Below are 60390 nucleotides of genomic sequence, written 5' to 3' on the forward strand. Positions count from 1 at the left end.
CAAAACAAGCTAACATTTTTCTTTAAATGGTACATTTTGTCAATTTAAACATTTGATTTATTTTCTATGTTAAAAATAAAAAATTGGGTTATGATTCTTGCAAATGACTGCATTCTGATTTTATTTACGTTTAACATGGCATTGCTGCTGTTTTGGAATTGTGGTTGTACTTGCTGTGTTCATAAAACGAAGTACTCTTTGGAAATAATGACTGTAGAAAGCAACTGCTGAGCCTGGATGTCAAGAGATTCATCTAAAGGTTGCTGAAGAACATGATTGAAAATGCCCCAAAATGCAAAATCTGTGTTGGCAACAGCTGTGAGCGGAGCAGTTATGTTTTTGGTATGTCAGTCAATCGGATTCTTCTGAATGCAATATCTCAGAAACACCTGGAGGAAATTTCATTACATCTGCCAAAGAGGTCAACCTGGACTAAAGAATGAACTTATTAGGGTGTAGTGGGCAAAGGTCAAAGGTCACTGTGACCTTACAAAGCACATTTTAACCATAGGCCAAGGATCCATAGGTTAATTATGATGGCACTTCGCACAAATGTCTAATAGCATAAATTGATGGGTTAGTGATGAGGTTAAAGGTCACGCCTTGGCAGACATGGAGAATTGCAACTCAATTGAATAGCAGAAGCACATAATTCAAATTCTTTTTCGAGATGCTCCTGCAGCTTTCACTGTTTTTGATGACTGCGAGAACCTCCTGCAGTCGTATTAAATTAAATTTGTATTGCAAATTATACATACAGAACCACACTCAAAAGGAAAATTCAGCATATGTACACACGCTCATTTTGAGTCCACCTCAGTGAACACACTGCATACTTGAAATGCTATTAGAATGAGTCAAATCTAATCAAAATCATTTTAATACAGAATTAACTTTTTAGTGCAAACACCATCAGAAAGTGTTGCTTTTGAATGTACACACAGATGAAATTGAGTAAATGTACTGGACCAACTGAAAATGATACTTACAGATATAATGCTTGACTATGGAAACCCATCCCATGAAGCTCCTGGCATGCAGTTTTTGTGCTGATATTAATGCCAAAGCTCTGCAGTTATTGAGTCAGCAGTGCGCTGGGGACTTGTGCACACTATGCACTCAGTGACCTCGCTCTGTAACCTCTGTGGTTTATGGTGGAATATCTAGGACAGAACAAATTTCACACACTGACTTGTTGCAATGGTGGCATTTGAGCGTGGCAGTACCACACTCAAATTCAGTGAGCTCTTTAGAGCAAAGAGTTCTTTCACAAATGTTTGTAAAGAGTACATGACTCTGTGCTTGATTTTATGCACCTGTGGCACTGGGACTGAAAACACCTGAAATCAAAGATTAAGAGGTATTTTTGTACATTCAATTCATCTGTAATTGATGTTTCTGTATTATATGTCATGCAAAGTGGTTTCATGGTGTTGATTTTATGTGGAGTTAGGAATGAATAACAATGCACAAGTTGCCACCTACATGAGTAAATGATAGTGCTACATAGAGATCTTGTAAGATTAATATGTAAAATGGAGGAAATTGTAATTTACAACTTTTTTAATGTATTTTTCTGATTTTTTTCCCCAAACATATTAACAATGAATCTTTATGTTTCTTATTGCTGTTCCTAGGCCCCTTTCTCTAAAGCAGTCCTTTACTTAGGTTACATTCAGTGGCCCCTTGGCTGCTACATACAGTGGTGCTGCTGTGACATTGCATTGTATGAGGGGAGAGGTGATACAGCATGTGCAGCTGTCAAACAACAGGAAGAATAGCTGTGTTCTCGGCAGACCTGCCTTAACCAGATGCTGTGGGGAGGAAAACACTGTAAATGTGTGATTTCAAGAGCGCCTCTTAATAGACAAGAGTGTGAGGTAAGTTGCTAATATTTTGTACTTCCAGTTTTGTAAGATTCTGATATTTCTATATGATCCTGAAAAGCTTTAAGTAGATGTAAAATATTTAAATCCACCACATTTAGATTAACGAATAAAAGAATATAGTTAAATTTGTCGTTTTTTGATATCCTGCTAGGTAGTGCAGCTACTATAAAGATGCTGACAGACCCCGTGGAGGTGGTAAAAGTTGTTTTATTTTCTTACTGCAGTGACAGCTACAAGGAACAACTTCTGCTTCAAAGCCTTCCAATTACTGGAATCTGGTTTCCTACCTTAGGTGTAGCAAATTCAAACAGTTTGGGCGTCTGCTTCCCCGTGTTTTTTGTTTTTATGAGGAGGACGAGATGCCGTGAGATTTTACAGGGTGTGACAGGGGGTCACGCTGTGAATGATCTTCCCACACTCAAGAGCTTTTATGAGTCCCTTTAATGAAGATGTGCAAGGATCTGGCTACGTGAAACAAACATCATATTTCATCTCTGATCATCTGTGGGTATCTGTTTCATACTCAACATTGTTATTTCTCATTTACAGCACAGTTTCTGCTTTTCACACCCTTATGTGGTAACAGTAATTGGATTTAACTTTTGTTTTTTTTAGAAAAATCAACCTTGGTCGCATGAATAATAACAGTCATCACGCACAGCACAGTTGCACCAAACACAGGGCATGCATTAGATAACCTTAACTCAGCCTCCCTGCAAACGGCTTCCTGTGTGTGTGCGGAGGCACTGGGGGGGTTTCTCGTGAAGATATCACTGGTTGGTCACACACAGGAAACCAAGATGCTTTCCAGGGTTGAACCAAAACGCCGCTGAGAAAAAAGCAGACTTCTAAGTCAAACAAGTGTCATCTTGACTTAAACTGCACTTTGCAAAAAGGGAAAAAAATAAAATAGACTCGCTCTTAGCTAAAGCTGCTCAGGAACCACTTGAAGCCACACTATGATTACACGACTCGTTTTAAAACACAAATAGGTGTTGGGCTTCTGGTCGAACAGCTACATTTTTACTACACACTGAACACAGACGCACAGACTTTGGGAAAGTAAAACAAAATATTTAAAAATGCTGCCACAATGGCAATGAAAAGAAACTATGTCTGCTTTTCTAAAATACCCCTAAACACACAATTAACATCAAACAACAGAAAATAATAGTTCTCTTTTAGCGTCGGCATAAACAGGAGACTGCCAGCAGTCACAGCAGAGGAAAAGGGATGTTGTAAAGATACCAAAGTTGAGCAATAATGCTTCTCTGCCTGTGTAGCTGCTCTGGCCTCTGATCTCTGTCCTGGCTTCCCCTCTTCTCAACAACATATGGCTGTCAGTATTAGTCTCTGAGGAGGCATCTATTTGCCAATAGTTGAGACTTAAAATATTGCAAAAGTTGCTTTTCTTGTCAAGTACTTGCAACAGCGGGATTTGATAAATGCTTACACACAGTGTTATTGTAACAACCTTTTACTTCTCACTGACTAAACTGTTGTTGCCCCGCTGCCTCAGCTGCTTATAATACTCTGAAATATTAGAGTCTGATGTGTTATTTTAATCTCAGATGTTTTTTATTATCAAACGGATAGAGCAGAGTGGATTTAAACAGGTGTCATGGCGGTGGTTTTAACTTGAGGTCCTTCGGGTCACTCGGTATTCTGCTTTCAAGTTGATCTCTCCTCGCTCCTGTCAGACATTTTAACACAACGCTATGGAGACTGGGGCCCACATGGTAGTGGTGTCATCCTTGCAACATTATCCCCTCTTATCAAGCCTTTCTTCTTCCGCCTTCTTTCTGTTTGATACTTCATGCCCTTGCTCCCACTCCAGTCTACTCTTCCTCCCCAGCCACCGCTCGCTGCGCCCGATCTCATCCTCCACCTCTGTGTCCTCCAACCACTTGACGCCTTTTCAAATTCATCCCCATCAGTTGGCAGACAGCGTGCATTTCAACCGCAGGGCACAATGCAGCGATCCTCGTGAATCAATGGCAGATAAATCAATGCTATCTCTTTTTTCCATGCCTCTGCCGCCATCGATTTTTTTTCCCTGTTACTTTGCTGTTTGCGGAGTCTTGAACTTTGCTCAATTAAACTGAGTTGACTTTCAGGAACAAATTGTAACAGCGTAAGGCTTTCAGCTCTGAGACAGACATTAATGTTAGCTCCGGATGGGGAGTATAAGAGCTTTATTTATGAGATGCCCCATTCAAAGAGATGCTGCAGTGATTTCTACTGAAGCAGAACCTGGATTTACTGGTATTGTGAACCCTCTTTCAGATGTGGCATGCAAAAGGCTTGCCTTGATTCTAGGTCTTTCATTTTGAACCAGAGCTAATACCTAAAACAGAGACAAAGCAAATATCCTTTGATCATATTTACTAAGAAAGAGGGAGGCCCAATTAGCATGTGAATAACCCTTGCTTTGGTGTTTTAGATAAACGCTCATAGATTTCTTGGCAGGGGAAATATCTAATATGATTTCATGTCCAATCTCCAGGCTCTAGATCCTGTCACTGGGAGGGAATGATTTCTGGGAAATGCACAGACTCAGGCATATCATTTTGAAAACTACATTTAATATAGCCCACAGAAAATTATCCATTGTGATATTTCACTAGTCTCCCCCATAAATAATTCATTGTTTTTATGTGCCCTCATGCTGCCTTGGGGATTGGAACAGCTGAGTGTTTTCACAATGTATTTGTGTCCAATCTTCTGCGTATTGGACGTACTCTAATCAAACCACAGTAAACATGCCTTGAATGTTTGTTGAGTCATCTGCTTATCAGCTAATCAAATGGCTTATTTGCCTGCCTGCCTGCCCGACTGCCTCACTGGAGCACAGCACAGGCCTGCTTGAGTATTTTTCAATTAATTGTTCATCTGTTTGATTGACTGCGCAGCCACACAGTATGTGTGATATGAATGAACTCCACAAGTTTTAAATGTATGCTTTTTAGGTCCACTGCAGCAATAAGCAGGAGATCTGATTGAGACTAAGTAAGTCAGGCAATCCATTGTTCTGGAAAGTCTACATTGCTTTCTCTCTCACACACACATTGCTTTATTATTTGACATGTAGGTGTAAGATCACATAAAAGATCCTGTGTGTACATACAGTATGTGTCTGTTTTTCTGTGAAAGAACTAGCACAAAAGTGCAAGTCATAGAGAAAATTTCAAAGGCAGAAGCCAGGACAGCGACATGGAGCTGCCAGGGATTGGTGAGCAATCAGATAGGGCAGAATTGATGACCTGGCTCACGATGGATTTCTTGGAGCGGGCTGCCAGACCGAGGTAATACTTTCAGGCTCTTATCAGCACTGGCATAAGCTGAGTGCTGCATCACCCACTTCCCAGCGTCAGCTTATTATGAGAGTCCATGATGTGTGATTGCTTGTACTGCCTTTGTGTGTCCCAGGGTCTGTGTGCACCGGACACAGTTGGCAAGAAGAGGAAAAATACTAAGGGCTTCTGTCAGAGTAAACAGTCCACTTCCCCACTGTTGTAGTGACATTTTTTTTCTTTTTCTCTTCCCCCTTTTTTTCTTTTGGCAAAAATAGGTGTTTTGTGAGGTTTCCAGTGACTCATAAGCTTCTGGTGTCAGTGATGGAATTCTGCAAAGTTAAGCAGACAGTCACAGACATGTCATACTTTTTTAAAGATGTTCTTGCTGAAATGTGGGTAATTTAAAACGGGAAGCAACTGGAAATATGGGAATTTTGGTAGGAAAAAAGTGTTGTCTTAATATATCATGTAGAAAACAGCAAGCTCCATGCTTCCCGGGCTGTTGACGATCAGAAAAGAAGAGAACTTTGGATGTTTAAAATGAATTTTAAAAGATGTAACAGCTGTTCTATTAGATTTACAAAGCAATTTACAAAGCAATGGAGTTAAATAGCACTTGAAACGTTTACGTTTATGAACAGTGTAGTAATTTTAGCACACTGATCACACTTAATTTTATTCAAGCTGCATAACAATACTTAATTTCAGCTACAGGGGGGCCTTCCTGCAGCTTGAGGTCATTGTTGCTCAAGGGCACTTTAGAGATGCCTTCGGGTTTGAGCCCAGGTTTTCCAATAAAGCTGTTAACCTTTGACTGCTGGGGGGAATGGATGAAACCCTACAATGGATAAAAGAGTAATTACGATATTAATATGAATTCTGCTATGTTAAATTTATAATTACGTTTTCTTTATTATTATTATTTTTCTGCGTATAAACAACGTGGTTTCAGACGCCTAGACGCCGAGGATCTCTATGGTAACAGTCCTCAATTACCAATGATTGGCTAACCCGTGGGAATGTTTCTATTCCCTCAGTGCGGTGATTGGTCGGTGGGCGGTCTGTGCAGCCTGACAGTCTGCAGCGTTCCGGGTTATTGTCAGTCTCGGCAGCTCGGCAGAAGGGCAGGACCGCATCCCGGAGCTGCCAGAAGTAGCTAGCTCTTTATCCAGACGTAACCTTTTCCTGTTTGGTTAATATTACCAAAGAGAGCCTTTCGGGGCTTTGCCGTCAAGGTTACTCCACAGCCTCACCTGGAAATTGAAGTCTGAATCGAGAGGCAACACATCTCAGAGCGTCTGCCGACACCTCGGATAAAGTGACGGACGGAGCAGAGCCTGCTCTCCGGGATTTTACATCGCATCAGTTTAGGATATTCAGGCAGCTACTTTGGCCCAGCCTTGATCTCTTTCAGGGTACCTTCACACAATATTGCCTAGATGAAAACATTTGAATGATACATTTCTCATAAGGTCGTCAAAATTGAGCAGGCGGACCACGAAACCCATGCGTAACAGCGGGGGGATTTTTTTGGAATACTGCGTAGCCGCTAAACCTACCCAGTGTGTCGGTTAAGAGTTCTGCTATTTGGAGACATCTTCAAGCGAGAGGAAGATCAACCGGGACCCTGTACCTACTTTGATTCGGAGGCTAAACGGTGAAAACCCGAAGCACACTTGGTGCGCAATCCTTCTGAGGACGCTCTTGAAATTGCCGACCTGCGCTTTTGCCCTCGACAAAAATTGGCAGCCGAATCGAGAAAAAAAGGCAAAGCTTATTAACTTTGCATGCTAGAGGCTAGAGTGTGGAATCTAATTTGCAGGGTTACCGCTACATTTGCATACCGTCGGAAGACGAGGATAAACTTAATCAACATTTGACATCGACAAAGCAGCATCTGGATTTTGGGGCAACAGAATGAATCCGTTTTAATTTGGACCGCAGAAGTATGAGGCAGATTGCTCAGTGAATGCTACGATCTGCATGGAGTTCTAGTGTACACTACGGAGCAATTTATGGTAAATATATTTTGCATGTCTGTCTCTCCCAGTCGTGTAGATTCTGAATGGTACGGGTCATTTATTTGTAACCATCATGGTAGTTTGTGTCAGAGCTTCGCTTCAATGTTTGGGGAGGATTGTCGCCGAAACAGAGAAACGCCTGAAAATAATGAATGTTTATAAAAATGCCCCCCTCCTTTCCCCCCAGGATGCTGCCCACACGGTTGATGATGTCTCGGATTTAAACCCTTTGTTTGACCCATAGGAAGTGTTGTAAAAATCGACTTGTTAGAGAGCCGCTGCCGAATTGCTCGAGGAGCTGCTTTGATGTGTAATATTGGTCTTTTCAAGTATGGGTAGCAATTAAGTATATTGTCGAGGCCAGTGCACTGCAGGCAGGCATCACAGACACGGGGATGTGTGGCACTGGAAGAGTTGCGGCTCAGAGCAAAAGGTGCGAATTTCTCATCTGTACGCCCCCGTGCGTCACCGCGCACGGGTAGGGTAACTACAGTGCCTGCTGCAATTAGAGATTTTCACCCTGGTGTGTTAATGATACACAATCTCTGTCTTTTTTATTTTATTTTATTGTGTGCCTGTATGGTGTGACAGGCTTTCATAGAGAGACTCATAAAATTCACGAGCATGTGTGCCTAGCGCTGTAAAAGTTTTCACTTTATGCTCGGTGATATGGATGATCCTCAGTGCTGCACTAAGGTCGGGAGACAATTTGTCATTGTCCCGTGAATTCCACAGCTCACGTGCCCTCTGCGGCCCCAGCCTCTGGTGCAGCCAGAGGAAGTCTGAAAATTTGACTCGACTGTGAATTAGCTGATAAAGTTTGGATTGTTTCCCGTGAACTTTGAGCCTCGCTGGTTGCTGAGGTTGCTTTGCAATATTTAGTTCCATTGCTCGCATTGCACGTAAATGAGCCTCCACATTATGCTGACTGTGCAGTGAAAAAGCCACACACTGTATGTTTTATCATTAGACTACAAGCATCCTCAAATTCTTATCTTCCAGTCGTTCTCTCTCCAGCAGCCTTGCAGATAGGCAGCTTGCAGAATGTAATATGGGCCCCTACAGCAGGGCAGGCGCCCCCACAGTCAGGGCACCTGACATAGAGCCTTCCTGGCTGTATTGAATAAAACATCCAGTGATGTATGAGGCAGGAGCTGCACCCGAGGGGGCAGAACTGCCTCATTTACTTCCTCCACTCTGCGTCTATGACCTGCTGAGCAAATTGTGCTCATATTAGCTCTGCGGCTGCTCCTCACCTAAACAAATAGTCTCCCCAGCATAATGCTTGCCTTAACTCAACATGATGGTTGGACAAGGCAGGGGAGAGTGGAATGGCAGGGAAGCTTTAATATTTAGGTCACTGAATTACCTTTTTGAGATTGTAGTTGTTGTTCTGACTGCTTTTTTTGGCTTGCTTTTCGATTTTTCTTTTTTTGTAACACTGGAGCTTCAAGGGTCCTGCTGCCAGCTCAAGACTTGATCCACATTTCATTCCTCTCGCTTTCACCATGTTTGCTTTTGCTCTGCTTTCTCTGCGTTGGTAGCTGACAAAAGGATATCGGTGCTTTGTGGGCTCAAAGTTAATTTCACGTGTTTTCCACATTATTTTTTACTTGATCATAAAATGAAACGGGCGTAAGTCGCCAACTTGAGTAAAATGTAATCTCTTGTACTTAATTGAGCTGCCAACAGCTGGAAGGTAGTGAACATATTTGAGCAATGAGTTAACAGAAACACGCCAAAATAACCCTGAAATTTTATAAGTTTGGAACTCAAATAGCGTATCAGCTTGATTGATTGATTGCATTTGGGCTCCTTGCTGTATTCTTTGCTTATTAAAGTGCCTGCCTGGAGTGAATAAGTGAGCTCCACTCATGAATATCGTTAAAGTCGCTGAAGTTTAATTTCCTGTGCTGTGTATTAATCTTTTTTAATCCCTGCATGGTTTGATTGTCTCAACACCTACCCAGAGGCACCAAAACTCATTTTGACAGTTAAGATGACTAAAATAGTAGGTGTGTGTGTGTGTGTGTGTGTGTGTGTGTGTGTGTGTGTGTGTGTGTGTGTGTGTGTGTGAGAGAGAGAGCGCCTTACTCAAGATCTACTGACCCCTCAAGTGTCTAAGCTTATGTCCATTCTTGTGCGGACTTCATTACTGAAAGTGCAAATTAAATCTTTTTTTTTTTAAATAGCTTTTTCCCACCAAGTCCAATTATAGAATAATACACTTTGGATGAAAACAAACATTAAATTCATCTTCTTTTCCTGCCAAAGAAAAGACAACAACTCTTAACTGATATCACAGGAAAGCACAAAGCTTCTTACCTGGAAACATCATCGGACCCTCAAAGCCACGTCAACAGCAGCTCATTAGGTACCTGATCAAAGTGTTTCATATCAGCGAAAGTCTATAACAGTTCTTGTTTTAACGCTTTTAACGCTTTTTCATGTTAAGCCAAACAACAGAAAATTTGCCCTTTCTTGTTCTTTGCAGTTTTACTTGTTTTGATATAAACTCTATTGTCCCTGTACAGAGATTTGTTTTGCACATCAGTACCTGGAACAGTAGTGACAGAACATGAAAAGGGAAACAGAAAACAAAAAGCATTACGTGGAAGTGGGGCTAGAGAAACAGAGACACCTTTCAGCAACTCGGCGTGAACAAATACAGGTGAAAAGTGATGTCCACTTTCCAGCAGACTTGGTGGCGTTGGTGGGACTTTGCAGGCAGGATTAATAAGAGTCCTTCTACTTAGCTATTTAGCACATTTGTGTGCAGGTAGCACCCCCATACACTGCTAGCTGTTAATGCTATCTAATCTATATCGCCCTTTTTTGTGACCATTATTATGACTATTTCAGCGCTTAAAGATTAACCTTCATGGTTATATTAGCTGTACTGAGGAAGTCAAATGAAATGAGTATTCTTCCCAGTGTGTCCACACTGTCATGGTTATAAATGCTGAACTACAGTAATCAAAAAATGAGAACAAGAAGAAGAAGAAATACTCATTTTATCAACCATATACTCCATAATACAGTATATGGTAGGAGAAAAACCTCTTCATGCTGCTAGCCTTGTAAAAACGAATGAAATCACAGCACTTTATACCTAATGACATCAACACTTGTGCGAAATGTGATGCCAGAGTGAGATTCCATTTATACATCATAAGGCATTAAGTGAGACGTGGTAGTAAATTTTAAATACAGTGCAAGCTTCTTGGTTTTATAAACAGGCGCTCTAGCGTTTACATGAAAGTTGATTTTGTGTGATGCAGAAGAACTACTCTAACATAAGTTACAGCAGTGTGATTGCGTGCACTCTTTCTGTGTTTCTGGTAAGGGTGTCGGTTCTCTGCCCACTGATCATTTTCACTTATTTTTGTGAGTTGTACCTGCTCACTACTCTGCTCATGAGACCTTGGCAGCTCCTCATCAGGGTTATCTGCAACCACTTAGCGCATGACGGACAGCAATGATCCTCCGACCTCCTCTCTCTTTTCCCCTCTCGCCCCTCCGTCAGGCAGAATGGAAGTCACGTCTCAGCAGGGCTCGAGGTTAATGTCTAGTCTTTCATTTCTAAAGGTTAGGGACACCCAGCCCATTTTATTTATTTCTTTTTTTGGCGCTTGTGCAATATCGTGAGCGGGAACTGTGCTGTTCAAACGTGGTTAATGAGTACAGTCATATGGCGAGCCAGAGTACTGTGCAGTTTATAGTTTGTTCCACAGCACAGGCAGTAAAGTGAGGGGTGGCATGCTCCTTGCAAAGACTTCTTGGGGGGAAGAAGGAGAATAAAGCAAATCTGACAAGCTCTCCAACAGCGAATTTGCTCTCCTTAAAAACAATGCCGCTCTTGCCTTCCTCATGGTCACATTGATTTGTTCTGGGTGACAGTGCAGGCTGCTGTGAAATCACCCCAGCGCCATTGATCTCAAGGAGAAGAGGAGGAGAGGGAATGAAAGGCTGGCGACAGAGAGCAACATGGGAAAATCCACAGCGTGCCCTCCTCAACCTTAAACAGTAATAAAATGAAGGCCTTGGTTACTATCAGATCAGCCCCTGCTGTACTTCTTCAGCCACTGTATCGCAGTCTAGTCGGTGCTTTGATTTGTTTTGGAGGCCCCTACATGCTGTTTGATTTGCTATTGTGCCTTGCCATGTTTCATATTATCAGCTGAACTCTTTATTGCCACTGTTTTCCATGCCAGAAGCAAGGCTGTTTTTATCTCATGCAGGCCTCTGATTAATCTCTGCCTCTCTGCTGGTGTACTTTAATCTTGAATGGGAGATATCTGATTTTCCTCGGCTATTGAGGAAGATCAAACTTTAATGGAACAAGGAACTGCACATCATCCTAATCTCCATCTCTCCCTGCATTTTGGTTGACTGCTCTCCCTTGGGCTTTGTAGCTTTCTGCAGAAGCAGGAAATACATCAGACAGATAAGATGTTTTCTCTTCATGCTTTGGTAATTTATTCCCTGTTGACAATGGCCACCACTTTACATCTCTGCTGTTTGATTAGCTGGTTGAAGAAGCCGCGGGTAAAAACGTGGGGGAATTGATTGACGCTTACAAATGGTTGTCCTGTATGACCTAAATGTGTGAAACTTTTCTAGAGGCTTTAATTGGGGTTTCTTCACAGTTCAGTCCATCCACAGCCAAATGTGCTAGCCCTCTCTCTATTTATTGACACGCCAGAGAAGGGGGGCATGCGTAGCCTGAGGAGAGATATGTCAGCTGCATGGATGTATCCAGGTTCAATGCTTTTGATTACGCCACAGTCATTTCAGGAATTAGCTATTGACCGCTTTCCTTTTTCTTTTTTTTTTTTGTTTGGTCAGTTCTCTTCCTCCACCGTATCACTGAATAACGCTGTACATTATGCTGACCAGCATCCGGACTGCGACTGGCTTGGTGCATATTGTTGCAAATGGATAACACTTAAGGGGGTGTCACACCTCCCGCAGACGGCTTACGTCTGTGACAAAAAGAGGCTATTACCCAATTCTAAGGCGGTTGCTGTAAGGTAATGAAATTTCCACTGACTGGAGAAAACAATGTTGTCTGGTCTGCACTGTAATTGCAGAAGCCACCTCGCCATTTTCCCCGAGTTCAGCGTGAATGCAACACGATTTAATAAAACTCTGGAGATTTTTATCATTTATTGCCAGGCCTGGCAGCCGCATCAGGGAGAGTGAGCCGAGGCTTGCACAGATAAAACTCATTCAATTTACTTGTTGAATTTTAACCATGCGAGGCAGAGACCATTTGCAAAAGAGCCGCCATATGACCCGTAGGAGAATGTTTTTATAGAGATCATGCAGGTCAGCTATACTGTTAATATAAAACCACCATTCCTTTAATCTAAATGGCAGAGCACCCTGGAATTTCTGTCATTTTCTCTCCTGGTATTATTTGTGTCAAGAAAGGGTTGAAAATCCCTGGGATATTAGGCCCTGGGGCCAAAGAGCTTCTGTGTGCCTGCTTCCATTCACATACAAAAACACAGGAACATTGACATGAGGACATGTATGGACACACGCACACATACACACACTCCTAGCCCTGTTTTATTACCTCCTGCCTGCTGCTGGAATTGCTTTCCTCCCTCGAGTGAGCCAGGCAAAGCCGGCTTTATTGTGTTAACCTATTTGTGTGTCAAGAGCGATTGCAGCGTTCTTTATCTCTGTTTGTATTCGGACGGGGAGACGGCAGAGAGAGAGTGAGGGAGCAAGGAAGAGGGAGAGCCAGAGAGGGTGAGTGGCGGAGGAAAGAAGGGGAAGAGAAGGTGTTTGTGGTGTGGGCGAGGGGGGGTACACAGGAGCCAGGCAAGCCACCGGAGTTAGATGGATGGCCGGTCACCTCGCTCTCTACTCTGGAGGATAATGACTGGTTGCTTAGCAATGACCCACCCCCACCCACTTCCAGACTTGCATCCACAGTAATCACTTTTTTCCTCTAAAAGATTTCATATATAATTATAATGGGGCTTTTCATTTATTTAGCACAGTAGGGTGGAGGGTGTGAGCTGGAATTGGGGATTTTTGCGTGGTGGTGCTTATCGACTCCCGGCTTTTGTGCAATGCAAAATTGCACTTGCATTCATGTGTGTTTGTAGGAAAGTGTTTGTATGTGCTTTTGCTGTTGGAGTTTGGCCTGGATTACGACTAGGCCAAAGCTATATTTCCTGCCGCTGTATGACCTTTGACCGACATAATGCCACACTGGTGACGGTGCAGATGCACAAATACACAGACACACACTTTCATGTTTTCTGATGAGCGACCAGAAGCTATCAAGGGCTGCTTCATGTGAGCTCTTAGTTTTATTAACATTTTTTATTGAGTTGAACAAATTGCTGACCTTTTATGGTATAATGAAAAGTCTGGCCCGCTAAGGACAAATTCGAGCTTTGGCAGTGGTGACTGGCACCCGTCCCAGCTATTTAACTCATGATTTACAGCGTGTTTATTCAGCAGGTGACAACATTTAATACAGCGGAGTGTTTCCCAACATTTCAGCTCTTTTTTTTTCATCTGTTCTGTTTTTTCAGATCTTAGTCTGAAGCAGTTCTGTTGTAATAGATACAGTCTACTCGCACTGTTCTCTTGCAGGTTTGAATTTAGGTTACTGGATTTTTAAGTGGCAGAGTAAAGGTGTAATATCTGAACATGACCCCCAATTTAAGCTGCCTTTCATCACCAGCAGCCTCGGTGTTGGCACAAATTCCAGAGTCCTTTAAATTATCTGCCAGTTATTCTCTCTGTTTCTGTTTCTTTCTTCTTTTTTTAATCTTCCCAGTTTTTTTTTCTTTCCTTTCCTCTTTCATGAGATTTGAATCATTTGAACACGCCTGTGAAGTTCATATTAAACTTTTACTTGTTTATGATGATAAAAAGTCACGGCTGCTTAAACAGACCTTGTGGATCCAATTAAATGCTTTGTCTTGCGCTCGCGTAGCCAGTTGGTGGTGTATTTGTTCATTTCTGGATTGACGTATTATATCTACACTTAAAAAAAAAAAATCTGTTTTGTTATTGGAGCTTCTTTATAGATCGTCAGCCGCGTCTGATATTTGCCCATCTGTGCTCTTTCTCCATATCCTCTTCGGTGCCATCTTTTCTTATCCGGGCTCATGCACCAATGCTAAAATTGACAGCTTCGTATGTCCTGGGAACTTCATACAGATAAACTAAACATACATCCCTATCCTCCCCCTCAATCTCAGTGCCATGCTTCTGTAGCTGCATCTATAGAACAGCTGTCCAGCTGTCACGGCAGCCCACCAGTCAGCCGCTCTCCAAGGCAACATCTGTAGAGACTGAACACACAAGGGCAGCCTGCCGTTCCCCGCTTGTCCCCGAAGACCGTGGAAGTGTGTCAGGCCTTTTGGCTACACATTACCGCTGACCACATCAACCGTATCACTGGGTTTTGATTGAATGTCATCTGCTTCTGTGCCACTTAAATGAGCTCTGCGAGGCTTCAGACTGTTGTATTATTTTTTTCTTTGTCAGTGACTTACAGTGATCTGCCGCTGAAGCTTCCTGTTGTCACAACAGTAGTTAAAAACAAAACACGTGACTGTGCAGCCCAAAAAAACTGAAAAGCGACTCTGCATTATTGTATCCATTAATAGTCATCTGCCTTCGCATGTATGTGTGTGTGAGTTCTTGTGCACACGTGTGCGTGCGTGTGTGTGTAAACAAAATCCCAGCGAACAAGGTGCAATGGCCTGGAACTGACGAGAACCCACTGGGAGAGTCTCTCCTTGATGTAGACCCCCCCCACTCCCGCTTCCCCTCCTCATTCTCTACCATCTTTCCCTCTTGGCATCAGAGCACGATGGCGAGGCAGGCGGGGGTGGGGGGGGACGCACAGAGCCATGTGAGTGGGGAGATGAACAGATCTGCGGTCCCCTCTGTCAGCCACAAACTAGGATCAGGGAGATCGTGTGGAACTCTCTCCTGGGATGAGCAAAGGGAAGAAGGGAGAAAACAGCTGTTAAGTGTTTTTCTCTCACTTCTTCACCAGCTCACTTGTGTTTTTCCCTACTCTGTCATTTCCTCTAAGGCTGTCATTAGCTTCTGTTACACGGGTTTTAAATAACTTTTTGAACAGTTAGGGGCATTTGATAACAGAGGTTCTGTGTGTCTATGTGTGGTTATAGATGTGCCTTGTACGTTGTGTGATATGACCTCCAAGTATTGTTTTTTTTTTTTTTTATTTAATTTTTTTTTAATGGGTTTGTTGCACAGAATGTAAATAAAAGATGGACATAGTCTCTGGGTCTGAAAAGTGAGGCCAATGCAGAGTTGCTCTAACTCTACGTTCTTTCTAATGGCCAGCAGGGGGCGACTTCTTGGGGTGGAAAAAGAAGTCTGTTTGTATAAAGTCTGTGGGTAAACAAACCGACTTCTCACTTGATCTGTGACCATGATTAGCAGTTTTCCAGCTGTTTTTTGGTGTCAGTCGCTGGTTTCAAATCTTATTTATACAAGAAGATGTGAATTTTATACGTTACGGCTCCGTTATACTTAGCGTGCTTTAACGTCAAGTTTATGCTTTATGGTGGCCAGCAGTGTCCCTGGATTTTTCAGTCAGATCCACACCTTATATGTAATATCTGATTTCAAAAAAATGATATGATCAGCATTTAGGGAGTGCACAAACCAGTGGCCTTGTTCATCTTTTTTATACAGTCTATGCTTATCGTCAGAGGTCGAAAATCCTCGAGACACACAGACAATACAAATGTACACATTTTGAAAGTGTGCTAATTGTTCCTATAGCTCTTCTGGAGTGTTTTAGGAACTATTAAGGATTTGATTTCTTTATCATCACTCTTAGTAGCTGGGGGCCTCTCAGGCATACTGTGCCTCTCCCCACAGACAGCTGCGGAGTCATACAGTCTGTGGGTGAAGTTTGATAGATCCTGTTTACTGGAGCTGAGAGAATGCCGGGGTATCTCAAATTAAGTGTCACTTAAAGCTTGTCATTTAGTCAGCTTTCCATTTTGTTCCCCCATCTCTAGTGGCAGCACTGTGCTGCCAATTGTAACAGGGATTGAGAGGAAGACATTTGGTGATTACACATTCTGTCATGATTGAGGGGTGAAGCCAGCAACTCGATGCAAAACCAAATTCCATATGGCTGCAGTGAAATCTCTGCACCCATAGTGAGTTACTCTGAAGCAGCCCCCGTCCTGATGACAGCGAAATCGCCTGCTCATGACTTATCGTTTTATCATTTAAATTTACCCCATTGATGCTCGCTGCTGTGATTGACAGCTGGGCTTGAAAGCCACAGCTATCTCAATTGAGCTCCAGCAGCCAGTTGGTAACCGTGACAATGGTCTCTCCTCTTTCCCTTGTTTTCACACATTTTCTGCTGTCACAGAAACCTCACTGATTGCTTCTCTGCCAAGACAGCATCCTATTAATCTTTTAAATAAGGGCCGCAGCCCAGCAGTATTGTTTGTAGAAAGCCAAGAGGACCTTGTGAGACCACACTGAAAAGGGAAAGGGGGCAACAGTGCTGAATCTGTCTCACTGTGGCAGGAAAGCAGAGCCTCCTTAAAACCTACAATATTAGAACTCTAATAGGTGCTGCGGAGATAGATGATCCCGAGGTCTGAATATAGATAACGCTCTCTGGACCCACCTGATAACTCTGTGGGCTCTGTTGTCTTCTGCCTCTTTCAGCTTCGCTCTCCAGGTGCATTCTGTGCTTTCATCTACATTGTGGCACTCTGAATAAAAGCCTCTGTGTTTATGGCCATTTTCTTTTTCTATGCGCTTATTGATCCTTTTCAGCATGGTTGGAATAGTCTTTATTTTTTTCAATTCTGGGCTCAAATAGCATAACAGCAGCATATTCTGAAATGGCAACCCATTGATGTATTGTGATGTGACCTAGCGAAGGTAGAATAACAGTTCAGCCCTTTGTCCCAGTGTACTTAGCTGACAATTTGTTTGAAGGAGACGCAAACATGAATGAAATTGTGGCCTCCTTGCAATGTATGTTTCTTGCCACCAAGAAAACGCTCTCTCTCACCTCTGTCTTCAAATGGCTTTCTGCACTCTGATTTCATGGACTTAGGCTTTTGTGTTTAATTAGGTGCGATTTGTGAACATCCCGAGTGATAGGAAGTCTTCTTTTTTTTTCTTCTTTTTTTTGCACTTTCTTGTCAAGTGGATGTTAATGGAGAATTGCTGCAATGCTCTTGACACCCTCTGCTTTATAATGAGTTCCTTCCTGTGCAAAATGGCCCCATAAACCAAACCTTTCAAGGATGAGGAGCATGTGGCAGCAGTATTTTGGCTTCTCTCTCCCTCAGAAATGTTCATGCCATATAAAAGAGACTGAAATTGTGGGATCACTGTATACCTTGATTGTGTCTTTGTCTCTGCTCCAGTCATAGAAATCCAGCGAGGCAGTGCAACCTAGCTGACTAATTGACTTCCAGGTCAGAGCAAAATAATAGCCAGAGTAAATGGATAAATGGATATACTTTCCCCTGTAAAGCAAGCCACGAGTGCTTTGTTCTGATCTGTGTGGTCATGCACCTGTGCATGCACGCACACATGAGCGATTCAGCATGTAGCTATTCATAGTTTTCCTCTGTGGTTCACACAGTTAACTCGGTACATTTGAAAAGCACACACACACAAAACATTAATAAATTCAGAGCACTTTAGTGTCACTATTTATATAAGCTTTAGTCTGGAACTTTGATCTTATGTGATGCTTCTGTGAGAAAATTGAGAGCTTGAACAATAAGGAATAGTTGAATAGAAGTGTTTGCTTTTTAATTGTGTGCTTTCAAAACTAGAAAGCTCTCTGACCCACTTTTGTAATACTTGACACAAACTTTAAAAGTATACACATTAGTATTTTATGGAAAAAAATGTCTTCGGGGCACTTCAATCGTTTTCTCGCCTTTCTGTCTATAAAGCATCATTGCACTGAGTTTTTTTTTTTTTTTCTGTATTTCCTTTTCTTTTTTGATCAAAAATGAGGTCCGCTTTTCTTTACGCGTGGCTGTGTTTGCAACGAGATGAGCGAGTATAAGTGCGAGTCCTTGGAATGTATGTTAAACTGTAAGTCTGTGTTTTCTTCTGAACAGGCAAATGTGTGTGCATAGGGATGTCTTTTTGTTCTTGTTTGCAGGTTAAACACAAACACTGCTGTCCCAGATTCACACGCAATCCTCCTCCACCTGAGCCTGATCCCCGGGAACTTGGCGACTTGCACGTAGCCGCGAGCCTCCTCCCCTCTGTCCGTTACCCCAAAAGATTCTCAGTTCCTCCGGTTTCAAAGCGCTCGCATAGCTCAACTGTGTCGAAGCACGCCCCTCCTCCCTGACCCCTCCTCCTGGAGACGGCACTCTTGACCTGCTGCCCCATTGTTTCCAGCGGGGATGGATGGGGAGCCGCCTCTGCTGCCGCGATCCTTCACTCAATAGCAGCTCCATCTGTTGACTGCGTGACTCTGGGTTACAAGCGGGGATTTTGCTCCGTCTGTGAAGGGTGTGAAAAGAGCTATCTCAGGGGGGCTTCCTGAATGGAGTTTTAAAACTGCAGACGAAGGGTGTTGCGATGCCTCTCACAACCCCACCCTTCTCCCCTTCACCTCTCCACCCATCGTCAGCCCAACACAGCCAGCTGGGTGTGTGCAGGATGAGAGGCCTTCATTGTGCCTGTTCACAGGCCCCAAGGCAACAGGGTCACCTTGTCCCCAAACAAATGCTGCCCTCAGTGGGATTATTGGCACTGTTCGTCTGTGTTTCCGTGTGTGTGTGTGTGCTTGCATGTAAAGGGGGAGTAGGTATTTGAGTAAAAGAACGCGTCATCGGGAAGAGGGCAAAGGCCTTGGCTATGAGCACATTTATCTAACATCTCTGCCTTTCACATCAAGACCTATTCAGTGCAACCCATCTGCATCAGGTTTTCAAAGGACATCACCGATAAAGAAACACTCTGGGCTGCTTTGCTGCTCTCAGTGCACTCCGTAAGCATTTAGACCAACAAAGCTGCTCATGTAATGTTCTGTTTCTCTTGTATATTCAGCTTAGAGAGACAGAATCTATTTTTTTTTTTTTTTTTTTTTAAGGTTTGGAAACATGAAATGGTGCAAGAGTACTGCTTTGGGCTTTCGGGCATGGTCTGTTCTGCAGTTCATCCTCTTTAACGGAGGGTATTTGTGAACAAAAACGAAATGTGTGGCTGTTTTGACAGCTGGTTCACCTTCGGTAATTAATGGTAAAATTGCATTCTGCCAGACGTTTGTGCTGAGGTCTTCTGTCTTTCTGTGTGGGAGTTGTTATTTGGCATTTCCACTTAAGTGAAAGAGGAAATGCCCGGTGGGATCCTCTTCTTTCTCCTGAAGAAGATTCTCATTAACTTAAAAAAAAAAATCCTTCTGGATGTGTTTTTCTTTTTAAGTCTTTTATTACAATACAGGTCCAATCATAGTATTTGTCACATCTATGCATTCTATAAGGTTCTTTTCTGTTGACTTGCAGTTTGGTTCAGTTAACTCTTTCTTTTGCCCCTATCACACAGGGACAAAAAAAAAGTTCTGAAGTACTCAAAAAGTTCTGAAGAGGCACAGCCAAGCATCTTCCCCCCTAGTCTCCTGTTCTTTCCCCTGTCACAGAGCCACAGATCAGCTTCATCACCTAGAGCCCTCAGGTAACACAGCATTTCCTTAACACACCTTTACTTCAGTTAAGATGATTAAAGCAGCACAGTCCCTCTCCTCGTGCCTTCTACGCATGTGTTACACTCCCAGACTTCCCCTCGCAGAAGACAAAGTGAGCAACAGTATCAGACTGAGAAGCGCGCGGGTGGTTCGGGCATGGAGCCCCCTCAACCAGAAGAGACGGAACTAAAGGAGGGGGGGGGGGGGGTTGTCGAGTGGAATGAGTGGAGGTGGAAAAGTGCAGTGACAGCAGAACGAATAAATTGAAAAATTCTCTCATTGTAAATTGTCTATTGCTCGTGACAAACGATCTGATAGGCGAGCGGCCCGGGTTTCCGACGCATCCGTCCCAATAGAGCTGTGAATAACTGGTCTATCTCCACACTGCTTAGCACTGGCCCCTCACTTAATAATTCATACAGTGTGAAATATTTTCCCCAGTACAGATATGCCAAAGAGCTGCCGCTAGCATGCGGGGGCGGTGAGGAGGGTGTCCCTGTGGTGCTAATTTGGGGACTGGTGACGTGCATAGATTTCTAAGGGGGCTTTAGTTTGGAGGCGATGTCTCAGACACATTTGTTCTCCTGTATGCTCTGTCTGCTATTGGAAGGAGCCGAGCTAGAGATGTAGAGAGTGAGAGAGCGCAGATGACATTTAACTTGTGGCTGATCTGCCTGCGACGAGGAACAGAGAGGGGAAATACATTTCCATTTACGCTGACTGAACACAGTTATCAGTGACTGTGGGGACAAAGGGAGGTTGTAAACCTGCTAAGTAGTTTTTGCTGTTTGCCCTGGTGAGTGTTGTGGTCACATCTTTGGCAGCAGGTCTCTGTGGACACCTGGTTCATGTCTCCAGTTTCCTTCAAGTGACTCCCCCTGCCTCAGGCTGCTTCAGGAGCTCAGCAGCCAAGAGTATCTCTCATGGTCCCTGACCTTATTGTGCCCTTCCCTCAGAGGTCGCGCCATCGTATTCACAGCGACAGTGAAACCAAAGCTGTAAAAGCCTCGCTCACATGCACGCTGAGATGTGTGTGCAGATGTGTGCTTGCATGCAATAGTGTCATATAGCCATGCACTTTTTGTGCAACAGTGTTTTGTGCTTTCGTCTAACTCGTTCTGCAGCTTAGCCCTGTACAAACTGGGTTTTTATGGTCCGCATTCAGGCCCTGATACCAATTATGCAAACTATTAAAAATTTAAGGAGGACAGTCTTTTATAATTTAATCCTAAAGTAATAGATTCTATTAAAAATGCATGAGAGGAGCTTTATAGATGGAGCTAGAATTAGTGTCTATCAAAGACTCCAGTCAAGGATGCAGGGAGAATGGGCAGCAGGAGTGGTGGTATTGCCTCATTATTCAAATAGGATATGATTACCATAGAGCAGGAGTCCCTCAGAGCTGAAGCAGAGCTCTCTGGCTACTGTGATCACTAACAGGAGGAGTCCAGCTCCTCGATGGAGGTCTCTGCTTTTCTGGCTAAATGAAAGCGGTTTTAGATTTCCTGTTTTAACTTTCACAAATGAAATTTGAGCTTGTTAACTCGAGCGTACTGCCACCGAAATACTTTTCATCTTACTAGGTGTCTTCACCCTGTTGATTCACTTCAGATTGTTTCTTGTCTGTACTGAAAGCATACAAAAGGTATTCAAGCATAAAAACAAGAAAGCTACAGGGTTGTAGCTCTTCTTCACTAGAGACAATGAAATCTTATGCAATGCAGTTCAGCAGCTCCACCCTTAAGTCTACTTTTACACTTTTTTGATGTAGCCCAACACCTGAGCTAGACTACATTGTTCCTTATATGCTTTCAGCCCGGTTAATGTGAGGGGTGCAACATAATAGAGTCTCCAGACAAATTTATGGTAGAGCTGTTGCATTAGATTTCACAGGTGTACCTAATAAAGTTTCTGCTGAGTGTAATAAAGCTTTTATTGTTGCTTATACTCCTTTGTTTACCCTGCAGAGCCTCCTAAACAGCAAACTAAAGAAGTATCAGTTTGTGTTTTGTTTCCTTTTCTGTTTTTTTTGTTACGTTTTTAAAAGAAGGAAGCCACATTTGCAGCGTTGAATTTTTCAGGGCTAAATTTCCCTTTGTTTTATAATGCGCCTCGTACTACCCCGGCAGTGCAGCGAGCTCAATCGTTTTCCTGCATCATCAGGTTTATGGAGTACAGATAGCGGTTGAATTTCACTCTGTTGTCATTGTGATTTGCTTCGATAATTACAGCCGGAGAACTGCTGCAGTTCGGATACGGTAACAGCCTCCCGAAAAAGCTCAGTGGTTATTAATGTTCTCCAAGACGTGGATTGAAAAAGCCAATAAAAATTGGAATCCTCATGAAGCTTATATGGATTTTAAGTTCTGCCTCAGAGGTAAATTCCTCGCCTTTCTGATGTAATGGTTGCCTGTTTATGGAATAAATCCAACTGGCTTAATCGATCATCTCCGTGGAAAGGTCAAGTGGAGAAGCTGTGGTGTTTGAAGTGCTTATATCCCATGGAGGAGTGCCAGAAATGTGACACCTCCTTATGAGTGGGTGGTGGCGTGCAGATTAGTGACGGACAGGGTGGCCCAGGGGGATGATTTAGGGAGATTCAGCTCTAAATACTCTGTGTATATCAGAGAGAGAAACTATAAGCTGCCTTTCCCACAATCCCCATTTTCAACAGAAAAGCATATTAGTAGATTAAAAGAGAAATTTTGAAAAAGACTAGACTGAGAGAGAGACACAGAGAGAGAAAAGGAAACAAGGTGGCCACAGCTGGTGCTGAAAGGTGAACAAAAGTTTGGTTTTAACCTCCTGTCCACGCTTTTTGTTTAATGCTGCTTGAAGTTACCAGTTGGTTTCATCCCTCCACAGTCTAATCTAATCTGGAGTGGGTGGCTGTGGGCAGCATCTGTGCTCCAAGTTGAAATAGGGCTTTCTCACTGCCTAATCCTCTATCCAGGGATCACTCAGTAGGGTGAAGACAATTACCAGCCTGCTTTCTCATGCTAATGGAATCTCTAACTAGATCTTACGGAAAGACGGGAAAAAATAGACGGAGGAAGAAGAGAAGCGGGGACAATGGCGCAGAAAGATGACCTAACTAAAATGGGTTTTTAGATTACCATTTAATTATTGATAGAGACCCAGTTGTAAGGCCTAAGGTCAGGATTTGGAAAGCCTTTTCCAAGAAAGGAGACAGATTGGGACTCTATTCCGGTTTGTGTTAGGTCACAAAGTTGCTGAGACGGTACTGATGTCAGCGACATATCCGCAGCTCTGTGCCATAGTCTGGCTTTCACCCTTTTTATCACATGCCTCCAGCAAGGTGTCTGGAGTGGTTTTAAATTGCATTAATATGCAGGAATTTATAGATTGCCTCCCTTGGCATTTCTGCAGGGAGGGGAAGAGAGTATTACAGTCTCCATCTGCACTAATTACTGGGTCTTGGCAGTGTTACCTGTCTCTTGTGAAGGACAAACCACGGCACCAAGCAGTAACACAGAGAGCAGAAGGAGCTCATCTGCTGGGGAGTCTTCAAGAAGAGGGATGTCTCTGGGGCCTTTTTACTCTATGTTTGATGTGTTGGGAGCCTTGACTACCATAAAATAAAATAAAATCTCTGCCAGCAACATCAATAAACTAAATGACTTCGTCTAACTTCCTTCATCCAGAGCTGAGAGAGAAGAGCTAACAGGCTTTACACCTGATTGGAGCGATAGCTGCATGCTTGTGCAAACTGATGTAGTTAAATATATCGCCTGTTAATCCTAGTGAAAACTTAAATGGGCTCTCTCCAGCGTGTCAGGAGAAGTCATGGCAGCTCAGGGAGAAATCTTAACAGATGTACTACAGTCGTGTTCTCGTTGAAGTGCAGTCCTAAAACCTGAAACAGAATGCAAGTGTTTGGTCTGCTAAATAAAATCACAGAGGAAGAAGTCAGCCTGCATGAGTGCTGCTAACTCTGCCATCGGCTCACAGCACAGTACGTTATTAGGCTACTCTTGTTGAGCAAAGAGTCTAAATTTTTAAATCATTACAATCTGCAATCAGCATCTTGCCTGTGAAAACAGCACAGGGATCAGTGCTTGGCACCTCAGGTTGCTCACTTACTCCCAGGTTGCCAACTTTCTGCATCAAACCTGCTTGCAGTGCTTCCTCAGCTTCCTGTGGGTTTCTCAGGTTTCTGTATTTGTTTGTCAGCCTGTCAGAAAGACTTCTTGGATCGCTGCTGCATGAACATCTTGCTGATGTTTGTGCCATCTGTGCCTTTAGCCAGCAGGTGATTACCAACCGCAGACTCACCTCCCACTCTGTCCAATTGGATTCCCTTTGCTGGCATGGTCGGGGCCAGCTTCGAGAGGGAAAAAGATGACAACAGCTGGATGGCACACATTGAGTAAAAGAGAGACTGCTGAGCCTCAGCGATATAAACTGCAATACGGAGAAAATATGTGGCAAAAACTGCCTGTTTCCTTTTCCAAACTAGCTGTGAGCACTCGTGTCATCCTCTCTTTTAAAGTCTTTAATATCCAGCAGAGCAAAAATGGCTTTGTCACACTTGAGATATATCAAATGAGATCAGTGTCAACATTTCAACGGTGCACTATTTGATTGCCTTGTGGGCTTCAAAACACGCTAATGTTATGCATGACTTAGTATTGGATCTGTGACACCCTCCAGTGAAAGACAGCGGAGTTGTCCTTTGGACCATGGGAATTGGGGTCACCTTAGGCCCTGCAGAGAGAGTGATATTTGGAGTCGGAGAAGAAATCACACTGTTTGAATTTAATTATATTCCATTGATTTATTGAACACCCATTAATAAGCATACATTCTGAGGCAGGGCCGTTTTGCATGAAGGTTCTCTCTCTCGCTCGTTCCCTCTCCGTCTTGCTTCTCGCCTGCTCACTCCATTTCATCATAAATTGACATAAGCCTTTCTTTGAAGTTCAGGAGCCAAGCTGAGGAATGACAGCACAACAAACAATGAACAAAACGCAGAAAAGACAATGAACATTTGAATATTCAAGTGAGCCACTATAGGATGGTTAGAAAGGGGGGGAAAAAGAGCCCTTGTTTTATTGTTGTTGTGTTAAGCCATGAATGGACCTGTCTGGGACAATAAAGGATTGTGTCACATTGGGATAAGAAATTTTGCAACATCAACAATGCTTTACAAACAGTGTGTAATAAGGTTTATGGAGGAAAACAGAAATCCCAGCATTAAAACCAAAAAAATCGTTGTTTTTTTCACATATTGCTGAAGTTAGCAGGGAGGGAGCTGGTTTATATTTGGACATGCTTCCTGGGTTTTGCATGGAGAAGCATTCTGTTTGTTTGTTTTGGATTGATATGCAGTTTGAATGTGTGATTAAACTTTAGTTAATTAAAGATCATCCATTTCAGTTGCCCTGTGTTTTTCAGGATCAACTTTACAGTCGGCCTCTACATTGTTCGATAATCATTTAGCTGGGTCTGTGTGTGAAAGTGGTATGAAACAACAACTGATCCTTTTGCTTTGTAAAACAATATAACAAAAAACAACAACGGCTGAGACAATAAGCGGGGAACAGGATCTGTTTCCACTGTGGTTTGTCTGACAATCTTAAGCCACACTCTCATTGCTCAAAGTCCCCCACAGGCTTGAGCAGGAGCACAGGGACTCTGTCATTTTGGAAGAGTACATTGGTTGAAATGAATGAGGGCAGGTTCCCGGTCGGCTATTAGTGCAAAGGACGCTTTTCTAAAGGCTAAAACGGTATTCCGTTTGTACTGTTGTTTACACAAAATAAACAAACCCTTCAATCAACACAAACTCTTACTGTTTGATCAGTAAGCACGGTCAGAATTCGTTAAACTCAAATTATGCCCAAAATTACAGTTCCTGTGTAGTAAAATGTTAAATTGAATAAAATCTGTTCAAATGAAATGTATCTGATTGGTATATATTCACATTTCCCTTAATGATTTATTATTTGAATACATTAACCGTTGATTAGATATATTTCAGTTACATTTTACTCATGTTTATCGAGGCTGAAGAAACTGTCTCAGCTCTCAGGCCTGTTGAAAAGAAAACCGTTTCGCAAGTTGGCAGACTCTGTCAAGAACAATGTCCTTAACCCCTCGGTGCTCAAGGCCCCTTCACTGTCACATGTGATGTGAAGGTCATACTCATCGTGCTTGGCTTGCTGTAACAGCTCCGCGGTGATCACTCATTCTGTAGGTGTAAAAAGAGCAGTAATGTTAAGCCTTACATGACTAATGCTTTGGTAAGTCCCACCGAAAGCTGCACAGGTAATACCTCTGAGAACTGGAGACTGATTGCTTCCTAGTACTGCGGCGCACTATACATTGTTGTCCTCACTAGCTCGGATTGGCCGTGCTTTACAATGTTTCGGATATGTGGGGACATTTTTTATTTCGAAACCTTACCAGGCAGCGGAGCATGTTATGAACTCCATGTGCAGGAACAGCTGCAGGTGCAAAGAGTGAGCCGAACTATGCGAGCTGGTCTGCTCGCGGCAACAACAAACAAATAAATAACTAAATATAAGAATTAAATTCTTGATTAGAGAAGAATTCCCACTAGAAATAAGTCTAATTATCTGCCAGTACAGATGCTTTAGCAAGGTTTCTTGAAACAAGAAAAAATATGTAGGCTTCAGAAAAGTGAGATTAGTGATATAACAATTCAAGTCAATACAAAGCACTGGCATGCATCCCAAGCACTGTATTAAGTCAAATAAATGTAAGATGAATGTCAGTTATTTTATTGACGGTTACTTTCTTTTATGAGAGTGAAAATCTCTTGAAACCGGAGATTTTCTCTGTGAGGTGTAAGTGAAAAACAACACATTATAGCAAGTGATCAGGGATCAAACCGCCAACCCTACAGTTAGTGAATAAATCTCTCTACAAGAGTGTAATATACCGTGTTGCAATCAATACAATGTTACCGTCTTTAACGTGACAAGTGTGGAGTGCATTATAGCGAAGAACAAAAGTTGTGAGGGGGGATCAATACCGTCCAACACTGTAACATGAATTATTGTCAGAATTATGGTAAAAAGTCCATCTATAAAACGATGCCTTCCTTTGAGCATTTGGTCTGTTGTTGATTATATTGTTTCACATCTCATCTTTGAGTTGATGTATGTTTAAAGGCTAGTGGATCCTCTTATCCAGAAATGTTAAATATTTATGTTTTAAGATAAAACAACCTTGATGATTTTGTTAAAAAATAGAAAATAATAACGATACTGGGTAAGGTTTTTGAGGGAGCGTGTTGCCTTTTGCAAATTAATGTGCTGATGTTGACACAACACCAGTATTTTGAATACTAATGTGACTTACCAAATCAAGTGTGATTATTAAGCAATTACTATGAGGGAGGCACAAAACAAGTTCTCGCAGCTAAAAACAGTCTGAAAAGACAAATGAAGCTTGATGTGCATGCAAAATGACTAAACGGGATTTGCCAAATAAGTCAGGAAAATAGACACATTCTTAAAAAAGTCTTAATAATCTTTTACAGCCTGCTGTGTAATATTCTCAGAACAAGATCAGGAAGAATTTACAGCTTGATTATAAGATTGCACGGCTTGGTTAGATCTCATACTTATAATAATTGACATTAAACCCAGCAAATGGTAAACATTAACAACCTCTAGGCAGGTGTCTGTCAGTGCACCTTCCTAGAATAGGAGCGCAAACTGGTGGAAACACTGCCTGACAAGTCAACTTGAACCACCTTCAGATTTTACTCTCGTATTGCAGTTCATTTGGAGAAATGAGAGTATTTTTAATATGTCCACTCATAACTGGTTTAAATGCTCCTTAGTCTGTGTGGACATACATTTACTATCTTCTGAACTTCAGTCTCTTTTCCTCTTTTTTAAACACTGGAGTTTAGTTGCCACGTAACAGCTCAATGCTTCGTGAGGCTGTTATTTAGCACTAATGAAACGTAGCTCAGCACAAAGATGCAGTAGTTGGCTGTGAAGTCAATTAGTCCTCATTGCTATTATAGGCTTGACATTAGTCTAGGCATGCGTGTTTTGATTAGAGATGACAGACGACTCGCTGCTATTGGACTGCCAGACATTCCTCACCCTTCATCCCATGGGCGAAGCTATTGAAGCTGACTGGAATATGGAAAGCTAACAGCTGAGTGTTTTTGCCAAGTTGCCCTTCATCTGCAGGGAAACCTCTTATAAATATGACTGCTCGGCATACAAGGCCGTATAAGCCCCAATAACTGTGACATGCTGCATTATATATATAAGGCTCTGCTGCCAATATGTTATTCCAACACTGTATATCATGGCAATAATGCCCAAACTGTTGGCTTTTACACACAATGGCCTTTTGTTGTGCAGGTTATTTATCGCGCTGGTGTGAGGTTGTACAGAGCTGGTGGGTGAGTGCATCCAGGGGCTTGTATTGTTAGGGAATCAGTGGCTGTTGTTTGTGGAGCTGGGAGGGTTTGTTAACAATGCCTTTTTCATGTCCCAGAGTGCGTGCCTGTCGGCAAACGTCCCCTCAGAGTTTTTGTTTGTGTGTGGTTTTGTTGTTGGTTTGTCTATGTGGATCAGGGTCGGCGAACATAACCCTCTCATTGTGTGCCACATCCAAATAGACCCCTTTTTTTTTTTGTCGGATACATGTGAGCATTAGTGAGTGGGTGTTTGAATATACAGTATGAGTGCAAATAATTTAATGCTGGTGTGTGGAAAGTGCCGAGCCGAAAGGGGTTTACTGCCAGTCCTCCCTAATGGAGCCTTTCACTCTCCCTCCATTCATGTGACGGTATGGTGACGGAGAAGGGGGGAGCCAGGGATTAACGGGGTAGAGGCAGTGCCTTGTTAAAGAAAAAGAAAGGGTTTGAGTGTGTCGATTGGATTAACTTGTTTGGGCTTATTAAGAGGGGAGACACAGCAGCTTGTTAAAAGCACTGCATGGGGCGTCCCATAGTGAGACTGCAGGGTCACCATTCAATTAGGCTGAAGCCACGCCCCCCGCTTATTGTCGAGGCTGTCTGCCAGGCTCCCGAACCACTGCTGGGAGGGGAAATTTTCACTGCTGACGCTTAAGACGATTAACTGTAGAAGCTTGATGAGAAGTTTTCTGTAAACTGGTAACAACAGCAACATTAACTAGAGCTGGAAAATAGTTTATTTTGCCCGCTAACACTGGCAAAACATGAAATCAGCTTCTCGCAGATAGCGGTGCTGATGTTGTATCATACTACAAACCTTTATTTTGCAACACACTGAATACAAGAAAATTAAATAAGATACATCCAAGAATATAAATTTACTGTTTCAGTATTTCTTAGTAAAACAATGATCATAATAATAATAACCCAGTGGGAATAAAGTATTAAAATGAGAACAAAAAATTATTATAAATAAGCTTCTGTATATGGCTATCACTTACGACTTCACCTGTTTCTTCGGGGAAGGAAGGAAGCAGTTTCACTCTACACAGGTGAAGTGAAATAATAGAAGCAGAGTTGACAACAAGAAGTTATGTTGCTGTAAGTGCAATAAAAGCTTCCCAGCAAGTGTTACACTGAACGTAAGTGAGTGAGAGCGAGTGCGCTGCAGCTGAAGCGTAGTGTAGTAAACACGGGACAAAATAGAACTCGAGTGATTGATTGGAGCCATTATGGCCGTAACCAGTGCAGCTTTTTGTCAGAATCGGGCTGATATCCAATCAATACATTGTTAATTATTCCAATCAATTGTTACAAGAAAGCGGTTACAGTTATAGGAGCCACGGACTAGTTTAGTTAGGTTTTGGATATGGCAGTCAAACCTGTTAATCACCCCAACAGCCAGATGCTAGCTTTCAGTCTTGATACGCGTGCCCTGTATTAATACAGAATGTTGCTGCTGGAGATGCAGACTGGCTTATATGAGCGTAAATCCTGTGATACTGATAAACTTTTCATATAGCAGTAAATAAGAGTTTACACATGATAAATGCTGTTTAAACACAAACAGCTGCAGAAGTGCGGTTCACATTTAATGCAAACGTATTTTAAACCAGCACCCATCTGATTACACAGTAAGCCAACAGTTCAGGTTGGACATGCATTTAATTTGGATAGTTTTTGCCGCTTGAGATATATTTTTAGAGCCATAAGTACCCGGCCCTGAGGCTACTTTAACTTTAATGTATTTATATTTATAACCAGATCAGCATTTTTGCACCAGCAAAGAAATAACCTTTGTTCATAAATAAACTCCTGAAAAAATGAACACTGCATGCCACCGGCACATAGAGCCAGCATGATAAGCACATTGCTGATCTTGATTTCTGATGGTACAGAAATCAAGGTCAGCAACACCTGATGTACCGTGTTAAAATAACCGCAGGTAGTCAAGACTGATGAAAAGCGTAATGTGACAGCAGCGTGATGAATCAGACGAGGACTCAAATCAAATTGCACATGTTGTCTCCAACATCGTTTCTCTACTTCAGACTAAAACACAGTCTGAGAGTTTTTAAATTAAAATAAAATCTCTGTTTTCAGTGCCCCCCAAAAAAAGGTAAAGTAGTTTGGATGTTAGGCAAAAAGCCGCAAAAGTTTTACATTTTAATTTTAAGATGAAAACCTGTTAGCACGGACATGTCCTGGGTATCAGCTGCCTCACTCTCTCTTTCACCTGGAACATGTATACCTCAAAAAACACACGCACACACCGTTCATTCATCCATGACCACCCTGTTACACCCCGCACTTGGCAGGATGCTTATCTGAGCAGACAGCTTTGGGCGCAGGGAGCCATCTCTTCTGATCTCCTCTGCAGTTTAAGAACCTTTTAACTAAGAAATAGCCCTCTGCCAAGCCCACCGCCTCTTGATTCCGGCTTATTCCCTCATCTCATGGGACTGATCTTCCGCCCCCATTGCAAACCCTGCAGCAGCGTTAGCAGAACGAGAAAGAGCCGATAGACATCCTGGCTTTTGAGATATCCCTGCACTGGTGTAATAGGAGACCTGTGAGTGGATTTGATGAGTGAGTGAAGTGCAGGTGGGTTTTTTTGGGGGGGGGGGCAGTGAGTGTGTGTGCTCGCACATTCTTCAGCAGCTCCACGGGGTTTGACCTCAGGAAGACAGGCTGTTTTTTTGGGCAGCTGGACGATGGATCACAGGGTTTTAGTTTGGAGATTATTTCCTGCCACTGATAGACATCTGCTAAGTAGTACAATAACCTAATGGGAGGAGATGAGGGGAAAAGAGGGACATGACAAACAAGCTGAAGACTTGCACCTTCGGCTTCTCTCTTAACGGCAATAATAGGGGAAAATTGGTTCTTGAAATTGAATTGAAAAAAAGAGGGTCTCTTTCAGCAAGTATAATGCCTCCGAATACATTTGGTGAGCAGCAAATGGAGAAAAATGGAGGGTAGTTAGACGATTGTCTTTTATTTCAGAGAGGGGAAAGCGGTGGCGGTATCCCCCGTTAAGACTAGCTTTTAGTCTCAATCTACACCATGTGTCCCTTTCCACTCTCTCAACCACTATCTTTGAACAAATGGACTGTGAGGATGGGCTTGTTGTGAAATTAGTATCCTCACAGCGAGGACACAGAGAAAGGATTATGTGAATAGCCAGTAATGAGCTCAAAGTGCCAGTGTGTTTAGGCCAGGCCTGCCTGTGTGTGAGAGGAAATGGCACTGCAAGCGACCTTTTTTTGCTCAAGCACCTGGCGAGACAGAGAGTGGCCCCTCTCTTCACTGCAAATGTGTGTGAGAGAGGAAGAGGGAGTGGAGTCTTCGGAGTCTAAAGATGCAGTTTACTCATATTTATTAGAGAGATGCATTTTTAGTGAACACCCTTTTCACACCGACAGGCTAAAAGAGTTGTTTTGTGCTGCTTCTAAAATGCTTTAAAAATACATGCGAGTGTTAAGTGCATTATACAAGCCTCGGGGTCTGAGGTCAAATGTAATTTCTTTAAAACTGTTTTATTTTTTTATTTTTTTAAAAGGCTTTTTATGGGTGAAAGACTGCATTCTGGGCGGGGAGGATGCATTTAACACCTGTTTCTGATCATTGCCTATTCAAACCAGGGAAGTCATTCAGTGTTAATTACAGGCAGCTAGATGTGTTTGCATATCGTAGTTCCTTTCTGCATTTTCCACCCTCACACTTCTAATCAAATTTTGCTTGAATCATTCGAAAAGCTAAATGGCTGTAGAACATTTGGATGCACTTCTTAAATCTCCTGTTTTTAAAAGGTAAAATATATGTGGGGAATTTCACAAGTTTATACAAATACACCTGTAAATACAAATCGAAAGTTAATTACTGCCAAACTTAGAGGAAGGATTTTGTCTATAATTTTCCTCTTTTTCACCTAAACTGTGCTGGGGATGTTCTGTTTTAAGGCCAGATAACGTAGCACAAATTTGCATTTGTGCATTTGGAAGTCATTGTCACAGATATTCAATAAAAGTTACAAAATTGACTTTGTAAGTGTTTGTCATAACGTAGCCTGCTTTAGATGATGGTTTTTCACTTTGGTCAAATATTACAGGAACATTGGGTCATTTACAAGCTTGATTTGTTTGGATTCTTCAATGACTGGTTTAATTTTTTGACGATTTTCACTGCTGGTCTGTGTTTTGCTTTATTCTTTAAATGAATGAGACAGGAGCCGGCGCTTTGCTGCCATTAATTTATCTTGTAATCATTGTAATTGCATTCTTTCATATTAAAATGATAATCTATAAAACTAAGTAATGGACTGATGGCAGGTGGCTAAATGTTCATTTAGTGATTCACTGAGAAAATAAATAACAGGGGACAAGCCTGTGACAGGCGCATGAGAAATCATTTTTCAATAATCTGCCACGCATCATGGCGGGAGACGCTGGCGCTGACAGCATAGATGAAATATTTGCCTCTGTTCTTTGTTTTAATATGAGAGGAGACCAGCCCAGATGGAAACAATAGTGTTTTATATTGATGCATTTTGGACAAGACATTCAAACACAGGCTGAGCTAAGATTAAGGCCACAATCCTTTTTATAGACACAGCCATTATCCATTGTAGGTGAGACTGGGCTGCAAAAGTGTTCAATACAGCGAGAGCGTGTGGTTCCAGGAAATGAACGGTATCTGCTGAGTAAACAATGGTGAAGTGAATCTCGATCCTTATCATATAAAATCACTTCTGGAACCTCAGCGGTTTGCTTTAGCTGTTTTCATCTGGCCTATAAAACCAGTAGAAGTAATCAGTCATCATTGACACTCATAAGTTTCTAATGAATGATAACCTGTATCTGCATAATATATGTAAAACTGTGTCCTGTGCTTTCCACTAGGACTAGGATGGGCTTTTTCAGAAGAAACTAGCAGCAACTGCTTCCCTGTTCCTGAGTGAAGGTGGCTGTGGGGGAAAAATGGAAGTGTAGAGCTGGAGATTTATAGCCTAGAGGGAGATTGATTAGTGCCGTCACTAGCCCTGATGTACGGTTGGCAGTCTCCCCCTCCTAGCCCATCGCATTTGCTCACACACACACATGCAACCATACGGTTCAACACACGGCTACACATACATGCAGACACCACTCAGTCCCCCCCAGGCCTTTCCTGACAGTCCCCCAGAGCTGTTGCATGTTAAGTTGTTGCAGGCAGACTGCTGTTTTCTCAGCATTCCCATTTTTTATTTTTTTATTTTTTTTTTAGCTGTCCATAGATAACGCCATCAATCACCACGTACACACTGGCCTGGAAGGAATGTGTCTCAGTGTGCCTGAGTATTGCTACTTTGTGTGTGAGCCCGTGTGTTTGTTTTGACGATGGTTTCATGGACAGGAGATGCGGTTGAATGGCTTTGTGGATGTGCTGTTTGAAGCTGCAGAGTGACTGGCCTGGACTGTGCTCTGAACCCGTGTCAACTGTGGTGCCCCGATGCAGGTGTGTGTTTATCATTCAACACACAGCTGAGGGGCAGGCAGCCGTAGGCATGCTTTACCAATTAAATCGTGAGTGAGAAACCTAGCCCATCTAGCCCAGAGTGAGTTCCTGCAGCCTTACGAGACACGGCCATGACCTCGAATCATCCTGCTTAATTCACTGCAGTGTTCCTCTTTTTCTCTTTCTCTTGCTCCTTTTCTACTCTAGGTTGGCCGCAGAACTCCCCCGGCTGTTGTACTGTGCCCACCTCGCCATGCTGGCCTGTTTGCAGAGGAGGCAAAACCCTCAACCCCAGCACCCAGTGTGTGCCAGCAAGACCCTGGAGCCACCACAAGCCCTTGGACGGAAATGTAAGTTAACAAAGAGAGGGTGCGATGGAGGTCAGGAATTCTTGCCTGAAGCAGTGGAATGAGAACGACGTTTGTGTTTGATCTTCATGCTGAAGGACAGAAACTTGTTGTTAACCCTAACTGAGAAGTTACAAAAAATAGACTTTTCAGTTTCTGTTGTTGGCACTATTTTCTCTCAATACTCTGAGGAATTCTAAACACTTTCATTCACTTTGCACTTAGGCCTTGGAATGCTATGTTGTTTGGCTACTCATTGTGAGGGAGGCTGTTTAGCAGTGCTGATTGTGCAGTCGTGGCAACAGGGCCGAACAGACAGTGTTTAACGTGCCTCAGTGGCCCTGGGTGACCCTGAGGGTCTGTAAACATTTACAGTGTCTGGCCCTGGTTGTGCCGGCCGCATGTAAAGTGTGACAGCTGCTCTGTTTGCTCCCTAGCACCACCCTCTGTCCACCCACAAAATGGTGTAAAGGGACAGAGATGAGCCAGGGCTGAAAACCGCTAAGAGTGCTGGCGAAACTAGCTCTAACCAGTTTGGGATTAGAGAGAGCTGCAGCGGTCAGGCCTCTGGAAGGTGAACTTCTCGTTAACTTTGCTGAAGCTTTGAATAAGCCTTTTTTGTCTGACAAGTGGAGGAAAGGTCTTTCCTGCTTATTTAACACTCCTAGACTCTTTATTGGCCTTTGTTTACATGGCAGGGCTACGAGCTACCTCAAGCTGATTAAAAAGGTTGGCGGATGGAGAGCAGGGGAGTACTAACCTTGCAGTTTTTACCCAAGCTTACAAAGGCTTAGTGGAAATAGAAGGATCTGGGCTTCTTCATCAGAGGAGCATTGTATCAAGCCTTTAACTAGCCCTGTGAAAGGCTTGAAACTCTTGATTGGCGAAGAAATGAAGCACTGCCCAAATTCTTTTTCAGCTCCTCACTGTCCAATTAGCTACTCTTCAGCTCAGCATCACTTTCCAAATTCCTTATGCAGAGGAGAGAAGAATCATAAACAAAAAGGTGACTGTATAATATATGTACTCAGACTTTTTTTGTTGTTTTTTCTAGTCTGTGTGGATATGGAGGTGTATAGATGTGCATGAAACAGGGAGGAACAGAGAGATAAACAAAGCCTTGGGTGCATTTGGAAGGTTTAGCTCTTTAGATTAGTGAACCAACCACAAATCGCTAATGAGGTTTTAGAGAAAGAGGCACAGTGAAAGGGGGAGGGGGAAGGAGAAATTGTGAAAATAAAATTAGTGAAGGTAAAGATGAAGAGGAAGGGAGAGAAATGGAAGGAGTCTTCAGCAGTCTTCTTAATCGATTCCCTACTTCCAATTTTGCAGGATTAGCCCACTTCCTCTCAAGGTCCTTTATTGAAGAGCAGCCAGTGGGAGTCAGGACTCAAATCAATAGAGAAAAAGAACAGTCTCCAGCTTTCCCTTTGCCCTCCCTCTCGCTGACCCTCTCTGTCTAACTCTCCCTGTCACTCCCTCTCCTTCTCCACCTGTTAAACCCTTTGATTGAAGGACTACTGCAGTGACTGACTTGAGGTTCATAATGAGGATGTTTGAACATAATAACCTCCTTTCTGTCCTTGGACTGGAGGGAGGGGGAGGCAAGTGTTGGATTTCCACCATCGTGCACCACTTGGCCTCAATAAGGCAATTGTTTGTCCGGGCCTAGAAAGGCTGCAGAAAAGCAGACAGTGGGTCTGGCTGCAGAAGTGGGCACACTCAGGTCACCATGCTGAGCAGGTCCCATGACTGATTGGTCGTGGCCAAGTTTGTGCCAGAATGGAAAGGGTTTGTGGGTAAAATGACAGGGCTCTCAACAGGAAGCTGAATATAAGAATACACCCTTGAAATGGACAGTAAGTAAAAGTGCAGGAGGGGGATTACGTGGCAGCGAAGGTAGAGGCGAGCTCTGTCATTTGCATCTGGTTTCCTTTACACAAAAACCTGTCTGCATGTGTATGTGTGGGTGTGTGTGTCAGAGAAAGTGGAGGTGGGGTGGCAGAGCATTGGGATAAGAGGGCGAGGAGGGTTTTAGAAAAAGCCCCTGCATGCAGATGCCGAGTGGCTGCACAGTTCATTGATGCGACTCCTATTGAATCCCATTAAAAATCCCTCATACCCTCAATAAAAAAGGACTTAACTGGCTCTACCATCAGCTGGAAGCGTTCAGATCGGCTCGCCAGACAATCAATTTCCCCCAAGCGCACAGAGCTTAGCAGGAGAAACAGGAGGCGGAGAGCGGGATGTTTCCATTATCACAGCCCGCTCTGTGTCTGTGCTCAGGAGGGTGGGGTGAGGTACTGTAGAGCGGGGAGAGAAAGGAGGCAGGAGCAGAGAGAGAGACGGGGAAAGACAGACAAGTAGAGGAGAGAGAGAGAAGCAGAAAGGGAGACAGAGAAGCTGGCTTTTCAAAAAGCTATTGACCGCCTGCCCTTAAAAATATCATATTGGATTAGCCTCACAGGGCAGCCTTTTGATAGTTTTTTTCTTTGGCCGTAGAATTAAAAGGAGTGCGGAGCATTACTTGAATTATAAATCATAGGCACTTGCTTTCACTGCGCCCAAATTCCGCACATATGTGGCTGCACTCTCCAGCGCCAGCCCCTGTCATTTTTAATTAAATCCCCCCTTATGGGTGACATTTGTAGCTTGCCCCCTCCTTCGTCCTCCCCCTCCGCGTCTATCTACCACTGCCCTATATGGAGACATGAAAGGCAGAGACGGCAGCGGAGCCAGGACCTCTCATCGTGTTGTGCCCCACAGAGAGGGCACCCATCCAGGCAGATGAGAGAGAAAGGCCCTGCAGGGGGAGAGGGGTGAATGGATGCCACTGACCCTGGCCACCCTCAGCCGGTGGTGACCTCCCTCTCCACCCATTCCTTTCCTTGATCATCCTTCGATGTGGTCCGGAAGGTCCAGGGAACACGGGTGAGCGTTAAAGCCCCGCTCTCGGAGGGGAACGGGAGGCGGACCAGTCCAGTGAACACTGAGATGGCTGGACAGGAGGCCCAGCAGCCCCCACCACTACCCTGCCTCCCCTCTGTCCCCAGACAGCAATTACTCTGTCGCATGTCAGCTAGAGAATAACAGGTCCAGAATCCTTCACTTGAGTAGTTGATGGGGGTATTTCTGCTGGCTATTTTCCAAAATAATATCTTTTCAAATTTCAGCAGGTTTTAATTTGTTTATTCATTCCTTAGCAGTTGCGTTTGTGCCAGCATGACATTTTGTAATGATGCAGTTGTCAAAATGGGTGTGCATATTTGCACATTTTGTGCAGACATGCTGTCAATGCTACAGTACCCTTGTTAACAAAACAGCTTACTGCCACTCCCATATTTGTCCAATGATTGGATCAGACTTTGGGCTAAACCTGGGTGTTCCCTTGTGTCTCTAACCTCAACAGGGCCTGGTTGCGACTCATGAGCACACAATGGTGATTTATAATTACTTTTGGTGTCACTGCACCTAAGCCTAATTAAAACAAAAATGATTTTCCTTTAAAGATGAACGCAATTCTACTTATGTCAAAAACATAAAGCTACTTTTTTAAATTATTATTTAAAGCTAAAGCCACTCTTCAATCAACTGTTGTACAGCCCAGAATTTTTCTTGTAGCAGAGATGTGTACACACACATTTACACAAGCACACCTGCAACCATAACCCTGTGTGACACCACCCGGGAGGCCCGGGGGTGCCAATCAGCCAGGTGTAGATGAAAAATTCCCAGAAGGCTTGGTATCCCAGGTTCATGCTATGTCAGGCCAGGTTCGGCCCTCTTCCAGCTTGATCGACAGAGACAACCTGGCCTTGTCACATACAGCCTTAGGACATGACATAGAGGTACACCTTGGGATTGCAGTTTTCCTAATAGCCCCATGCTTTTGCAGGCAGAGCTGCCAAAGCCATTAGTTTTCTTTGCTTTTAGCTGCTTCTCTTCCTAAGCCACATTGCCATTGGGAGGGAAATATGCTCAGGTAATGACCTGCTGCCACCTCTCCTCCACACTTGTCTGAGGCAGTACGAGACATAACAGTGGAATTAGCTGGCCGTATCAAATTGCACCACAATACTTCAACAACTACTATCCAAGGGGGAAAAGGGGGAGTTGGCAAGAAAGGGGAGGGAAGGGACTTTTTTAGTTGAATATTTAAACGTGGTCACTTGCGGCAGCAGAAATAACAGCCTTTACCCTGATTGCCTCAGTACCCTGGAGGTGGCGGGGGCTGGAGGGTGTAAAGCGAAACTGGGAAAAAAGGAATGGAGACTGCAAGGGAGAGCAAATCTGCATGCACTTGACCTTTTCCCGCTGATTGAACTACCTCATTTCTAACTCCCATTTGGAATTCCACAGAGGGTCCACAGAGACTGTCATTATTCCACTGTCTGCAGCAAGGAAGCAGAGGTCACGAGGTGTTTTTTACAGTGCAAGGTGATTGACAGCTATCCACGTCTTCCTCCATAACTCATCCACGATTCCTATTTATGCAGTTTCATTTTGAGGAATCGCTGGCTTTGCATAGCTGCACTGATTGTGTAATTTGCACTTCTGTAATATTGCTAGATTGTGAAAAGCGGAGAATTTTGAGTCGCAGTTTATTTCAGAGAGACGGCCATATGATATTAGTTGTACATATCTTACCTCATGCATACCACAGCCTCTTCTGTCGTGTTGGCGTCTGATTGCTGGCACACAGAGAATCATTTCCGGATGGTGACATCCAGCAGAGCCATGCCTTCCCTCTGCCCTCTGCCTTCTGCTGTGAACACAGGGGGTGAAGCAATCTTATTGCCTTGAGAGGTGAGCTTGAGGAAAAGGGACTCTGGTGTAGTTTTGGTCGCAGCAGGACTTGGGTTCAAAAACAGGTTCCTTGTTCCAAAGCCTCCGAGCTGGCATTTGGGCGTCCCAGGTGCAAGGCAGCGACACCCTCTGTCTTCGCCTGCCAGAAAGTGGGGGTGGGTTGGACGATCTGAGCGAGGGTACAGAGAGTGTCTGCAGGCTCTAGCTGTCCCACAGGAAATGATCGTGTCTTCATAAAGCTAAACCCAGCACAGCCTGGCTGTGAGAGGCGTTCAGGAGGTTTGGCACACTCCTGGCAGGATATTTTGTTTTTGAGCATGGACGTCTTAACAAAACTTAAAATAAAAACGGAATTTTGGTCCAGTAATTGGACTTTAAAAGTGTGCGAGTTGGAAGAAAAGTTTGAGTTATTTTTTAACCAAACTTCAAGCCATTAATTGCTCTATTTCTGTCTAGTTGCTTCATCCAAATGAAAATACTACAGCAGATTCGAAAGTTTAAATCAAGATATTATTATTTACCTTCTTAAATTCTACTAAACTGGCAATATTTTGCATAAAAGTAGTCCTCTTTGGAGGATTCACCAGCATTTAGTTTTAAGTGAATTAGCCAACGCATTTTAACCTCATAGCTATTATTGAGATTCACAGAGTACTTATTGATCAGTATGTTATTGCACAAGTTCTTTGAAGGGTGTAAACATGATTAGAAAATGCACAAGAAGTCATGTGTGAGCAATTTGAAATTAGAGAGCCAGTTAGAGAGTAGTTTTGGTTTGAACCAGAAATGCACTTTTAATACCACTCCTGCCTTTGGTTTTTCATTCTGCCTAAGCAGTGCAGAGGTTTTGGCAGAGAGAGCATGGGAGTGCAAACTGACCACAGCACAATAATCAAATCATTGCTCCACTGGGACATTTAACTGCAGTCTGCTGTTTACTCATTCTAATGAAGCCCATTTTTGTCATTTTAGGATCTTCATATTTGAATATTTACTTACATAGTTAAAGATTTGACGCCATGGTCTGACCCTAAGGTTTTATCCTAGACCTCTTGCTACAACCCTCTTCCATGGTTCCTTAAAGACTTTAGAGACTATCCCCAAGAATCAGTTTCCCCTAACCAATCACAATTCAAAGGACAATCTGCAAACTCAGATTGTCAGATTGGTCTTCAAATGAAAGTGGCTTCTCAGGAAATTGATCATGGCAGTGACCAGATGGTGCCAGTGATACAAATATACAGGTTTCATTTAGAGGAGTGCATTGAGTAAGAAACAAAACATTTACTTGCAAGAATACAACTCAAATTTGATATCAGTAATAGTTTGTAGTGGCCTATAGTCACTTCTTTTTATGCAATAAAAATGAATCTATTAAATAATAATGAATAAGAGCCATGGGTCTGCGAAGACCATACAGCAGTCAGTATGTTGCTTCTACACTACCTGTTACATCATCTAATGGTGCTTTCACTTGCACTCAGACTGCTTGGTGAATCTCGCCAGCAAGATAGTGGGTGACGATCTACTCACAATGTTCTTGTAATGCATTTGTATCTCATTTTCTCTGTTAACTTTAAGGTGTCATCGATCTAACTTACCACATAAACTATATAAACTAATTTTGTCGCTTTGGTGACGGGGTTCCTTGACACAGTTGTGCATCATTCATGCCAATAAAGCATACTGAATTCCGTTGAACTGAACTTTAATACTTAAAACAAGTTTTTAAGTTTGACCACAGACCCATAGTTGGATAAGATGGAGCCTTATTGATGAAAAATAAACATTAAAACATTCAGCTTTAAGTGATGGTTAACATTATAGAACACTGCATCTATTAAATCCTTCCTTCAAAAACTCCACTGACATTAAATCTTTTACAAATTTTGATTAATCTTTTTGACAACGTTCTCATTTATGCATGTCCTTTCAATGGTTCTCTCCTCTCCTCTCCTCTCCTCTCCTCGGCATGTGTACTGCCTTGTTGTCTGTGCAGTGTTAAATATTAATTGGGAATCAGTGGAGGACTTGTCTCCTAAATGATAGAACAGAAGGGCCCAGGCTTGCCTCAGGCAGCCTGCAGGCGCCTTTCTTCTTCCATTTACCTGCAGGCCTGCGCACCAGCACTTCCTCCAGTTTGACAGGCCTGCCCAGGCCCCTCCAGCCTTCCTTCATCTCTCCATCTCTCTCCCGCTCTCTCTCCCTTACCTCCCCGTCTCCTCTGCTCTGTGCACTGGTTCCTTTTCTTGTGCTTATGTGCTTACGATCTTTACCTCTGGGTTTTTCTTTTTTACTCCAAAACTGTGTGTGTGTTGTTGCTGTGTCCATTTGTGTTTGTGCATGACTCTGAATGCTGCTGGCTCTTTGCTGTACATGTAGCCCTTTGAGAAAATGGTGTCACAGCGTGGCATATTCTCTTAAAGACAGAACAAGGAGGGCCTGACATAAATCTTTCAGGTCAGGTTTTTAGCTTGTTGGGTTTTTTTCTTGGCTCTGTGTCCCGCATTGCTCTCTGGCTCATCGCTGAATGGTTTAATCTCTGTTTCCTCTTCCTGATGTCTCCCCATAACGGGCCTCATAGTTTGTCTTTCTGTCTTCCGTGAGTTGTGCTTTGTTCCTCTCTATCAGCCTTGTCATCTGGAGAGGTGTACCAAGACAAAACAAAACAACTGGAGCTGTCTGCTCCTTTGTTGCTCTGGCTGGCTCTAACTTGTGGAAGACCCTTTTGGCTGGAGTTAATTAAGCTGTCGAGATTTGTTTTGGAAATCAAACCAGTTTAACCTGCTGTTTTATTCTCCCTCTCTATCTGTTTTCAGCAGAGCACAGCTTTTCACAAGGTTCACTGAAGGTACGCTGTGAAGCGGCAGGGCTGAATGTAAAATGGGAAGAACCTGGGGAAGGAAGGAGGAGAGGGCAGCAGAGAGGAATGGATGTAAATGGAGGAGAGTAGGAGGTGAAGTTGACTTTGATGCCATAGGAATGAGTTCACAGGCTCATGAGCACAGGCCTAATCGCACATGACAATATCGGCTGGTGTGCCAGTCGCAGCACATAACCACCCCGCTGCTTGTGCTGACTCGGGGTATTTGCTGATAAAGCTCTGCTTTCTAGACCATGCTGTATGCACAATGAGGGTGGCCCAGGCAGGCCTGAGGGCTGGCTCATCACAGAACCTGCTTCTATACAGAACCGTGCACTCAACTAAGCCCTTTGGCAGGCCTTGATTATTAAACAGAAAGCAATTTTTGTGATGAATATAGTTATTTTTTCCATTAATCTATTATGTTGCCCATCCAGCCCCATAAATTATTGCAAATGGAAAGAGCCTGGTGAAACTTGTTCCTGAAATGATGCTGTGGCTGTGAGCAGCTCTCTTCACAGTGTGAAATATTCAGGACGGTTATTTTTCCATTGAAATGCCTTTTTTTTTTTTTTTTTTTTTTTTGGTGTTGGCTGTCATGGGAACAAACACGGAGCTTGTTCTTTTTGTTTGGGTGTTTTTTTTTTAAATTAATTTTGTTGTTGTTGTTGTTGTTTATGAAATTCAGCGTGTAGTGTGAGGTAAACATGTTGCCCCAGTTTTTCTGTTTGTTTGGTGCACGGGTGTCCTACAAAAGGCCTGACACGGCTGCTGCCGGCCTGCATTCCTTTGCGGCTCAAAGAGGACTAAACTACCCACTGGTGTTGTGTTGACCAGACTCTCAGCTAGATCATTAGTAATTAACATGTGCAGTGATCTCCGGAATTAAAGGGAGGCTCATCTGCTTAGTTCCCTTTCATGCACATTAAGATATCTTCCCCTAGACTCTAAGGCTCCTGCCTAAATAGCTTGTCATATTGTAAGATATTTCAGAAAGGTCAGTGTTGATAATAATGTCTTAATTCCTTTGAGAGGCAGCAGGTCTGCTCTGGTGCTGCCAGTGGTGTTAATGGGGCAGGAATGCAGGGCGAGTGCTTTCCCACGCTGTTAGTTTTCTTCTGCTGGGTGCGTTTGAGATGAGGCTCTGGGCTGGCAAGGCTCTGCTAATGCAGCCAGAGTGCAGACAAATGGAAAGTGACACTTGTGTGTGTAGAATGGTATTTGTGGTGACGCTTTGACTACAGATAATAAAGTGTTCGCCCTGAGGTGATTTCGCCCGGCAAGCACCCCAGATGAAACTCACTTACTCAGAGAGGGAGACAGAAGAGACTGAGAGGGGGATGAAGAGACAGAGGAGACGGAGAGGAGGATGAAAAGACAGAGAGGGGGATGAAGCGTGAGAGGAGCACAAAGAAATGAAAAGGATGGGGAGAAACAAGAGAAAGCGGTGAAAAAAAGATCCAAAGACATGCAGAGGGAGAGTCAATGTTTTTTTATGGGTCAGAGGGCAACGCTATTATTTCAGAGAGTGGTGGGTTTTAGAGGTCAACACACTCAGGCTGAGAGTTGTCCTTTTTTCAGACTAAATTGTGTTTATTCACCTGTTTGGTGGTTTTTAATAAGAAATCAGTTAGCTTGAAGCTAATTCTGATTTATGGATTTTATTGATGAATTGCTATTGATGTTATTAAAGAGAAAAAACATCAGTTTCATCGGGAGGGTAAAATATTAGAATTAGTTGTTAGTGGGATCTGTGTGTGTGTGTGTGTGTGTGTGTGTGTGTGTGTGTGTGTGTGTGTGTGTGTGTGTGTGTGTGTGTGTGTGTGTGTCTGGCTGGCAGGCCATGTGTACAGAGGAGTCCTTCAGGATCAATCAGTTCTCAGTAATTTCCCCTACAGCCCATAAAAGCCAGGTCTGTCTAGAAGGAGCATGAGGCTGCCACATCAAACCAGCTAATTAATTTTCATAGCTGATTCAGTAACATCTGGCTTTGGAGATAAATTCTAATGAGAAAATGTAAACACGACAGTGTCCTGATGGTATAATATTTCACATTTCTTTGGTAGAAACCTTTATAATAGAAATCCAATTAGCAGTTTTGATTTGGACACGTTAGCCGCATATGTAAAACATTAAAAAACGTGTAACAACATGCGGAACAGAAAGTGAAAAACATTTCTGTTTTTCTGCTGCTCCTTTTCACTGTTATCCAGTACCTGTGGACCCCATCTCTGTATCAGCGTACTGTATTTACCGCACACGTGTGCCGCTTCACTGCAGGCTAAACAAATGACCTCATGCTGCAGTTAGGAGGAAGCCCAGATTAGTCTTTCAGTTTAGTATTTCTTCCATCTGCTTGTGTGGAAAATAGATAGATTAAATCTTGGATGAGATTGTCTTTAATGAAATGAAAGATTAAATGTGGGAGTTTTGTCCAAGTTTTGCTTAAATCTATTTTAACAATTAAATCCATTTTTGACATGGTGCCATGCCTGCGTGCCTGTGAAGGATCAGTGTGCAGATTGCTTTAACATTCTCATTATCCGCTTTGCTATTTGTGAAACATGTTGGCAGGTTAAAAGCCCAATATGCAGTGCAGTATGGTATCCCCTGTTGAAATATCTTGTCCAGCTACTGCTTTTATTTACATAGAAATTAATTTGATTAGAGAAATAATTTTCTTGTAAGTTTGTGTGCGATGTTTGATAAAGTGACGGCAACTGGAAACAAAAAGCTGCGTTAAATAAACCGATTTTGATTCAACAAAGTCGTATTAAAAAAACATCCAATCAATAAGTCATGAAGTATTTAGAAAAGAGTTATCTGGTGAGCACATTTTTGTTTCCACTGCCTCACAATATGCATTTGTTTGATGATTGTGATGACACAAGCAGCTGCTGAATTCAGACAGCTCTATCCTCTGAGAAATCATTGCAGTGATTGATTTTTATCTTTGCAATTATAGATAGCAGAGGCCTGACAAATAATTGCCTGGATTTTTTTTTCCTTCCCTGTGTTGTTGCACAGAAAATCAACCTTGAGATGAACAGAGAGAGATGAGTGCTTGTAAAAAAAAAAATGCTTTTTTGATATCAAGCAAGCAGCAGGGTTTCCTTTCCCCTCACGTGCACTTGAATTGATTAGTACTTTGGTTGAGGGCATATTCAACATGTCTGCCCCCCTGCAAGGCTGCTCTACCCTGTTGATCAGTGGCTCATACATGAGCTTCCTCCGCTCTCTCCCTCTCCTCAGGAAGCTCCTGTGGGGCACCGAGGCTTTGATTGACTGGCGGCTGAGTCCACAGGACGCCTCTATTATTATCATCTCTACCTCGGCAGAGGGGCGGGGGTCTATGTCCAGGGGGTCTGGACGAAAGCCCCTGCTTTGTGTGCCCGATAGTCAATTAGAGGCAGCGCTCTGCCGGAGACGAGTGGGATGCAGGGTTAATTGCAGAGGACCAAACAGCTGGCTCTATCAGGGCCCATTGTGTTTGCAGCAGTTGTCACGGCAATTGAGGCCTGGCTGTAATCGCTGACTAATCAGCCTTGTACCAGATGACACCTCCATTAGCACAAGGCAGGTATTGTTCAGGACGTGAAGCTGCCTCTGGCTTTCCCCAGCCTGCCCATCCTTTTACAGCAAGTTAAGGGACGCTGATTCTATCTGCTAAGAGATAAACAATAGCCACAGGTCAAGGGTTCCTTCAAGGGACAATGCTGTTCAGCCTGCCCCGTGCTTGACAGGTCAAACCTTTTCCAAGCTGGGAGATTGTGATGTGAAGGATTTGAATTGCCATGAATTATTAATTTGAATAAATTTATTACAGTGAGATTAATGGCTGACTGTACATTAGTGCAGGAATGGGCTGCGAGAGTGTGGAAAAGGAGCATCCCGCCAGCCCAGTCCTCAAAAGGACAACCCAGATAAATGAAGAGCAAAGGCGAAGAAAAGAGGCCCAGCACACATGAGTGCATATAGGTTTACGGTATATATGCTGAGTATTTCGAGGACGTGCTTTTACTTAATGTGGACTGTCATTATGAGGGGAAATGGTTCCCAGCGAAAGTAGCGGGTGCTGAACTAAGACTGACCTCTCGCTTTCTTTCGTCTTCCTGGTCATCTCTGTTCCTGTAGTTTGCCCTAACCTCATCACAGGCTGCTCTGTTTGTTTGGCCGTAGTCTGAGTGTATTACACACTCGTTGTTCTGTGAAAACCTAATTGCAGTTCAACCAAATGGTCCTCTTCCTTCATCTAAACAAGCGCTCTTCTCCCCTGCTCACCAGTGTGCATGGTCAGAGGGGATCAAAGCGTGTGGTAAGTAGGGACGTAGACTTTGCAGGAGTGAGTGAGGAAATGCTGAGGGCTTTTTGATGTTTTGGAGCGTTTTCTCCGCTAATAAGAAGAAACTTCTCCAACCTGCTCATAATTTTAGAACACTTGGAACACTAATAAATGGGAGCAAGGGCATCTCAGGCAGTTCTCTCAGACTTTTTCCTCCGCTTATTCATTTAAACCTCTAATTAAAATGCAAAGCATTCTCGTGGTCCTCTGGATTTGGTGCTGCACTCTCGCACAGCCTCTGACTCCCTATCTCCTCTCCTTTTTTTTGCTCCTCTCCCCTGCTACCCCTCCTCTTTTCACCTCACCTAACTCCATGCTCTCATACTCTCTCTGTCTGCCTTTGCTTCTTGTGATCAACACAATTTGACCTCTCACTTGGAAGAAGTGCACAGAATTTAATGGATTTTTTACAGTCTAATCTAACCAGTTCCCTCTTTATTGCTGTTTTGTACCCAGTGGACCTCATCTTTACCAGGCCTCTCCCCTCTGCCGCCTCTTCCACCGTCACACCAAGAAAATTAGTTCATCAGAATTCAAAATGTACTGCTGGCTAATTAAAGGAGTGTTAATTGAGTGTTCAGAATTGGGTACCCCCTTCACCAAATGCACACAGACACACACACACAGAGCAATCACACAAAAAGCACACACGCAATCACAGTGACAGCACCGGGTACACCAAGGACGTTGCGCTTGGGGAGTTTCATGCCAATCAAAAATGGAGAGAAAGGAGAGTGCCCATCCTCCAAGTGAAATGGGATTTCTAGATCATATCATGGCCTATTGCAGCTCAGTTCAGTGCTGTGCTGCCATGTTATCCAATCCCTGCCTTGCTATCTCTGTCTGACCGCTGGAGAGTGGAGCACTGCACAGATAGCCCCTCTCTCACGGCGTGCATCGTGCTAATGAGGGGTGGCATTTAGAGATGTGCTGCTCTGACACATGGGCATTGTGTGCCAGGCACTGGGTGATTAAGGACGAAGGTCAGCCCATTAATTGCCTCCCTGCCATCTCCGCTCCCTGGCGCGTGATCTCTCAGTACTAATGCATGTGTTTGCCTGAGCTTTTATCTAATCTCCAATGCAGTTCAATCACACTATGCTTGGTTTGTTTACATTCCTTTCATGTGAAAGTTTTTTTTCCGCTCTTACTTCTTTTCAAAGCAGCGCTTGCCCAGGTTTTGCTGTTCATTTACTGTGAGCTATTTCATGTGCTTGTGAGTGCACATAGCCTCCTGCTCTCAGGAAGGGAAATAGCATATTCTTCCATCCCCAGGGGAAATAATTAATCCTTACAAGGCTGTCGCATGTTGAAATGAAGCGAGTGTGAAGCATTTAGCCCAGGAGGCATTGCAGGCTGTCGCCCGCACAGGCACCTGTTGTTGTCCCTGCCCTACATTTCATGAGAGAGCGCTGAGCAGAGGATAACAACATGCTCCACTGATGGCAAATGAGACACACAACTGCCGATGCAGGTGTGTGTATGCATGCGAATGTGCCTCCCCCCATTTTTTTCCCCCTGTTTTTCTGCATGATGTTTGCATGCACGACCACGCTAGAGAGTGTGCACAGGTGCAGGAAACCCCCCCTCCCACCTTATGAGGAGGTAAGGGCTCGCACAAAGGAGGCAGTACTGGCGGCCTCAGAGGGTGTTTATCAGCCCGCACCATCTGTATGCTGCTGCTCATTGCTATGATCTACTGCAGCCTAAACCAATAAGTCACAGAGCGCCAGCCTAAAAAGAGACTCACTCCTTTAACCTCCATGTCCTCACTTATAGACTTACTGCTCTGGAGGAGAGAAATGCAGAGACCCCGCACATCAAACACACAGTGTGAATAACAATGTGTGTATGAGAGTGAAATATGCTCTGGTTTGTGGCCATACTTAGGCTACTGTAATCAACTTTGCTATAAAATTTTTACCGTGGAACTTTTTAAAGAGGAAGCCAGAATCAGAAGCATCCAGATGCTCATTTGCCTCCTCCTCCTCCTCTTCTTCCTTTATGCCCATGGGTTCTAATAACCGGAAGCCTTTGTGGAGCTGAGATGGGTTTTGTAGGCCTGAAAGGCCTCTAATCCCTGTGGCCTGTGAAGTGTGAAACCCTTTGATGCCAGGTTGGTGTGCCAAAGGCTCTGCCTATTGACAAACAAGGGCCAAGCTGGGAAAAGACGGAGGGAGAAGGCTTTCTCCTCTCTCTCTCTCAGAAGAAATGCAGGCTCAGGCATGGAAAATATGGGCTCAGTCAGTGAGAAGGAATAGAATTAGCCACCCTTTAATGAATTTCCTGGCTGTTTTTATAGTTTTTTTCCTCATGTGGCAGTAATTAGGTGGAATGATGGGCATACTGCAGCTGGGGGCTTATAGGGGCGGCAGGGCACAGGCCCTTGATATGCCTGAAAGCCAAGTATCTTTCCTCATTTAGACCATGTGATGATCAAAGATGTTTTTTTGCCCTCATGTAAAGATGATCAGAAAAAATGCTGCTATCCATTTGCATGTGGACCAGCAATGTGCTTTGAAATGAGCATGTTTTTTTCTTCTGAGCAAATAAGTCTTCTGTCAGTTTTCCTCTGCAAGTCAGAACATCAAAGCAAATGGCACTGCTGTCACCAGGGAAGCAGGGCTTTGCCTCAGTAAGGTTGGTTAGATCTTAGATAGGCTAGCCTGGCATACTCAGACAAGCCCATTAGAATGACACTCTAAATTAAAATTAAATAATTAATGTCAGCACTTTTTTTTTTCTTTCTTTTACAAAATTTAAAGCCTAATTTGATGCCATAGAGTTTCTGATCTGGAAAGCATGTTGCCTGTCGGATGAAACAACACGCGTATAATAGTTCAGGCACTAAATTTGGCTTGGAATATTCACAGTTTCTCCAGTCTGCTGTTAAATTCCCAATTTATTTCTTTTATGATATGGATCTTGTAGATTTAATCATTTTCACAGTTGGAGACCCATAGGGTTTTTGAAATGAACTCCCCATGCTTTCTGTAATGGGAGCAAAGAAATGAGAATTGTGACTACTTGGCTGTGGAGTCTCTTTAAAATGATTTTGCAATCGGAAAGCAAATGGAGTGAGTCCTAGTCACAGCCTGCACCCTGCAGACTGCCTTGGGTCGCCAGGACATTTGCTGACGGCACAGTTATGGCAGTTAAATTTTTGTGCATTTTGTTAGCTTTTGCATAAAAAAGTCATTTTTGAAGGGGTTGCAAGTCATTTGTGGCAGCTGATATATTGCTTGTAAATTGAGTTCTTTTCCCACCCCCATACCCTTTTTGTTGCACTGAGCTAAGTAGCCATGAAATTGCCTGAATAATGTTGTTTAAATCCAATCTCACTGCAGTGCCTCACCTCCGTGCCCAGCCCCCCCCCAAACAATGACACATGGTGGGGTTTTTAGAAATTGCATTTTTTCCTGTTTGCCACCTCAGTTCACAATGGCCAACCCTTGGTTCAACGACCGAGGACCATCGCCAGTCTCACTCAACACCAGTGTCCAATTGATTTTTGAAATGAGTGGTTTCACTGGTCAAACCTTAGAGAGAATTTGGACGTAAAGTAAGAGGAAGACATTTGCTATACTGGCGTCTATTTATCTTTTTTTCCTGTTCAATCAAGCATTTTTGTGTAGTTTTTGTAACATCAATTTATATTACAAGGATACGGAGGCCAGCTTTTTACTTCTCTAACCTCATACTGGAAATATTTCATTGTCACGTATGAGCATACCATTTGTAAAACTAATGTTTGATTTATTTCATCACTGAGTTTATGTTTTTCTGCCTTTTTAACAAATACTTTCAGCAAAAAAAAAATATCACTCAAGTATTCTGGACTTGGCTCTGCTCTCATGTAGTTCACCTTAACCAGGCTACTAATTCCCCAAGGATTTTTAATAGGTTTTTGCTAGGGCCTCTCATGTACTCCTGGACTGAATAAAAAATGTGAAAATTCTGTGGCCAAGGGTAAGACCCAGTAAGTGATAGCACTTATAAATCTCAAATGTGCCACTGCAATTAAACAAGCTTTTATCCCCTCCCCTTCATCCCTCCTTGCCTGGTATCCAAGGCTAACCCAATTCAATGCTAAAGAGAGTCCGAATTAATTTCACAATGCACTGATTTAACAGCGCCTAAGGTACCAGGCTTTGACAGAATGAGTTTTTAAAAAGATCCATTTGTCTAGGGATGAACTTCCACAGGAGGGTGAGAAAATGAGATGGGAGGAAAGCTCAGATGGAGGACGAGAGAGAGAACGCAAATGAATGCCAGCCCTCATTTACAATTTTCAAACTCTGTGTGGGTTTGCTCTGAAGTGTTTCTGCTGTTTGTAATCTTGTGTTATTCGCCTGCTCTTGTGTCACGATGACATCTTTTAACCTGCTTTCAATCTAGCCGTGGTGCTGCTGCCAGATCTTACTATTCCAGGAGAACAGTGGTTATTACAATTGATTGACCCGGCTTTGTGAATGCCATTGCTGTCAGGCTCTTTGATATTTCTGGTAATTAAACCCCAGGTCTGCTGTTCGCTTCTTCTACGGGCATTTGTTCATTTAAGTCATTCTTTTTTTTCTTCTTTTTTGTGTCTTGCAGGTGAACTAGTAGTGCCCACACACTCCCCTCGCTACCCCACTGCGGCAGAACTTGATGCCTATGCTCAGAAGACAGCCAACAGCCCGCTGTCCATCAAGATCTTCCCCACCAACATCAGGGTTCCCCAGCACAAGCACCTTAACCGGACTGTAAATGGATATGACACCACAGGCCAACGCTATAGTCCCTACCCACACCTCCACACAGGGGGCTACCAGGGTCTCCTTGCTATTGTTAAGTCCTCCTCCTCGTCATCGTCATCATCGTCAACATCCACCTTCGTCTCTTCAAAAGGTGTTCTCAAGAACTCCGAAGGCAGACGGACTAAGCTCTCTCCAGCCCACATAGCTGTTGCCCCATACCCGCCCCCTAGTAGTAGCACTTTAGCCAGTGGCCATGGCCAAATGGTATACCACACTGGGCCCTCAAAGCCTCCAGAAGGCCCCAGACTGTCAGTGCCCCCAAATGTCACTGTAGCTGGCTCAGTGATCCCTGTAACGGGGGGCCGAGGCCTGGCCTTGCCCACGCAATCCAACCTTCCCTCCATTCAGAGCATCATCTACCAGATCAACCAACATTGCCAGGCCCAGGCTCTGCAGCAGGTGTGTCAAGGGGCTGCCACCGCACCATCGAATTCCAGCCCTTCCAAGCAGGGCGCGGCTGTCATGGGGGTCTCTTCTAACTCCTCCGGTGGAGGCTATGTGGTAGGAATGGGTCCCCAGGCTAACATGGTATATACAGGTCAGGGGCTGCCGGCTCAGAACTCAGAGGCGATGAAGACTGGTGTGTACGCAGATGGTATGGACTATATACTATGGCAGAAGCAGCAGCAACATCAGCAGCAACAGCAGCAGCAACAGGCTGTGCTCCGCATGTACAGTGGAGGCAGTGGAGGAGGGGGCGCCATCAGCAAGTCCCCGGAAACTTGTGTTCCAGGAGGAGGGATTATGGGTGCCCAGGTGTCCTCCTCTTCTTCTAGACCTTACCACCTGACTGCCAGTGCCAGTGGAGGAGGCGGGCTGGACAAAGTCAGCTCTTCCCCTTTGAACTGCGTGGGTATGCACGGAAACTTCTCAGTGGGTCAGTACTTTGCGCCGCCGTGGAACAGCGTGCTGGTGACACCTGACAGTGACTGCTACAATCCCCAGGAGCTTTTGGGCACCTCCACCGGAGGGCCGGCCACAGGGCACAGAGAGATGGGCTACCCTCACCACCATCACCACTATCACCATCACCATCACCACCCTGCTATAGACAGCGGGGGAGGTTTGTGCTGCAGCCTGCCCAGCAAAAGCTTGTGCAACACGTCTGTGCTGAGCAGCAGCTTGCAGTCTCTGGAGTACCTGATCAACGACATCCACCCACCCTGCATCAAGGAGCAGATGCTTGGCAAAGGCTACGAGACTGTGTCTGTGCCACGTCTCTTAGACCACCAGCATGCACACATCCGCCTCCCTGTTTACAGATAGAGGGGGAAGTAAAGGAAACGAATCAAGAGTTGTGAATTTGTGAAGATTCTCCAAGTTTAAAAAAAAAAAACAAAAAAAAAAAACAGATGTTTTTTTTGGGAGGGGGGGCAGGGGGTTGATGCGAGTGCCACTGCTTTAACTAGTGTGGGTGCTTAGAGAAGAGCAGTTGTCGTGCTGTGTGGCCCTAGGTTTGGTGGTTTCAAGGTAGGCTGTGGAAATCCCAAATACAAAAAGTGGTAGTGATTGCCAGTGGGAATGAAAAGGGATTTCATGATTCTCCTGATGTTCCAGCTTGTGGTTTGCCAATAGGATTTTGAATTAATTATATTTTTGGTCTCCTGTTTTTGTTTTGTTTCTTGTTTTTGTTTTTTTCTCATGCCTGAACTTGTTTTGACCAGAATCATAGCTTGACATGAAGTGCATAAGCCACTTATATCCCCATTCTAAATACTAAGGATGAAGCTACTGTGTAGGTTGTCACTGAAATGGTCACAAAAGGGCCAATATTTAGGGCTGCTCTCAAAATCCAAACTCTGTAACAGTACACACACGTGAACACGTACAAAAGACAAAAAAACAAAACATGTACTGACAAGTGAGAAGACTATAGGCTGTACTCGGGTGTTATGTACAAGGATCATAAGGTTGAGTTAAAAGGCTAGTACGATATTAGTTATTATTGCTGTTATAATAATTGATACATAAATTGCACTGCTTGAATTTTGTTAACTTTGAAGTTTGGAATTGGGTAGTTTGGATATGATATATTTAAGAAACTTGAAAAACTTGAACCTATTTTTTGTTGTTTGATATATTTGTAGGTATATTATATGTATTTGGCTGCTATGGGGAAAAGTGTCTCAAATGCTTGCTTTTTTTTTTTTCAATTTAATTTTATTATTTTCCACTTTTTGTTTTGATGACTTAATAATTTCTCCTCTGGCTGACGTGCAGTTTCTTATGTCCTGGTGTGAGGCATAGTTGCTGCTTTGGTTCTGTAAGAACCTGTTTGGAGAGCTGTTTTTTTTCCTAACCAACACTGGAATCATACAATACAATAAATACTTATTTAAAAAGAAAACATTGCAAAAAAGAAAAAAAAACATTACAAGAAAAAGAATTGTTACAATGAAGAATGTGACTGGGAGGTTATCTGCATAACCTTACATGTATGTTAATGCGTGTATGTGGCTGAGTGCATGCGTGCGTGCTTTGTCTTTTTCTTTTTTAAATTTGTGTTCTTCAAAATCCTCAGACTTTTTTTTTTCTTCTTCTTCTCAAATTCTGTCATTACAAGATTTTTACCACCAAGACCGAAAGACTGAGTCACCGGTCCCATAAACATTATATCTGCATAATGTACGGGAGATGGTTTGCAAATTCAACCCCTCTTATTTAATTTTTATTTTCGGAGGCTTTAGATTTTCAGTGGAGCTAGAGAGCATTTTCTCACGTGACTCCTTTATGACTGTATTTACAGCACTACAGCCTCTTCATCTGTCAGGTGCTATCATCATGAGAAAGTGGTGGAAACAAATGGAGATCATATCTTCGGGGTGCTATTCACCCCTAATCCTGCAAACAAAAACAAATGAAAACAATCATGCCCTGTCCTCTGGCATCAGATGAAATGAGACTCAAAGCTCACTGCTTTTCATTGTCCATTTCAGCCCCTGGTTGGGATGCGTTTAGCCGAGGCCAGTCTTAACTTGATGATTCAGAGCAGTGAAATATTTATTATGACTGTGAGATTCCCTTGAATGTACTGCACTTAAATTACTGCGATGTTTTATTGCCTAGTGGGACTCAAGTGAAAGAGAAAAATTGGATCAGTGCAGCAGTCCTCTGGTCTTAAATTAGCATTTCTTTTGTCAGTCAAATTTGAGTAGTAAATTGAATTTATTAACTGCAGAGGAAGAAAGAACCAGAGCTTTGTTGTGGGGAAATACTGGCATTAGTCTAGATTTATGAAGTGCAATTATTATGACTGTATTAACATTTTTTTTCTCTGAGCTTACACCAAAAAAAATGTAAACTACAGTTGTCAATACATTCCCAATGTACCACATCCCTAATCCTTATCCATCTTTTGTTTTGAGGTGTAAAATAAATTTCTTTAAAAATGTATTCAGAAGCCACATTTCGGCTTTGAAGTCTGTGATTATTTTTTAACATGTGACCTCTAAAAGGCAGTGGGAAGCTTGGGATATTGTTACAGCAGCTCTGTGAGACCCAGAGTGGAATACGGTGTGTGACATCGCTCGGATAATGTGCTGTAATGATAAACGTAGTAGTAGCAGTGCATTTAGATGATCGTCTTTTAAATGTTTACACTTTGGCCATCCAAAGATACGGGACAGACAGCACTGCTGAAAAACATTAACCGTTAATACTGAAATGCGACGGATATTTAAAAGAAGAAGAAGCATCGTTATGATTTGATCTTTTCCCTTAATTATTAACGATGAGCCTTAAATTTTGAGGTAATGGTGTTCGTAGGCATGCCACTGTATCTGAACGCTGACAGAGATTCCAGTCTAAAGAGTACCAAGCCCCTTGGCTTAAATTTGCACAGTAAGCCTCTTTAACATTCCAGTGAAATTTTTCATGTTGTTTCAACAGCTTAATGCCCCAGCCGCGGTCTGATTCCAGCATATTTTCTGTCTTGTAGAAATATTTTGACAGATTTACAGATACATCCCTTCCCAAAATCCCTTCCGTTTGGCTTCGGCATCCAAGCATTAAACCCTGTCACATGATGTTGAAGTGAAGAGGAGACACTTGAGGCAGTGGAGCTTCTAGTGTCTGGCCTTTCCCACCAGTGGAGGTCTGAGGCACCAGGCCTCTCTACTAATGGGAATATTGGGTGACGTCTGGCTACAGGACACAGCCAGCAGAGAGTATTCATTCAGTCAAAGGGTTGAAATCAAACACCTTTCAAATAGTAAAGGATTTCCTCTTAGATACTGAGAGAAATCTGGCCATTTGAAGCCAACTTCAGCCGAATAAACAGAAAAAATCCACGTGAATACGATCATTTGTCATTTAGAAAAATACAAAGTTAAAAACAACAACAGTTTTATTTAGCGAAAGGTGACTCTGTGCCTTTGTGGCCACCGTTCATTATGTACAGGCTCCAAACTGTCTGTCCCCTTGGTCCTTTACACACATTAATGAGCTTCTATTGATGGGATGCATCTTATCCCTGGAACTGTGGTCCATTCCTCTGTTCCTGATTTGGACAATGGACGCTTAGCCCATATTAGGATAATAGAATTAAATTTCAAATAGATTTGTGCCTGGGCTGATCCAGCCATGGCTCACTCAGCTGCAGAGGCAGAGTGGCATATGGCATGTCATTATCTAAGCCCACCCTCCCCCTGTCCGGGGCCAACTGGGTTCAGCAGTGCTTAAACAAACTGAAGGTTAGGACTGGCTGGCTGGCGTTAAAGAGGAGGATAGAATGGTTTTCTGTGGGTGGGTGAGTGGGTGGGGGGAGGCTGCTAAATCACAGCCTCCGCGGCTTCTCTGAGGGCCTCAGCACTGCACCCTGGCACCTGGGCTCAGAGGCCTGCTTTAAAGGCTGGGCTGTGTTTGATCGAGGGGATTTGTTTTCTGTTGGATTATATATGGTTATATGGTTGTTCTCTGCCTGGCTGATGGGTCCTGTGCAATGTGACAGGTCTCAGCAAAAAAAAACAAAAAAGGGGGGTTTGGAGAGAGGAAAGGATGTGGGCAAGGATTTGGGGGCCAGAGAAGCCTCGAAGCATCAGTAATCAGGATAATTGCCATATTCCTGGTGCCTGGTTGAAGCTTCCCCTATTTGGCTCTGCGGTCACTTATCAGATTGAAGGCCAACTGAAATCACCTCTCTGGCTGAAAGACTTATTGAGCCTCAATCTGATTTTCCTAAGTAAAAAAACAAACAAACAAAAACTTCACTTTAAACTTTTTAACACTTCAACAAATATTTTGTCCAGGAAATTATTAATGACACAGAAATCTCAGTCTGAATGAGGACATTTGGATCTGTAATTTATCGCTGTAGCAACAGACCGATATTGACTGTTAACACATTTTCAAGGGCAGAGAGATGCTCTCACGGATGGCCCGAGGGCAGAACGAAGGTGAAATGACTTATGCTGGTTGTAAAAATCCCTTAGTAAATCCCAATAAGTCCACGAGGACCTTTACCCAGTGTAAAGGTCTAGTTGCATATTATGCGCCTTAAATACTGCTGAGAAGAAAAGAGAGCAGACGGGGTCGTTCAAAGCAGGGTCAGCTCTTTCACTCTCAGAAGAGAGGGAACGGGAGGGGAGGGAAGGACAAAAAAATATATAGGCAGCTGCTCACTCTGTAGAGTCTTGGCGCTGCTCTAATCTACAGATGACAGGAGGGGGAGAAGGCCCAAGCGCCCCCCCACCCCCTTACTTCCACAATGATTTGGTCAACCTCAGTCATGTCCCCTGGCTGCCCTTGGGCCCCTGGGGCTCTCATCTCAGAGTTCTTCCCAGCATCCCTCCTTAACGTTACATCCACAAGGCCATTCCTCTCCATTTGGCTCCTACCTAGCAAGAAAATACCTTAATCAATAGTTCAGTTGGTTTTGAGGAGGCTTGTATTGTTAATCCACCAGCCTTATTGCTGTATTGCACAATACCATTAAAAGATTTTTCTGTGTTTTGTCACAAACGTTGAGCACACTGCTGTCTCTTTAGTGCTGTCTGATAGAACTGGATGGGTCACATGTGAGCGCCGTAGAATTTAAATTTTGTTTTCAGCACCTGTTAAATGCACCGCAAGGTAAAAGATCAGCACAGATGAAGAAATAAATCAGGATCTTTATCCCAAAAGGCACAGCCTCGGAGCCCTTTTCTGAAAGGCAATGCAGCGGGGCATAATTCCAAGAGCGTTTTTATTTCTTCAGCGCCACAAGTATGTATGTTCAGCTGAGAAAGCTTATGGCCTCCAAATATTCATCTTGTTTACGCTGTGGGGATATTGCTGTATCCAATCAAAACTCAAAAGTCTGGGGATTTTGCTTATTTTCTTCCTGATTCCTTTCACTGTTTGTGAGGCTCTCCGAATGTTCCTGTGGACAAACAGGGCTGTTTTTCCCGAACGATCTCAAATGCACCAACGCTGCCAAAGTCTGAGGGTGCCGCAACCTTGAGAAAATAATATATATGGAAATGGGAAATCTATAAAGCATCTCTCTTATTGTTCTCCCTGCAGTGTTGTATTTATGTTTAAAAATGATTTTGTCTCCTCAGGATGAAAATATGTAAAGAATATCTTCCTTTTTTCTTTTTTGGAAAAATTATAATATATGAGACTCAGATTTTGAACTAAGAAGTCTGAATATTTAAAAAGAAAAAAGAAAAAAAGCTGTAAAATCCTTTAGTAGTGGGGTTTTCAACTTTTGAATGTGCCTACAGCCAAGCATCCCAGTGATTGCTTACCCTCTCCAGTTCTGCAATCTCCCCCTAATCTCCCCACAACCATCATCTTCAATTTGCTGAAACTGCCACTGTCCCTCCTCCATCCCAACGATCACAGTAGATATTTTGTCTGTTCTCCCTGCTTTTTGTCAATCTCAGGACTGAAATTTCTTTATTTTAAATGTAGATGGTTGGTTTTCTTTTGACCTCTCGTCTCTTATGTATTATTGTTTGACATAAGTAAATAAAGCAGATGACTTCTATGTCTGTCCTGTTATCCGCATTACTCCTTACTTTCATTCCTTCTTTCTTAAACAATTTTTAAAATCCCTGAAGAAGACCTTGCTGTAATGAAGATAAGCATATCAGTCTTAGGATTCACTTTGTGCATCACCGCCATATGCCGCGGCGACAATCCTTTTCACCTTTACAGCAGTCTATTGCAGCATCGGTAAGGCCTCGCAGTTCATGGCGCATGTGTGGTTTGTGCTTTTGTTGCCAGGCAAGCTTTGGGACACAAAGGAAACAGTAATTTAATAATGTGGGACTGCCTGATTTTTTTTCTTATGTTTTTGCTCTCAAGCAAAGACAAATGCAGGCTAAGTCACAGTATACACAAATTTTCAAAGTGAAAGCATCTCCTTTGATGGTTGGACACACAAGCTGCGGCATAATGAAAGAACAGACCTATAAAATAACCACTGAAAAATTCCCTCCAGTTAAAACACCAAAAACCATTTACACTTGTTTTTTTCACTATATTTAACTCCATCGCTTATATTATATAACAGTCTAATATCAACTCATCTATAGGAATTGTGTGTTGAGAATTTTCCAGCACTCGAAGTAACTCAGCATACACTTAATCTAAATGTTGAACAACACAGGTACCTTCAACACCTCAATATTGACACTTTTCTTCTCTTTTCTCTCCTCACTGCCAGCCTCTCCACCCACCTAAAACATCAGATAAGTCGTAGACTGATGAGCCAGCTGCCTCCACCAGAGCGTGTGGTAGTGGGAGACTGCACACTGATTTCATACACGCTCGCTCAGATAGAAAAAGAGCTCTGTGGAGCAGAAATGCTTCTCTTATTAGCAAAACTCATTCACCTGCACGCCACATTGAGTCCCTGGCAATTTCACAATAAATCATGAGAGATGCCTGTGGAGGCCGGGCAGCCGGCTGAAACTCTGCCATGGCCATGCCCTCGCCTGTCAGTTTAGACACTCTGAATCATTTCGGGTTCAGCGGCCTCGTTTCATCTTAGATGAACTGAAAGGTCATCTCACACGCCGCCTAACCAGTATGTTCCTGGCTCCTCCTCTTCATCGCCCGGTGCGTCAAGTGATTGCTCGCTACGTTTAGAAGCACCCCACTGCGGTGAAATATTTCACTGGGGATCATGGAAGGAATTATTTCGAAAAGACAATTAGCACTGGCTGAATACAGCAGAAAATGTGCTCCTGGAGTTATCTCTCAGGTCTGAGCCTGACATAATCTTCCCTTGTAGAGCGTCATTCAGTAACGATTTATCATCTCTTTTGCAATGAAAGTTGGAGAAATGATTAGTGGGAGTGTCACCAATATGAGCTTTCTTCTCTGTGCTGGTCTGCTGGACCTCAGGCAGACAATTAATGTTGTACTTTAAGTCATCAGACAGTCTGGGCTGTTGTTTGGTGATGAAAGAATGAGCTGGCCCAAGTCCAGTTCAGTATCCACTCATCAGCCTGAACACCTTAAAGCTTAACTGGCCAGACAATAGCGGAACAATTTGTTCTGCCAGTATCTAAGGTGGTTAGTTTACTTTAAACTTTGCTGAGACTGGCAACTTTTCCTTTTGTGTGGTTACTAAATGAAGGGCAGTTACGACATGATCCTTCTTGGCTGTCACTTGGTTTGTTGAGACACATTTGTGGCAGCAAGCATGCACAATGCTGCAAGAGAGTGAGCCATTTTGTTAACAGTTCACACTTCCTGTGTAAGTGTGCGGTTCTAGAGTTGCTGACAGTGACACTCGCAGGACCGAGTCCTGCCCTACTTAACAGGCTACAGAGAGGAGGGAAGGCCAAGTTGTCAGCAGCGCTAGGTGCTCACTGCTTAGATAAACCTGGAGGATTAGTGGCCCAGTTAAAGTTGGGGCAAAGAGGATTAGCCTCTTCTCTGAGGTGGCGAGAGATTCCCTGTGTCCTTCAGCGCTGCTGGCCTCAGTGAGCGAGGAGAGAGAGGAGAAGGACAAGAGGTGTCCAGTCAGGCTTTGGTTATCATTAGTGAGAATTGCCGTTCCAGCTCCTCTTTAAATAGGGAAAGGTGAGGTGTAACGATGAAATGTGAAAGGCAATGAACCAGTCCATAAATTGTTGCCAGCTTGTGCTTTCATTAGGAAGGCAAAAGCCCATAATCACTGGCCAGGTGTTTCCAAGGGCATCAATAAGACCTGAGGTCCAGTGGGAAAATATATTTCATTGGCGAACCGCATTCTGTTCACTTTACCATATGTTTTTATAACAGTTAGCCCTCACAATTGATTATTTACAGCTATATTTAAAATATACTATATATAGATGCCCTAGAGTCACAACGGTAGACATGGCTAACACTCTGTCAACTGGAATCTCAACTTGCAACAGCGGTAGAGGAATTTAGAGCTCTGCAGCCATCAGCAGGCCAGAGAAGG

The 60390-nt window shown here is 43.3% G+C and overlaps 1 protein-coding gene across 1 annotated transcript; it reads left to right on the forward strand.

Moving 5' to 3' along the window:
* Positions 1-6300: 6300 nt before the first annotated feature.
* fam222aa (family with sequence similarity 222 member Aa) lies at positions 6301-54398 on the forward strand. Its single transcript, XM_085425455.1, has 3 exons — positions 6301-7203; positions 34056-34198; positions 50803-54398. Exons 2-3 carry the CDS (start codon positions 34102-34104, stop codon positions 52269-52271), a joined length of 1566 nt encoding a protein of 521 aa, XP_085281581.1. The 5' UTR covers positions 6301-7203; positions 34056-34101; the 3' UTR covers positions 52272-54398.
* Positions 54399-60390: the final 5992 nt, after the last annotated feature.

Source organism: Rhamphochromis longiceps, linkage group LG12 (assembly GCF_057381845.1).
Source record: "Rhamphochromis longiceps isolate RC_006_pf linkage group LG12, R_longiceps_female_GT1.1, whole genome shotgun sequence".
NCBI lineage: Eukaryota > Metazoa > Chordata > Actinopteri > Cichliformes > Cichlidae > Rhamphochromis > Rhamphochromis longiceps.

Excerpts from the sequence above, each read along its gene's own strand:
- fam222aa (XM_085425455.1), top strand. The coding sequence starts at position 34,102 with ATGCTGGCCTGTTTGCAGAGGAGGCAAAACCCTCAACCCCAGCACCCA. Across the intron at positions 34,199-50,802 it reads ACAAGCCCTTGGACGGAAAT|GTGAACTAGTAGTGCCCACA; the intron begins GTAAGTTAACAA and ends TGTGTCTTGCAG.